This window comes from Gossypium hirsutum, chromosome D04 (assembly GCF_007990345.1).
Source record: "Gossypium hirsutum isolate 1008001.06 chromosome D04, Gossypium_hirsutum_v2.1, whole genome shotgun sequence".
Lineage (NCBI taxonomy): Eukaryota > Viridiplantae > Streptophyta > Magnoliopsida > Malvales > Malvaceae > Gossypium > Gossypium hirsutum.
Genome location: NC_053440.1, coordinates 38100802 through 38172890, shown reverse-complemented (window position 1 = coordinate 38172890; position 72089 = coordinate 38100802). Strand labels below are relative to the sequence as shown.

General features: G+C 34.1%; 1 protein-coding gene across 2 annotated transcripts; it reads right to left on the bottom strand.

Annotated features, from left to right (window-relative positions):
• Window positions 1–54839: 54839 nt before the first annotated feature.
• Window positions 54840–61261, bottom strand: LOC107921940 (polyadenylation and cleavage factor homolog 4). 2 transcript variants are annotated; one of them, XM_016851737.2, is made up of 7 exons: window positions 60365–61261; window positions 58932–59033; window positions 58259–58525; window positions 57851–57922; window positions 57334–57693; window positions 55260–57152; window positions 54840–55147 (listed from the first exon to the last, which is right to left on the bottom strand). In XM_016851737.2, the coding sequence occupies exons 1-7, from the start codon at window positions 60749–60751 to the stop codon at window positions 55133–55135; spliced, it is 3096 nt and encodes a 1031-aa protein (XP_016707226.2). In that variant the 5' UTR covers window positions 60752–61261; the 3' UTR covers window positions 54840–55132. The 2 variants fall into 2 exon arrangements, with proteins under 2 accessions (XP_016707226.2, XP_016707227.2); XM_016851738.2 differs by lacking the exon at window positions 57851–57922 and having other exon boundaries at window positions 60365–61187.
• Window positions 61262–72089: the final 10828 nt, after the last annotated feature.

Sequence of the window (72089 nt, the reverse complement as noted above, 5' to 3'; positions counted from 1 at the left end):
TCCAACATTCAAAAAAAACAAGCCAAACATCAACCATATTAAGATAAATATTTACATGCCAAACTAAATTCATTTGAACATGATATTACCATAACTCAAGTCAAACCAAATGGCCAAAACAACAACCAAAACATATGGCCAACATTAGGCAAAAAATAGCTAAACATGCCAATATAACCAAAATCAAAACAACTAAAAGTACCAAAAGAGCCAATGGATAGTGTGATATAGCTCTGATAAGCTTCCAACCCGAACGAGCTTTCAATTCATTATAAAACACGAAAAATAACACAAAGTAAGCATTTAATGCTTAGTAAGTTTATATAGCATGGAACATAACTTACCATTTAATCACAAATTAGGTAAGTAACTTAGCATATCCCAACCATAACTTGGCAAAAGCCTATGCATATACATCAAACAAGTTAGCCATGTAAACATATACATAAACCAAGTAAACATGATGAGCACATCATATAGTTATGTTTCATATACATGTATCATCCATTTTCATTTCCAAATACCATGTAACAACATTTCCATATAATTCGTATGTATCCCTGTAATAGTCCGTAATGAACCCTTACCATTTCATATCAAAATAATGCTTGTTGAACCATTAGAATACCGTTGGATACCCGAGATAGCTCACACATAGTGTGCTAACTCATATAACTATAAACCGTCAAATCCTGTACATGTATGCTCATACGAGCTGTGAATCGGTATGCTCATTCGAGTTGTAGATCGGTATGCTCTCACGAGCTATAAATCAGTATGCTCACAAGAGTTGTGGGTCGGAACGTAGCTACACGATGTTGCTCACACGAGCTGTGGAGTATCCACAACACATGCAGGACCTCAGCCATCATTAGGACATTTAGGATCAATACCCGAATCATGTAAACCCTAATGACATATCATTTGTATCCTACGAATCCCTAAGGTTCAATCGGGGCCCAATAATCATCATATGTCATTGGATATGCAACCGTGTATACATATAGCAAATTTAAAATTCATGCATATTTCAAATTAAAACATATACTCACAACTGAATCACACGAACTTACCTCGACGAGTTTACGTAGATACGAAGACGATTAATCTGAGACTTTCTCTTTACCTCGATCTAAAGTCGTTCGAGGTCTGTCTTAACCTATACAGATAAATTTAACTCAGTTCAATATATTTCTCATTTAATTTAACCCAAAATCATATTTTTGAAAATTTACCATTTTTTCCTATACTTTTAATTCTTTGCAATTTAGTCCTTAGCTCATAAAAATGGAATTTCATGAAATTCCACCACAACTCACAATGGCTGAATATCAATTAGGTCCCTAACAAGCCCTATATTTCATTTATTTCACAAATTCACCATGTATAATTTTCTATTTTTTAATTTAATCCCTAATTGATAATTTCATAAAAAATCTCTTTACCAAAATTGTTCTTCTAACAACAACCATCCATTTTCTATCATCAAACATCAAAAATCATATATATTCAACAATGGAAAAACCCTAATAGTTTAACAGTTTCTTAAATTAGTCCCCAGGCTAGCTAGATTAAGCTACAACGGTCCCGAAAACATAGAAATAATTAAAAATGTAACACAAATTCATACCAATGCAAGTTAAATTGTTTTGCCGAAACTTCAAGCTCCCATGGCTTTCTTTTTATTATGAAAATCAGTTGAAGAAGAAACAAAAGATGAAAGCTTGTTTTATTTTATTTAATTTATCATTTAATTATTTATTTTATTTTATTTCATTTATCATTTAATTATTTAATTACCTAAAATAAATCAAAATTTCAATAATGCCAAAACATGCTCATCCACTAACATAATTATGGTCTAATTACCATATAAGGACTCATACTTTAGGGTTCTATAGCTATTTAATACTTTTAGCTACTAGAACTTTTGCACTTTACGTGATTTAGTCCTTTCTATCTAATTCAGCATGTAAACGGTAAAATTTTCTTAATAAAATTTTTATATGGCACTACTATCATGCTGTAGATAATAAAATAATAATAAAATAATTTTTTAGACTTCAGATTTGTGGTCCTGAAACCACTGTTCTGATTTCATTGAAGACGGGCTGTTACACCATTGGGGATGTTAGTGAGTTGACTTACTTAGGTTTAACAGCTAGGTTTTTTTAGTATTTGTGCATATTATATTTATTTATCTTTTCATTAATTTATTTAGTTGTCTAATGTCATTTTAAATTGTTGAATATATGTTAAATACCGATTTATTTGTTTATTTCATTCACTTGTCCTATTTTGATATGAATGTCAATGTGTTTGTTTATTCTTTTATCGATGAAATTGATTAATGTGTATGTCAGCTCTACCGTAGTTGGGCGACTATAATTTTCATTCCTGTTGCATCTTGCTTTCGGTCCTACGCCTGGGCCCATCCCGTTTAGGAGGAGTAGCCTTAGGCTTTCATACGGCAATATGTCACCGCATAAGTTTAAGGACTACTCCATGGTTAAGATAGACATAGATGTTTGTGTAGCAAATGCTACCGTGTATGCTTTGGAAGTCTTACCACCTAAGGGCCAACACTTTTTAAAGGGGATCGTATCCCTATGGATGTTGTATTTAAGCCTTGGGTTCCCCATGCATTAGAATCAGCCGTAAACCAGCATGTAATCACCATTTTAAATTTGAAGCCTAGACATAAGAACCGTAACTTAACCCTCGTAATAATACCTTATAGGACCTCATAAGCATTTATTCGTATGTTTTATGTTTGAATTTTTTCATAATGCTTTATGATTCAATTTCACATTTTTTTTTACTTTATTTTTACTGACTTTGTTTTTCTTGTGTCTATGTGTCTCCATGGCATAGTTCATGCATCATTTAAATACCTGGGGTATAGTGTCGCATCTATATTCGACATGAACACACTTTGAGAAGATTCAGTTGTTCGACATAGGGTAGAAAATATATGGATAATAGTGAGAATGTCAGAGGATACTCAAAACAGAGAAGGTGATTACCAGATAGCTAGTTTTAACTCGAGCCTACCTCAAATAGTTCGCATAGACTATATGAAGAATCACGAAGATGAGTTAAAGGGAATATGGCAATCATGGGATGAGACTAACAAAACGTGCTTCCGGGACAAGTATGATGATGTAGCACAACTTCTATTCGTTAAACCGGATGATGTCCTGTTGAAGGCTATGGTACATTTTTGGGATCCCACTTATTGGTGTTTTACATTTAATGAAACGGATATGGTATCGACTATCAAGGAATATTCTACCCTTTTCCACTATGAATTTAGAGATCGGCTCAGGATATATTAGAAGCAGAACGTCGATTTTTGGGGACCCTTAGCCAATCTGATGGGATTACTTGTAGATATGGTGAAAGCAAGATTAAAAGATAAAAATGGTCCCTGCATTTCACGGTTTGACATTATGGATGCTATGAGAAAGGCCAGCGGTGATAGACATTTGTCACTGTTCACGTTTTCCATATTCGGGTTGATTGTGTACCCAAAAGCTCTAGGACATGTGAGTGTGGAGCTAGCTGATTTTCAATTTTAGATTGAAAAAGGGTGAATCATGTTCCAGCAGTCTTAGCTGAAACCATCATTTCACTCAATTTCATCAGAAGGAAAGGAGACGGGCATTTCTTAGGATGCACACAGTTGCTGTTCGTATGGATGAAAAAGCCATTTTAGGTGATTCTATAAGCGCTTTCGCCAGGTGTTTGTTCCTTCGACCAGGTCTATAAAGGAATTTCTGAAAAGTGAGTGGCCTCTAAATCAATCGATTGAGGAGTGGTTTAAAAACCTTAGTACATTGACATACAAAGAAATAGAATTGAGGGCTCCACGGATGATTCGGAGCCTGGTACTCATCAAGTGTGGTGGTCATTTGTGGGTTCCCTTAATTGGCATATAGGAAGCCATCAGTTATTCCTCGTTGATGGTTCTGAGCCAATACGGGTATGATTAATGGGTACCTGCTACATCTGGTTTAAATAGGGTGGAAGCTTCAGTTTAGGACCCAGGATTTTGGAAGAAATTGGAAGAGATATGAATCAAGTAGGGTTAAACCTTAAGCTTGCAATCAGGAACCTTTTTCAACCATTCCCCCTCAGAAACGTATATCCAGTGGCGCCTAAAAAGAAGCAAAATCTCTGTGTCAATGTAATTCAAGGGAAAGAGAAAGGTCCTAAATAACATAGCCGAGCTAATAGAAAAGATACGCGATTTAGAGATGCGTCTGAAGGGGAAAAATGAAGAGGTCAGACGGCAACAAGAGCAGTATCAGGCATATGTCAAGGAAAAGGAGGAAGAAATCATCAGACAACAGCAGCAACACCGGTTAGACATGAAGGGAAGAGAGGAAAAACTAAGAATACAGTTAAAATGACTTCAATGAGAAAGATCTGACTTGTTCGCTCAGATTCAAAGGTTGGAGGTAGATCTGAGTCTATGGAATAATAAACTCCAGAAAGCGTGAGAACAAGAGTGAACTTGGATGAGGGTGTCTAATGAGAAAAATAATGAGATTGAAGTGCTGGTGGAGGAAATTTTTCGTCTGACTAAAGAATTAAAGACAAAAGAAGAGAAAAAAAGAGGTCACGAAATAATAAACGGAAATTGCGGAGCATTTTATCACGGTGGAACAAATGGTAGTAAGCCGAAAAGAGGTGTTTGCAACAATGCACAGGGACGGTCAGGTTTTTGTTAGCAAGCCGAAGACATATGTGAGCAGATTTAAGAGCTCAAAAAAAATCTACCCCTTTTGCGACTAGGAACAAGCCTGTAATGTAACTTCTGGAGTGGCTCAGGCACATTACCAAAACTCTATCAAGCTCATGATGAGGAAGAAAAAGAACGGCAAGTAGAGATTTGCCCTATGGCAATAGGATTGATTATGATTTTCCTTAAGTATGAATGAAAAATAGAAAAAAAAAATTTAAGCCGAATAGTTTTCAAACCTTCTATGAAGGAAAATGTTTATATTCGAGTATACTTATGATAATGTACCCCAATTTTAATCATTCACTCATTCATTCATTCATTCATCCATTCGCTCATCCATTCACTCATTTGTTTATTCACAAACATTATTTTAAAAAAATAAAAGAACATTTTTTTATGACAAATCCAAATACTTTTCTAACTCTGGAAATAAATGACATTTTAAAAGGACCAAGGATAGCTCACTGGTTTAACACCCACCTTGGACAACTGGCAGCTCATACCGTTACCTGCTATCCTTGAGTCCTCCGAGATGTAATCATTTTTAAGAGTTTGTATATCAAATTTTAATATCGTTTAGTTAATTTAGTTTCCTTTAGAAATCCATGTAAAATTGTTTTCTCTTTAATGAAATCATATTTGGATTATGTCCCTAGTCACTTTTATTCATTCAATCATTTTCATTCATATACCAATATACGTACTCATATTTATTTCAGGGATATACCTCATGAATTGATAAATGATCCAAATGACATCTTTGAATCAAATTCTCAAAATTATTTTCACTATAACGATCATGGGACGGAAGAGAAGGAAGTTGTACCAAATGAGTTTTTGAGGCTAGTTGAACAAGAAAAGAAGCTTATAAAACCTCACTTGAAGGGAAGAGATTTGATCAATCTAGATGATGATGATAAGGTAAGAAAGGAAATTAAGATTGGAACCACTCTCATGCCAGAGCAAAGTCAATTATTGAAGGATATACTCATTGAGTTCTCAGATGTGTTTGCATGGTCATACCAAGATATGCCGGGTTTGGACACCAATATCGTGGAACACAGGCTACCTTTGAAATCAAATTGCAAGATCGTATACTAGAAGTTGAGAAGGATGAAACCTAAGATGTTGTTGAAGATTAAAGAAGAGGTCAAGAAATAATTCGATGCAAGATTTCTAGAAGTAGCTAAATATCCAGAGTGGGTGGCAAATATTGTACCAGTGCCTAAAAAGGATGGAAAAGTTAGAATATACGTCGATTATAAAAATTTGAATCGAGCCAACCCCAAGTACAATTTTTTGTTACCTCATATAGACACATTAGTGGATAACACTGCTAAACATTGTGTTTTCTCTTTTATGGATGGATTCTTGGGGTATAATCAATTCAAAATGGCAAGGGAGGACATGGAAAATACCATATTCATCACGACCTGGGGAACTTTTTGTTACAGGGTCATGTCGTTTGCTTTATAAAATGTTCGGGCCACGTATCAACGAGTAATGGTGACACTGTTTCGTGACATGATGCATAAAGAGATTGAATATTATGCTGACGATATGATAACAAAGTCTTCTAAGGAGGAAAGTCATGTGGAAAACCTCTGTAAACTATTTGAAAGTTTGAGGAAATACAAATTGGGATTAAATCCAGCAAAATGTACTTTCGGGGCAAAGTCGGGGAAGCTGTTTGGTTTCGTAGTGAGTGAACGAGGAATTGAAATAGATCTAGATAAGGTTCGAGCAATTTAAGATTTGACACCCCTTAAAACTCAAAGGAGGTAAGAGGTTTTTTGGGACGGTTAAATTACGTGTCTTGTTTCATCTTACAATTGACGAATAAATATGATCCCATCTTCAAGCTCTTACGTAAGGATAATGATGGTGAATGGACTAAAGATTGTCAAAAAGAGTTCGAGAAAGTAAAAGAGTATTTGGCTAAGCCACTAATTTTGATTTCCCCAGTGCTAGGAGGACATTTGATTTTGTATTTGGTTGTGCTGGATAATTCTATAGGTTGTGTTCTGGGGCAACGAGATGGTTAAAACAAGAAAGAGTATGCAATCTATTATCTGAGCAAGAAGTTCACAGAATATGAAACCAAGTATTCCCATCTAGAAAAGATGTGTTGCACTTTAGCATGGACCGTGTGTTGACTAAGGCAATACATGTTGTATCACACCACCTTCCTCATTGTAAAGTTGGACCCTTTGAAGTACATTTTCAAGAAGCCATCATTGTTAGGAAGGGTTGCTCATTGGCAAGTGGTATTTTCTGAGTATGACATCATCTAAGTGTCCCAAAAGGCTATAAAAGGAAGCATAGTCACGGAATTTCTGGCAGATCATGCGAAAAAAGAATACGAGCCCATGAGTTTTAATTTTCCAAATGAAGAGATTGAAGAAGAAATTTGGAGGGTGTATTTCGATGGAGCATCCAACATGATTGGACATGGAATTGGGGTAGTATTAATCTCCCAAAGTGGCCAATATTTTCCCGCTATAGCTAAACTGATGTTCACTTGTACAAACAGTGTAGTTGAATACGAGGAATGCATTTTGGCACTTCAAATTGCCATTGAGAAAAATACCAGGGTTTTAAAATTTTTTGGTGACTCAACGTTAGTTGTTTACCAATTAAGAGGAAAATGGGAAACGAGGGATTCCAAACTACTTCATTATCAAACATATGTGCATGGACTGATCAAAGAGTTTGATGATGTCCAATTTTGTCATTTGCCAAGAGAAGAAAACTAGTTTGCATATGCATTAGCTACTCTATCCTCCATGTTCAAAGTAGGATCCAAAACAGAAGTGCAACCTATACAGCAATGGTCAAGGACTCGTAGGCCCACTACACGGGAGTAGAATTAGGAATGGATGGGAAACCATGGTATGTTGACATTAAGCGGTATTTGCAATACCATTAATACTCGAATTGCGCCTCAAAAAATGATAAATGAATAATTAGGAGGCTGGCTATGGGTTTCTTCTCGGGTGGTGAATTTTTGCACAAAAGAGGACGTGACCAAACCTTGTTGAGAAGTGTCGACACAGAAGAGGTGAATCATATAATGAAGAAAATCCATGATGGAATATGTAGAGCACATAGTAATAGACATATGATGGCAAGGTAAATCATGAGGGCTAGAAATTTCTAGTTAACGTTGGAACGAGATTATTTAAATTATGCTCAAAAATGTAATAAATGCCAGATTTATGTAGACAATATTAACGCTCCTCCTACTAATCTTCATGTCTTTGCACCTCCTTAGTTGTTCTCAATGTGGGGCATGGATGTCATTGGCCTTATCACGCCGAAAACATCAAATGGATATCGCTTAACCTTTGTAGTGATTGATTATTTCACCAAGTGGGTTGAAGCCGCTTCATATGCCAATGTAACTCGATCAATGATTTATAAATTTCTAAAAAAAGGTCATTTTTCGGTACGGTTTACCAGAAAAAATCATCTCAGGTAATGCCAAGAACTTAAACAATGCCTTGATAGAAGAGGTTTACACACAATTTAAGATCAAGCATCACAATTCTGCGCCATATCATCCAAAAATGAATGGGGTAGTCGAGGCTACAAACAAGAATATCAAGAATATCATTTCCACAACAACATAAGCATATAGGGATTGGCATGAGAAACTCTCTTTTTCTCTCCATGCATACCGTACATCAGTGAGGACTTTGACTGGAGCTACTCCATTTTCATTAGTGTATAACATGGAGGTCATTTTACCTATCGAGGTGCAAATCACATCTCTACGAGTGTTCAAGGAGGTGGGACTAGATGAGGTTGAATGGGTGTAAGAGAGATACGAGTAGTTGAATTTACTTGAGGAAAAGAGATTAGAAGCTTTATGTCATGACCAGTTGTATCAGCAAAGAATGATGAAGGCCTATAACAAGAAGGTGCAACCAAGGCAGTTTAGAGAAGGGGATATGGTACTGAAGAAGATTCTACCATATGTTCATGATCATCGAGGAAAATGGATGCCAAAATGGGAGGAATCGTATGTGGTGAAGAAAGCTTTCTCTAGTGGAGCATTGATTCTCGCTGAAATGGATAGAGGCAAGATGTCGAACCCTGTAAATTCTGATGCATTGAAAAAATACTTTGCTTAAAATCTAAGCTTGATTGCTCTTAAAGAGTTATTCATATTAAGTAATATTGGCTTTTTCTATTTTTCTTTTCTTTGTGCATCAGGTTTGAGGTTACGTTTTACCTTGGAATCTTACATTCTCCTTAAGGTTAATTACTTAATAAGTTAACCATGTTCAAAGTGATGAATGACATTTTTGAAATGTCCTTCACTTGAAGAAAATTTCATCCTCTGTTAACCACTTTGGGCCATCTTGTTTGTTTAAAATTGACCCTTGCTGAAGGATCACCCTCCACGTTGGAAGACAATTTTTGAGGTTTTGGGTATGGATCGATGATTTTACAACATTGTGAGGCAAACTTCAAAATTATGCGCAATTCAAATTGAAAAGCTGGGCGCATTCCCAAGAATGACCTTTTTGATGAGAATAACCATATTTTGAAATGATAAATGACATTCATTTATTCTCCCCGTCACTTGGAGAAAATGAAATCCCTTACTACCCAATTTTGAGCCTAATGTATCATCTTTCTAAACTCTAATTAAAGTCATCCATCGAACATCATGGATTGACAAGAAAGATCATGTAAAATGAAAGCAAAATTCTGAATTGCTAATCTCTTTCCCAAAAAAAAGGAAAAAAGAAGAAATAGGGAAAGTGAATAAGAAACAAGAAAAGAAAGGAAGTAGGAAAGAGTAAGAACGAAGAAAAGTGATTGGGAGATGGAATGAGTAATAAAAAATTCAAAATAACTCCTCATGGTTGTTATACTCTTTCACATAATATATATTTTAGCCTGGAAAACATTTCTCTGATTGACCCTTAACCCTTAGACCATGTTACAACCCTTAAAATATCATTTTGATCAAATATGTTTGTTCAAATCAAGAAGTTAATCATTGGGAAATTGTAACGTCTTCAAGCGCATAAAAGAGGGAGATGAACTCTAGGGTGAAAACTCAGAAATGACTAGTCTAGAGAGATTTCTAAAAAAATAAAAAGAAAAAAAGAGATATGAGATGCCCTAGAGGATAATGAAGATTTCCAGAAGAAATTGATCTTTCGGTATGAGCCCTGAAGTCATGTATTTGAGCCTATTTTAACCCTTTCTTTGGCACCCAAACTCGAGCCGACACTATAACCTTGGAACAAGTCCATCTCTAATTGCTCATGGCCAGTTTAAATTAGGGAATTGATCTACTTGGAGAGTGTAAGAGTCTAAAGAAAGAAGATTTTACTTAAACCAAGAAAAAAAAGAAAAATAATAATAAAACAAAAAAGAAACCAAAAAGTAAAGAGAGAGTAAGAGAAAGGAACTATATTGAAGAATATCTACTTTAAGGCTCAATTTTGCAAAAGAGCATGGTACAGGGTTCACATTCGAAACAGTCCAAAGTTAGAAAAAGGAAATTCGGTTTCACGAGAATTAATGAGTTGACTCTTGATGAAAGAAATTTATGTTTGAAGGCTGGATTTATTGAAATTCGTTATACCAAGTTTGTTAAGTGAATTATCATTTAAGAATTTAATGTACGAGTCATAAAATCATTTTGAAATTTGTTAAGGTGATATCTCATGGAATTTGATTTTTATGATAGGGATTTGATATTTTTCAACCTAAAAGCATGATTCTCAAATCATTCATTGCATTTAGAGGCTCGGGTGTGGAGGTCCATTTACTTTTTATTGCATTTAGAGGCCCAGGTGTGGAGGTCCATTCACTTTTCATTGCATTTAGAGGCCCAGGTTTGGAGGTCCATTCACTTTTCATTGTATTTAGAACCCCAGGTGTGGAGGTCCATTCACTTTTCATTAGATTTAGAGGCCCAGGTGTGGAGGTTCATTCACTTTTCATCGCATTTAGAGACTCAAGTGTGCAGGTCTATTTACTTTTCGTTGCATTTAGAGGCCCAAGTGTGGAGGTCTATTTACTTTTCATTGCATTTAAAGGCCTAGGTGTAGAGGTCCATTTACTTTTCATTGTATTGTATATGAAGGCACAGGTATCAGGTCTATTTACATTTCTTCTGCATTCTCATTTCGAAGATTTGGTTGTGAGATCTATCTTGCTTCACTCTTCATGTTTTGATGGTTTGATACCTACTTTACTAGTTTTGGATAACGTAAAATGTTTTGATCTGTTTCGACTTTGGTAATTGCAAAAATCTATTATTCCTTTTACTGCGATGTTGAGTGGGATTCGATAGTGATTAGGTGCCTACGTCTTTGTACGTTCCTTGCTACGTAAGCCACGAACAAAGAGGGGCAACTGTAGACACCCATTTTGTCCGAGTCCAATTGGAGGCCCATTTAATTTTTTGTTCTCTCTTGGGCCATTTGAAGCCCACTCAATTTTGGTCAATTTGAGACCTTTATTTTTCTTTTTTCTTTTTTCCTTTTTTGGGTCTGTCAAAGGCCCAAATTATTATTATCATCACTACTACTATTATTATTAAATATTCTTATTATCATTTTTTACAAATAAAAAAGATTAAAAAACAATATATATACATGAAATGAAAAAAAGAGGTCTTTCATATTTTTGTTCTTAAAAAAAAAAGAACCAACAACAACAAACATTTTTCTTTTTTTTTTCTTTTCTTCTATCTTTTTTTTGTTTTATTGTTTTTTCCATAAACATGTCATGAGGGATCGGGTTTTGGGCTCCGATGAAGGGGACGTCACCGGACCGTTGTCCTCCGCCCCTAAGGTCCCTAAAAATCTCGTTTTTTCCTTCCCCTTTTTTATTTTTTTAAAAGAGAGTTTAGATTTTAAAAATAAAAATATATTTTTTTTAGTCATTTTAAAGGAAAGTTTAAAATTTTAAAACAAAGTTTTGATTTTTTTTTTCAACTATTTCAAAATAAAAGCTTTGATCTTTAAGAAAAATATTTTTTTAAAACGAGAAAGTTTAGATTTTTAAAATAAAAATCTGTTTTTTAGTCATTTTAAAGGAAAAGTTTAAGTTTTTTAAAACAATGTTTTGATTTTTTTTCAACTATTTTGAAATAAAATTTTGATTTTTAAGAAAAGTAGTAATTTTTTTAAAGGAAAATTTGATTTTGCAAGAAAAAAAAATTCCGGTCACCGTATGTGGTGGATCCACCACCAAAGGCTGGAGAGCCATTAGGCTCTCCGATAGTGGAGCTATGGCCAACATAGAAAGAATGAGGTTAAAATGAAAGAATGAATAGTTTTTTTTTCATTTATAGGTGTCAAAAATGGCTAATTTATTCTCACCCCTGACTTTTTAAATTTACAAAAAATATGTAATACCCCGAAAATTACTACAGTAAGAAAGTAAGATAATATCCTTGATATAGTAAAATAAGGAAATAAAGTGATAAAAAGGGTAATATTGAGTTATGTCATCATTGAGAAGTATATTATGACATATTAATTCAAGAAAGGATTAAATTGCAAAAGTGAGAAAAGTTTTGTTGCCCAAGAGTAAATACTCAAAATTTGAGGGGTTAAAGTGTAAATACAAAAAAGTTGAAGGACTTATAGTGTAAATATTTAAGGGTGGAATAATCTAGAAACTAAGGAAAATGGATGGATTAGGACCAAATTGAAAAGGTAAAGAATTTTGAGGGACTAAATTGTAATTTTACCAAATTAAGTGATGACTCAAGGATGAAATTTTAAAAAATTACTAAGGGCAAAATGGTCAAATAGAGAGAGAGAATTCTAGAAGGTAATGATGATGTTTGTGATATTTTTAATTAATTAATTAGATAAATGTTATTTAATAAATATTTTATTAAGATTTTAGTATTATTTTATTATTAAATGATTAATATAAAAGGGAGGAAAGATGATGAAAAATCATCTTTCCATGCAACCAACGTTAGAAGAGAAGAGAAGAAAGAAAATTTGCTTTCTTTACAATTTGGTCCTTTCACCAAAATTCACTATTTTCACCTAGAAATCAAAAGAATTTCCATAGCTTCCAAGAGAGAAAAATAATAAGGAGATAATGGGGAGCTAGAATGTCAAGTTAGATTCAAGAAATAGAAGCTGGAGGAGAGAGAAAATCAAGTTAAAGATTGAAATCAATAGCACAAGGTAAGAACATCAAGATTTCAATATATTTTTAAGTTTGTTATTGCTGAAAAAGCATTGAAATGATGTTATATTAGAGTTTTATTAAATAAAGTCTTATGTTCTTGATATATTAGTGAAGGGAAATAAGTTAAAATGATGGGAAATATTATAGAGAAAGGGAATAAGGGAGTTATAAATTTAGTAATCAACATCTTGCACTAAAACAGTTTTGGACAGCAGCAGTAGGTTAATTTTGAAAAATCACCATAAATTGTGAAAATCGAATTAGAGGATGAAAAAAATATAGAATTAAATCTTATTAAGTCTAGTTTCTCATAGAAGAAACGTTGTAAGTAATGTAATTGTAAATCATGAGATATAATAAATTTTGTGAGACAATGTCAGAATGAATTTGGGTTCCCTTGTTCTGAATTTGGAAAATCATAAAAAATTTAATAAAAATAATGAGAGGCTTAAATTTATATGTTTAAAATATTTAATGAGTCTATTTTCAATAGAAACAAATGGAAACATCATCCAAATTCTGTACAAAGAGATAATTAACTTTTAGTGAAGAGGGGTCGGAACTGTCAAACAGTGAAACAGGGGAAACTTTAAAAAATAAACTGTACTTATTTGCTAAACAAAAATTCTGAAAATGTTATGGTAAGAATATATGTGAGTCTAGTTTCATAGGAATTTAGCAGATCTTAATTTTTAGTTTTGTATCTCAAGATATAAATAATTTAGTGACTATGACTCAAGTGGACAGCTTTGAATTAATATATAAAAAAAATGGTGGAATTATAGATAATGTTACATATGAGCATATTATACATTAAGGATGTGGAATGGAGAGGAGGAGGAGGAAAATAAATGATTATTCAATTAGCATGAGTTCTCATTAAAAATAACCAATTTGCATGTTTTAGGTTCAAGGACTAAATTGAATAAAAGTAATATTTTAAGGGTAAATTGGTAAAAATGTCAAAAAGTGACCAAATTGCATGAAATAAATTGTTTTATTATTTAAATTAATAAATTGAATGAAATATTAATTTATATTAAGATTGGGTGGAAATTCGAGGAAAATAGAAAATTACCAAAATGTCCCTGAATTTTGGTATTTCTTCAATTTAGCCTGGTAAGTTCGTGTAACTTGAATTATATTCTTAGATGATTGAAATATATATATTGGATTGAGAAATTTATTTGAATTGTGAAAATGAGAAATTGTGAATTGAATGAAATGGAAATGAAGCTTTGAATTACATGAGTAAATATCGGGTCTCGTAGGCCCTATTTGTTATGAATATAATATTTCAAGGATATGTTGTAAAGAATTATAAAAGCACGTTAATAATTTAAAAGTTTTAATTCGGATGAAATTTTGTAACTCGGTTTAATACGTATGCAAATGTATGTCTTCTAGTAATGCCTCGTACCCTATTCCGGCGTCGAATACGGGTAAGGGGTGTTACAATGTGACATCGCCAGATTCGGTCATAACGTTTAGACCGAGTTTGTGGTGTTACAAAATACCCCCTTTTTTGCAGCACCACCCTCACTCTCTGGCCTATTTACACCCATAACATTTTTGTTTATTCAAATATTCGATTTAATCTGAAATTTTAAAATTAAAAACAAATTAATTGCTACATCAGTTCTCTATCTTCCACATTTTTATCTTTTAGTCCCAAAATCAAGCTATTTCATTTGTTTCCATCTTTAATAAATTATTTACACTTATATCTTCCCTTTCATTTGCATTTATAGCTTATATATTTAATGTCAATTATACACTTTATTTTAATGTTTTATATTTATTCACACTTGTATAATTTTTATTTATTCTTATTTTGTCTTTATTTATTTTCATGCCCATTTATATTTATGTTTTTTTTACACATTCCCCTTACATACATTTTAATATTATTTATTTATGTTACTTTGATTCTTTTATTGTATTATAAATAAGGTTTATTATTGTTATTATTATCATCATCATGTCAATATCTTATTTATTTCATTTATTTAAGTTTTCTTTTCTATTATTTTCATTTTTGAAAGAGTTTTTAATTTTCCTTAACTTTAGCCAATTTAATTAATTTTCCTATTTTATTACTATTCGTTTTAAAAGATGGAATTTTAGGTTATTTTTCCATCCTATAATTGTTGACATGAAGTTAGTTAAATAGGTGTTACATTGTAATGAAACCATAAGGTTTTTACATTTTAATGAAATTCTTACATTTGGATTTAGGTTAGTCTTTAGGATCTTATCTACCATTTACCTTAGAAAAATATAAATAATATGTAGGATTTTTTTTAGGGTTTTAAACTAATTTTAAATCTCGTATAGGATTCCTCTTTAGAATCTTAAATTAATATGTAAATATTCTTTAGGGTTTTATCCAAGATTAAAACTAAAGGTGAATTGTAAATCATGAGTAGGTCTTTCTAAGTATTTTATTTTAGAAACTTTTTAAGAAAGCTAATAAATGTTATTTAAGACATATTATTTTAGGATTTTGATGAATTTAAACATTAGATCAAGAATTTTAAAGTAAGATAAATCATAAACCCGGCATAGGATACTTTCGTAAGATCTTGATAGGTTCAACGTTATTAATTAAATCTTTTAAAAAATAATAATAAAATATCAAATAAGTTGTAGATGGATTTTAATATTTCTCTTAATTTATTGGTAATTTCTTTGTTTTTTTTAGAATTCTAAAATAGAATTAATTTTAGGAATTGAAGGTATTTTACTAGAATTATTTAGGCATCCTTTAGGATTCTCATTAAAAGTAAAAATCTCTAATTTAAGTTTCAAATTAGATAAATTTGGTGAACAAATATTAATCAAGCTACAAGTAAACCGGAGGAATTTCTTTAAAGTTTTTATTTAAGATTTCCATAAGATTTTAGCCTATATTAAGACATTAATATGCTTAAATAAAAAAACCTAACTCCTCAGACCCCGTAGGACTATCCACGGATAGGCGTTGTAGCGGTGTTATAACCTTCCCCACACATAATCGTACTCTCAAACTCGAAATTTGGTGATGAGATCGAGTCTAGACTTTGAACATTTTTTGTAGTATTAATTCTAGACTTTTAGACGATAGGTGGCTAACCAACCTAGCCTTAATTGGTTAGTGGCGACTCTACGTTAATTTAGGTCCTCTGTGTCTAGCTTTGCTTACTAGGCCCTCGTACTCTTATGTAGGAAACGTTATGACAAATTTCTATCAGTATTTAGAAACGTCGTAAGGAGCATTCGATATCTTTTTTGAAGGATGGTAAGTACACTTCATTTCAATGATTATATTTCGTAACTTTGCTGTACGAATATCCAACGTTAATCTTTCAGTTCACTTAATCATTTTTTTTTTTGGATCTTGCCAAATATTTGATAATCTTGCCAAAATCTTGATATCAACCGTTAATTCGTGTGTATTTTCCAAATCAAACTCGTGGTGAAAGGTGTGTGTCTTTTCCAAGTGAATCAGTGGTGATCGTGTGCAATTTTAGGGCCACACATGCGTGTGGACCACACGGCCATGTGCACCAGTAAATCTTAAGGAATTACATGAATCACACGGCCTCATCCTGTTACATGGCCTGCCACACATTCATGTCTTTACTGTAGGGTATTTATCATTTTTCACACAGCATTTGGTTGTTACACGACCTGGCCACATGACCGTGTACCCTTTTTCACACGATCATGTGGCCTCTACTTTGAAATTTTACCCAGAATTTAGTGATATGTTTAATTTAATCTCCGTACAAATCTCAATATGTTTCCCAAGCTTAGTAAATTCAATTGAATACCTGATATTATGACTACCCTAAAATCTATGATCCTATAGACTGAATGAAGACTGTATTGCTTGTTCGATTTGGGAGATTACTGATGCCTACTGTCACTGTATTTCTGATAAAATGTTATTATTACTGCTTTTGTCTTACTGATTGCATGTTAAGCATGTCTACTACTACTGTTGAACTGAATCCATGTTAAACATGTCTACTATTTTTGCACTGTTCTGTTACAGGCATGTCATATTACATAGCATGGGGTGGGATGATATGAACGGAGGAAGTACTAGCAGTTTAATAATCTACAAACACTGGTGGTTCATCCACAACTTATTGGCAGTGTATCTGCAAACTTTTTATCTAAAAATAATGGTGGTTTACCCACAAATTTTAATTGTCAGTTTATTTGCAAATTACTGGTGGTTTATCCACAATGTGTTGTGTAAGGATAGATGAGTTCTAGGGAACTTTTAATGTGGTGTGTAACGGAGTTGGTTAGGATCTTTTCTGATAAAATAAATTTGCATTGTCATTCATAAGCATGTACAAGCTAACTGAGAATTCTGAAATGCTATACTGATGTGTTAATCTGAAAAGTTTTTATTTTGTATGCCTTGTCTACTATTTTGCACTGATTTTCTTGTGTTTAGACTCACACTAAGCTCTTTAAACTCACTCCCTCTGATTTCAATCTTCACAGATAACCTGCAATGTTAGGACATGGACTCGGCATTCGAAGGTCTCAGCTCAGATTATTTTCATTAAAATTATTTTAGACTTAAAATTTATAATTTCTATTATTTGAGAACTGCAATATTTTATATGAACTGTGGCATGGGATTTTTAATTTGAGGTTTACTTGGCATGCATGACGTTTAAATTGATCTTAGGCTATTGATAAATGGATTTTGATTTAATTATGCATGAAATATTGGTTTTCCACTAAAACTATGTTGAATATCACTTTTCCCCTGCAATATTATGTAAATGAAATTTTTGTAAAGTAAATAAATTGGAAATCAACTAAGTTTTCAAAAATAGTCACCATTACAAGGAAAATGTTAAAAATAATCGATTTTTGAAACTCGTAAATTTTAGTGAAAAAGAGATAAGAAGCTAAGTTTTCTTGTAAGATAAACAAATATTTAAAAAAAAAACCATTTTAAAATTCCAATAGTTTCTCTAGGTCATTTCAATAGCTAGTGTAACCTTCAGAATTTAGCCGTAACGTATATCTCAATTACAACATATAAATGTATTTATATGAAAATACTAATTTTGAAAATGATTAATTATGTGAAATAACTTAATTAAATGATTATATTTTATTTTTAAATATGGTTATATATATTTTTATTTTTATATTTAAATAATATATTAATGAGAACAATAATTAGTTAGATTTGTACCATACCTTTAATAAAATTTACAAAAATAATTCAAAGTAATTTCAAGATTATTTTTATTTAATAAAATATGATTAATAATTTTTATTTAAATTTTTAGTTTTTCTTAAGATAATATATTGAAATTTATTATTTTTATTTCAATTACGAATTTTTCTAAATTTTGATATAAGAGATTGTTATAAAAAAATACTAATATTGTAAATAGAATACTTATATTTTATGGTTATTCTTATAGATGAAAAACTATTATTAAAGGTAAAAATGAAATAATATTATAAGACTTGTTATAAAGAGGAATAATTTCATATAAAACCTCACAAATGGCTTCATTATGGACTTTGGACGACTTCAGTCTTTTTTCTTTTCCACAAATTGGTCTACTAAAAGTAATTTAAAAGTTTATTAAAAAAACATTGGAAAATAATATTATTATTTCTTTAATATTATTTTTTATTGACTTTAAGGACCATAAAATTTAAAGAAAATCAGCATTATCTTTCACGTATATCTAGTATATTTATCTTTTTTAAAAGAGTGTATTTGGACGAGAATTTTTTTTTATATATCAACTTTTTGTAATATTGATGGGTGTTGAAATCACCAAATATAAATTCCTATGACAAAATAACAGTAAATTAAAATGTAGAGTAGTAGGGTCGAATCCACAAGGACCGGTTGTCTAATTTCGCCTTTACTCGTGACCAGAATCGCTGTCGCAGTAACAGACGTGCCCATGACCAGTGCGTTCGAATGCTAAAAAATAAAAATGGGGGTTTTAAATTGATTAAGATAATAAAATAAGGAAATACGAAAAATAAAATAAAATAAAAACATATTCGAAAATGCAAAAATAAATTTAAGAAAATAAAATAAATAAATAAATAAAATATTTTTTAAGCTTAGCCTTAGCCTCGGTGTACTCCAATCTTGAATCGATCCTTGAAACAAAATTTCCCTTCCTATCGATAAGCTAATTATAGCAATCGAGGATCCTTCAAACCGCAAACTCTTCCTTTCGTAGTCGATCCCGGTATCACCTGCAAATCAACCCTTGTCGAATTCCCAACCACGTGGCACGTACCTGTAATTTTAGACTTTGACAGCCTTGCGATCTGAAAAGCCCAACTCGAATTAACAACATCAACCGTGTGGGTCGTTTAAATTCGATCACTATCTCCCTTGACGAAATCCAACTAGCTTTTTCCAATTGAATACGTCAATTTGTTCGCAGGATTTTGAATACAGCACCGCCGATTCAACTTCCCAACTGTATGCCAAATGATTCCAACCTAATGCGCTCTTTTTGAGTTGAAATTGGATCAACTTTGAGGGACCATTTGTACTATCCCATATATTGGAGAGATAGTGAGTACCAAATTGAGAGAGTTTTTTTTAGTGGGTTCATATCTCACGATTTTTTTGTTGGAGCAACTTCTAGGCTAAAGCTAAAAAGGGTTTAGTTAATTATGAAAAGAATCATAATAAATGATTTAAATGGAATTATGGAAAGTGGAAAGGGAAAGGGCCTTGGAAGGTAATTAAACCAAAAAGGTTGAAAGTAAAACAATGAATGAAACAGTATGGGAATTGAGGCTGGAAAGGAAAAAAAAAAGAAAAGAATTTATTAAAACCAAAGTCAAAAGTGTGTGGTTGTAGTCCTTAGGTATTTAAACGTATTTTTAGTGTTAAAATTTAGCTAGATTTTTCTTAAATATTATCATTAAATAATTCTAAATATTATCACTAAATATTATCACTAAATAATTCTAAATATTATTACTAAATAATTTAAAATTTAAAAATTAAATTTAAACTAGAATTTAAACTAATCACAGAGTTGTACCAATATCAAAAATCTTCAATCTTTATCCAGTCACTTAAAAAAAATCTTCAACCCTTCAATCTTTATCCAATCATCTTTGAATCTTCAAACTTTCAATCAAGCCCTCCTCTTGCTTTTTGTTTTTTTTTTTGTTCCAATTTAGCCCTTTTTTGTAAGAGTTTGAATTCAGCACACAAATTTCATTCCTGATAAAAAAATTCAAATTTAATAGCATTTTATTTGATAATTAGCCAAAAATAAATATATTAAAATACGAATTTGTATTGCTATCAAATATTTTATGTATTATTAATTTTACAAATAATTTATATTAATTATTTTTAAAATAGTTGAAATTCATATTTCATATTCATGATATTAAATTATTTAAATATCATTTAAATTAATTTATATTTTAACTTTTCGTAACATTTTTTGTCAATAATTTAAAACACTTGAAATTAACAAACTATGCTTTTTCACAATACTTCTAAAAAATATATTTTTTAAAATTACAATAATAGAGTACTAACCCTTCAAAAATATTTAGTACGTATAATTACTTTACATCCATTATATAACTATATGGTTGCATGATGTATATATAATCATTACAATAATTGTTAAAATCGATTATTTTTTATTTTTTTTAAAATTAAAAATAATTTCGTATACTCTTTTATAAATATTTATATATTTCTATTTTATAATTTATTCAATATTATTAAAAATAATTTATTATTATTATTTTAAATATAATTTACATTTTAAATATTCTATATTCTCACAACAACAAAAAAAAAGAATTTAAAATAGTTATCTTTATTAAAATATGTCACAAGTTTTTGTATTCTTCGTAAATTTGAAATTTATTTAATGTACTTTTATTTATAGAAATTTAGTTTTTTTATTTTTCAAATTTCAAAATTGAAGTACAACAGTTAAAATTATTTTATTAAATTCAAATTACTTACCACATTTTTTTTATTTACACGGTTATAAATCAATATTTTTTTTATTTCAAAATATTACATTAATAAATTTAACACTCACAATACTTTGGTATACCAATATATTCAACATGGCTCACAAAGGAGCACACACAGAGACTTATCACAGAGAGCTCGTATAGGGAGCATACTTATCACAGAAAGCTCGCATAAGGAGCTTGCTTGAAAACACTTATAAAAAGCTCACACAAAAGCTCATAAAAACACAATTTATAAAACAATTCCTAAGACATACTTAAAAACATTGGCTAGCTTAGGAGCTTGCATAAGACGTATTTTTAAAACAAGGTTTTGTCGAAACCTTACTTTTAAAACTTGGTTTAAAAACAAAGTTCTTGAAAACCATCACAGTTCACACGCACACAAGATACGAACTTTAAACATTTAGACTGAAAATCATGATAGTGAACATACTTATGACGATCCAAATCAGTCACCAAAAAACTAATAAACTAAAAAAGCTTGGCTTTGCCTTTATCCTTACTGGAGGATTGTCTGACGGGTTCACAATATAAACAAACAAACAGATTACTTAAACAAACCGTACTTATAGAATTTACACATGTAAGCGAACCTAGCTTTCTGGACAATCACCTAACAGGACAGAGACTTACCTTGATTGTTATGAAGTTGGTTTAGAAACAAAAACTTGATGGAAAAATATTCAATGAGAGAATTCTCATGAATTAAGGGTCATATTTATAGACCTAACTGCCTGAAAATCTTAGGATACCCTACTAGACTTAGGAAATACGTTACTTGCATGTAAAGTATTCCTAGATACACCATATCTTTATTTCCTAATTCGATTTTGACTCAATCTTTAACTTGTGAACCCCAGTTCGCCAAACAGACTGGTGGCCCCTAAGTTCACAACTTACCTGGCGAACCCCAACTCGTCAAACACGTTGGCGAACACACATTTAATGAATCTGGCGAACCCCCTTACGGCGTCTTTTGGCGTATACTGTTATGCTAACATATTGGCAAACTCCTTGCTGAGACACTTTCTGGTGATTTCCCCCTTTGGTGAACTCCTCAATTCACTGAAACATTGGCGAACACTTACTTTCAAGGCCCCTTAAGACATTTCGTCCCCAAAATGTTTAACTTCAAACAGTTTAAGGTACTATTGTTTCATTGATTCTTCAATTTCCCAAGAAGCTTCCCTAGTCTTGTGGTTTCGCCACAACACATTGACTAAAGGAATTCTCTTGTTTCTTAGGACTTTCACTTCGCAAACCAAAATCATAATTGGTTCTTTTTCATAAGTCAAATCAGGTCACAATTCTACTTCATCTGTTGCTACTACATGGGATGGGCCTAAACGACACTTCATTAGCATAAACACATAGAACGCATCATGAATTTTATCAAGTTCACAAGGCAACTTGAGTCGATATGCTACAGGACCGATTCTTTCTATCACTTCATAGGGACTAATGAACCTTAGGCTTAGCTTTCTTTTACACCCAAACCTTAGGACTTTCTTTTATGGCAATACTTTAAGAAACACATGCTCGCCCACTTTGTAACACCCTATACCCAGTGATCGACTGTTAACATCACAGCAATAATGTGCAAGTGTACACTATCAATACAAGTATAGTGGCCAGATGCGAGTCTGTCGGATATCAATCCCACAGGGATGGTAGTCTTTTATCTATTAATTTTAGTGTCTTTTATGTCTTCCTCCACAATACAGGTGTCTTTTCCAAAAATTATTTTGTCCTTGTACGTACAAGTTGGTTATACCAGACTAGACAGCTCATGCAGTTTTTGTTCTTATTCGGACAGCTGTCAAGTGCGGCGACAATTTTGGATGCGATCTGGAATTAACTAATGCAGCAACATTGCATGCAACTGTTAGGTGCGGCGACAATTCTGGACGCAATATGGGATTAACTCATGCAACGACATTAAGGCAATAAGATAGAAAAATTAAGGATAAAATAGGCTAGGATTTACTGAGCTATAAAATGTAATTTACTAAATTGAAAATGCTAAAATGTATGCTAAGGATAACCAAATGGGAACAATTTAATCAATAAGTAAGGGAAAAACCTATGTTCTTTCTAGTGCTATCACACCCCTAAAGTTGAGTTTTTACTTGTCCTTAAGTAAAACAGAAACTAGTAAGGCTACAAAAATTTTACTAAGGCAAATGATCATTCTAACAACTTGAACCCTCTAAATTCCCAATGGATGAATCACATTCAGATGAAAGAATATTGCATCGACAATTCATAAGCATGAATGAATAAGGTTGCAACTTCATCAATGCTAGCATCATGCTTTAAGCCCTAAGTTCTATCTACCATTATAGCATTTATTGTACAATACTAAGTACATATTGTTTTTTGGAATAAGGGATATCGTTGCATTACTGTACCCTTGTTCTTGAGAAGTAATGATGGGGTGCAACAAACCCCCAGGGAGTACGTAATTGTGCCAACACACATTCATGCAACGATAGCCTTTGGCCATATTGATTTTTCTAACGCTTGTATTAGAGTGTTCCCTTTTTAACATTCCATACTACACCCACTTTGGAGTGTCTCTACTTTATAACTATATATACATATATAAGTAGTTGTAAAAAGCAGATTCATTCAAGATTTAAGGAATGATTGCAGTCATCCATTACTAATGCAACCTAATGCATTCATCAAAGAATTGAAGCTACAACCTTCTGTCAAATTTATCCAACTCATTCATTGATAATTTTCATGATTCAAGAATTAAGCATCGAATGTAACAAAAATTTTTGAACAATTTTCATTAACTATAATTAAACCTTGCATGCTTCATTTTCGAAAAAAGAATTGAAATATGGGTGCATTTCCAAGCCCCATGTGCATTCCCCCAAACTTAAAGTTTACATTGTCCCCAATGCACTAACATGAAAATGTAATGACAATAAAAATGCAATGACAATATATATTTATCAAAATAAAACCTACAGCTACATGCAATGCATGAATACTATAACTAAAGCTTAAAATAAACTAACTCAATTATCCGCAACCGTCGATGTAGCTGCATGATGTTTCTTTCTCCTCATTTTCTTCTCCTCTTTCTTTCATTTTTTATCCTTGGAGCACTTCCTTTTCATTTCTTTGGGTTTTGCACGGTCTTCGAGTTGCTCCTCAATACCCGGCTCTGCCCCGGTATCATCGGCTACTGTTTGTGTAAGAGAGGCCACTTGGAGTGGTCTAGTGTAGACTACTATTGCCAATGAATTACATTGCTCCTCATTGGTTACCTCAGTAACTTTCGCTGGTCTCACTCCAGTTTGCTCCAAATTATCAATATTTGTACCCACAGACTCGGGTGCAGTGACAGTCTTCTCAACAGAATATTCTTCTTCTTCTTCTTTCTCATTTTCAACAACTTTTTCTTCTTCAGCAACAACTTCCTCTTCTGTAACAACTTTCTTTTCTGTAGCAGCAACTTCCTTCTTAACAACAATGTCCTCATGATTAGCAAAAATACCATCCTCAAACAAGCTCTCAATCTTTTGCAGGCATTCTTCAATGTGCCTAAATTCCTCGTCTTTCTCAGTATCAAAGACTTGCACAATGAGTGAGGATGCCACCGGTCTATCTCGGCCTTCTAAGTCGTAATTCAAGGAAGAGGGGTCATAATTGTGAATGCTTGGTGGAAACATAGGGAATTTCGATAGTGGGGATGGGCTTAATTGGCCTAATGTGGCTACAATAGAACTATTCTAGGCTCTGGTATAAGCATAAAACAAATTATGGGATCTCTCTATATCTTCTACTGTAGCGACAAGCTTGATCTGCCTGTTGTTGATGGAATTTACCATTTTTTGGACATCCTTCAATTTATGCCATAATGTTGTCTCTGCATTCAAGTTTGTTCCTTTTAGGTCGGTTTTGGCTTTGCCTTTTCTTGTCTTATTGGTCTCCACCTCCTTTAGTATCGGCGTGTCCTTACCTCGAGTCATTCTTTCTATAGAGGCTTCATTGATTAGGCCCTTATTTTCCAAGATTTTCTCACCATCACGGGGCACGATTCCTCATTGCTGGCCCAATAACATCACCGGTGATGGGAAAACTAAGATCCCAGGCTGCATTGTAGTGCAGTCAACTATTTCTTGGTGAAGTGTTACGCCCGCATCAATTTTTCTGCCCTTGACGATAGAATGTATCAGACACATTCTGTCGAGGGTGATTGTGGTGCTGTGAGTGGAGGGCTTGAGTCTACAGTTGACAAAGTGAAACCAAGTTTTTCCTTGCAACTTCAGGAAGTGACGGTGCATCGTATAGCTCTTTTGATAGGAACTTGTCCACACTGCTCCCTTGACACATAAGTCTCTCACCACCAGGTTTCATTTTTCATCTGTGATGTCATTAATAAACTCGGAGTGTTCGTCGACATCTACCTTAGTGTTGTACAGCTCGTTGATGTTTTTAGCGTCCCATGGTATTAAACCTTCTCGAACGAAAATGAACTCTAATTCATTATCGTAGAGATTAGCATAGAACACACGTACCAGTGAATGCGAGTAGCTTCCAGGATAGGTGCAAAAGGTTTCCTATTTTAACTTCGAGATGGTCTTGGAGACTTGTTTACCCAAGTCTTCTATGACGAAAGGGAAATGCCCTACTTAGGATGGAAATTCTGCTTCAATATGTTGTCATGAAATCATTCATTTGTCCCTTTATTCAAAAAGATTACTGGCTCCTTTGTCTGATCTGGCTTGGGGGATTCCAAATCATTGACTGTGGTAGCAGAGGACGCATGTTCTCTAGCAGATTTTGTGGCTTTCTTGATCGAGCCTCTTGTTTTGGCTATCTTTTGTTCAGGGAGAATGGTTTAAAAATGAAAAGATATTATTTTGAGAAGAGAAAAGAAATAAAAATGGCTGCTTGAATGCATTACAGTCAGTACAGTGGGAGAGAATTTATAGTGGGTAAAAGAGGAAAATGGAGAGGCATGTAGTTTTATGGAGAGATATAGGGCTGGCGGGAAGAGTTGTGTCGAATAGAAATTGTGCTAACTTAGAAGGATCAAATGGCTAAGTGAGTTTTAATCCAATGGTGGAATTTGATTTCTCTGAATTCTTATGAGCTATAAATGGTAGTTCAGACATATGGAATGCGCTGACAGTAAGAATTCAATACGTCGATAATGGTACCTAATTATTCTGCAAAAAGGAAGGAAAAAAATTTAACAAAACATAAATAAAATAAAATAAAATCAAGGAGTAGTAATTAAAAAATTAAAACTTTTCAACCAATTTAATGGTCTCTACCTGCTTTTGATCACTATTGCCAAAATAGTATTTTAGCCTCTGTCCATTTACTTTGAATTTGTGTCCATCACGTAAATCTCGAATTGTGACTGCACCATGAGAAAATACATCGACAACTTCAAAAGGTCCAGACCAACGTGAACGCAATTTACCTAGGTGCAATTTGAGTCGTGAATTGAATAATAAAACCTGTTGACCCGCGATAAATTGTCGCTGTAAAATAATCTTGTCATGCCATCGTTAGGTCTTTTCCTTTTAAATGGCAACATTTTCATAAGCATTTCTCCTAATCTCCTCTAGTTCAGTGATATCCAACAGCCTTTTCTTTCCAACCACTTCATAGTCCATGTTCACATGCTTAATTGCCCAAATTGCTTTGTGCTCCAGTTCGACTGGCAAGTAACATGCTTTCCCAAAAACCAATTGACACGGTGACATCCCTAATGGAGTTTTGTATACTGTCTGCAATGCCCATAAAGCGTCATCCAATCGGCAAGACCAATCATCCAATCGGCAAGACCAATCTTTCCTCAAAGGGTTTACAACATTCTCAAGAATGTTCTTAATTTGTCAATTCAAAACTTCGGCTTGTTTATTGGTTTACGGATAATAAGTAGTAGTCATTCTATGATTAACTCAATATCTCTTCAGTGCGGTCACCACTTGGTTGCAATAAAAGTATGTACCCTGATCACTAATCAATGCCTTTGGTGTACCAAAGCGGGTGAGTATATGCTTGTGAAAAATTTTAGCACTACCTTTGCATCATCCTTTGGGACTACAACAGCTTCCACCCACTTTGAGACGTAGTCAACAGCTACTAATATATAAAGATTTCCAAATGAACTCAAAAACAGTCCCATAAAATCATTACCCCAAACATCAAATAATTCAACCTCCATAATTAGCTGCTGCAACATTTCATTGCGTCAGGATATAAAACTGATGCACTGACACCTATCGCTTTGATTCACAAAATTGTGGGCATCTTTGAATAATGTCGGTCAATAGAATCCTGATTTGAGAACTTTAGAAGCAATTCTCATACCATCGAAATGACCTCCATAAGGAGCATCATGATAATGCTTTAGGATTGAAAGCATCTCCTTTTCCAAAACACAATGTCAAATGATGTTGTCATTACATACCTTAAATAAGTACGGCTCATTCCAATGATACTTCACAACGTCACAAAAAAAAATTTTATGGCCTGTGACACCCAATAGGAGTTTTCCACACACTAGATAATTAACAAAATCTGTATACCAAGGGGTTACATCTATAGCAAATAACTACTCATCTGGGAATGCATCAACAAATTAAAGTATGTTTCCGCCTTTGCTGCCAACTTCCAATTGAGACAGATGGTCTGCAACTTGATTCTCTGAACCCTTACGGTCTTTTCTCTCGATGTCAAATTCTTACAACGGTAATATCCAGCGTATCAGTCTTGGTTTGGCATTCTTTTTCGCAAAGAGATATCTCAATGCCGAGTGATCAGTGAATACTGTAACCTTTGCACCAACAAGATAGGAACAAAACTCATCGAAAGCGAAGACTACAGCTAACAATTCTTCCTCTATGGTGGTATAATTGAGTTGAGCCTCTGTAAGAGTTTTGCTAGCATAATAGATTGCATGAAATATTTTTCCCTTTATTTGTCCTTGTACTGCACCCACAGCAAAGTCACTTGCATCACACATAACTTCAAAATATTGAGACCAATTATGTGCAATGACAATCGGTGCATTCACTAGCTTCTTTTTTAACTGAATAAAGGCATCCAGACATGTATTGTCAAAGAAGAAATTTTTATTCTATTCTAGCAATGAGCATAAGGGCTTTGCAATTTTCAAAAAATCTTTAATAAACCTGCGATAAAACCTCACATGTCCTAAAAATCTGCGAATACCCCTCACGTTTTTTGGTGGAGGAAATTTCTCATTGATTTCCACCTTAGCTTTGTCTACTTGAATGCATTGACTAGAGAGGCGGTGTCCTAACACAATACCTTCAGTTACCATGAAATGACATTTTTCCCAATTCAAAACAAGATGTGTATCCTCACATCACTTCAGTACTTTATCCAAATTTTCAGCGCAATGATCAAAATCATTCCCATAGACTGAGAAATCATCCATAAAAACCTCTAAAGAGTCTTCAATCATATCTGAGAATATTGCCATCATGCACCTTTGAAATGTGGTTGGTGCATTGTAAAAACCAAAAGGCATACGACGAAAAGCGAAAATACCAAAAGAGAAGGTGAAGGTTGTTTTCTCCTGATCCTCTAGTGCAATAGCAATTGGATTGTACTCAGAATAGTGATCTAAAAAGCAATAATAGGCCTTTCTAGAAAGACAATCCAGTATTTGGTCGATGAAAGGAAGCGGGAAGTGATCCTTCTTTATGGCCGCATTCAATTTGTGATAATCCATACAAACTCGCCATCTCGTGGAAATGCATATAAGAATTAATTCATCCTTATCGTTGCAAACCACGGTGATGCCACTCTTTTTAGGTACGCATTGCACTAGACTTACCCAATTACTATCAAAAATCAGGTAAATAATTCCAGCGTCAAGCCATTTTATGATTTCCTTCTTGAAAACTTCTTTCATCTTCTCGTTTAATGTTCTTTGTTTTTCAATTGATTGCTTGCCTTCATCTTCCAACTTGATCTTGTGCATGCAAAAAGGACTAATACCTTGAATATCGGCAATGCTCCAAGCAAAAGCTCATTTATGTTGCTTGAGAATATGGACTAATTTCTCTTCTTGAGGTACATCCAGTAATGTGAAAACAATAACTGGGAGAGTATTGTGATCACCTAGAAAGACATATTTAATATGAGCAGGTAGTGGATTCAATTCCAAATTAAGAGCTTTTTCAATAGATGGTTTGAAATTTAGGTTTGTTCAGTTGGCTAGGTTTAAGGATTCAATCCGCCATCCATGCTTGAGTTCAAGATTATTAGCTTCCACCATTCTATCACAATCGTCTAACGATTCGACATCAGATGTCATTGCAAACTCTTCAGAAAGTATTGTGCTTTGGTCATTGAACTCTTCCTCAATTAGATCATCTAGCACATAAATAATATGGCATTCTTTTTTGTCCTTGCATTGAATAGATTCAAAAACACTAAAGGTGACTTGCTCATCATTAAGTCGCATGGTAAGCTCACCTTTATAAACATCAATAAGAGTTCGGCTGATTGCTAAAAATGGTTGTCCAAGATTATGGGAACCTCCTTGTCTACCTCACAGTCAAGTATGTAAAATCAGCCAGAAAAAAAATTTATCCATGCGAACTAAGACGTCTTTTATTTTCCCTTCAGGTTGAGCCAAGGATCGATCGGCTAGTTGTAATGTCCCTGCAGTAGATTTCATGCGACCAATTCCAAACTTTATAAAAGTAGATAGTGGCATTTGGTTAATGCTAGCTCCCAAGTCGCATAAGGCCTTACCCAAATAGTGATTGGAAATTGAACATAGGATGGTAAAGCTCCCAGGATCTTTCAATTTAAGGGGCAATATGTTTGTCAAAACAGAGCAACAGCCTTCTGTGAGTCCAATAGTTTCAATATCAGTGAGCTTCTTCTTCTTGGACAAGAGGTCTTTCATAAATTTCCCATAACTCAAAATTTGTACCAAAGTATCTACTAAAGGAATGTTAATCTTCCTAAATCTTTGTGGGAAGGGTAGAGGTAGAGATACATCTGATTGTACCGACACCTTTGATTGCATCGACGGTTTCGAAGGTCGGACGGTATATGAGTGACAATTTGTGGCACTTCTTTGCCTGATGCATCGACAAATTCTTCAAATTCAACCTTCTCATCAGTCCTGACTCCATCCATATCTTGAGGTGCTACAGTAGAGCCGATAATCAATTTGCTAGTTTGTTTACCACTCCTAAGTGTGATAGCCTTACAATGTTCGTTCCCCCTCAGACTAGGATGTTTCATGTCACTAGGTAATGAACCTAGTGGTCGAGTATTCAGATTTGAAGCAAGTTGTCTTAACTGCGCTTCCAATGCTCGAATAGAAGATAATTTCTCTTGTACGATAGCTTCCGTGTGAGTAACATGCTCCCGCATTAACGCCTCAAGACTTGCTAATGGGTACGAAGTAAAAGCATTAATGTACGGTTGTAACAGCCCGATTTTGGGCCTAGTCGGAACAGTGGTTTCGGAACCACAAATTTTACGAAGAAAAAATCTATTTTTATTATATTTTTATGGTTTACGATTTATGGAATGATTTTTTGAAAATTTCGTTCAAAAATTTCAACGTTTGGGCACTCAATTTAGTAAAAAGGACTAAATTGTAAAAAGTACAAAAGTTGAGTTCTACATGTTAAAAGTGTCCAATTGTTATGAAATTTTAAATTAGAGGTCCTTAAATGGAAATTAGACCATTGGTTAACTTGTTGGACAAAAATGGACATGAGATAAGTGAAATAGGATATTTTTAAGTTGGGGGCATTTTGGTCATTTAGTAATTAAAAGAATTAAAAAGGCCAAAATAGCCAAAAATTTGTTCATCTTCAAGCCTTGGCTGAATTTCACAAGGGGGGGAGTGATATTTAGGGTTTTCAAGCTTCCAAGCTCCATAGTAAGTGATTCCAAGCCCCGTTTTTAATGTTCTTTACGGTTTTGAAGTCCCGGTAACTTGATTTAGCTTATTCTAGCAACAATTTAACCTAGGTTTTATATTTGGAAAAAATACCCATAGGTGAAATGTGTTTATTTTAATGTTTTATGGTAGAATATGAAGCTTGAAATTATGTTTAACAACTTTTGCTAAGCGATTTTAAGTGAAGATGAGTAAAACGACATAATCGATAAAAATACCTAATGTTCATAAGTAAGTGTTAGAGTGGGAATTCGATGTTTCCATAGAAGGGAAAAATTTTCAGCATGTCATAATACATAAGAATAAGGGATGAAGTTTACTTTACGAGCTTTGGGGAAAAAGTGTAAATATGTAACAGTTTAGGGGTAAATTGTAATTTTGCCAAAGTTTGAGTCAAGGACTGTTTTGATAAATGTGAGTATTAAATAAGTCAAATGTGTTATTTTAGATCAATAAAGAAGTGGAATCGACCTAGATCGGAGAAAAGAAAAGATTAAAGACTAAATTGCTAAATTTTTATATTGTTGCACCAAAGTAAGTTATGTGTAAATAATAGCAATATATTTTTATAAATTGTGAACAATATTTTATATGTGAATTAATATTGAATGTGGAAGGAAAATTGTTCATGAATTATTCAAGTGATAAAGTGTTTAAAATAAAGTGTTAAGTGTAAATTCCCGGTTAAACTTAGGAATAGAAGTGGATACAAGTGACAGGTCACTAGAGACCAGTGTTACAGTGAGTCCCGGGTGCTGGGTGATCTAGCATGTGTTGCAGACACCTGATAGCTTGTGTGAGCAGGCCCGTGGACATTTCCAATGTTATTAATCAGTGGTAGCTTCGGCTACATTTTAGTGGTAGCTACAGCTACATATCAGTGGTAGCTTCGGCTACATTTCAGTGGTAGCTATGGCTACGCATCAGTGGTAGCTTCGGCTACATATCAGTGTGGCACTTATGTGCTAATTCTCTACGTATCCACGTATATTCCTAGTGTTCAATGGGAAATTGACTAAGTGAAAATACATGATATCATGTAACGATTAAGTGTAATTGAATGATGAATATAAGTGTGGAATTGAATTGAATATTGATCGAAAGTGAAAAAGTGAAATTATGAAATAGTAGAATTAGCAATAAAATAGTTTTTGACAGAAATAGTTATGTGAATTTGAAAAATCACCGAAAATGGTGGAAGTTGAATTAGAGAGTGAATAAGATATTAAATGAAAGGTTAATGAGTCTATTTTTACATAAAAGAAATAGAGAAAGCAAAAGACTTACATATTTTTAGATATTTTAAGTTTAGTGAGACAGGGTCAGAATGAGTTTCGAATCCCCTGTTCTAACTTTGGAAAATTGTTAAAAATTGTACAAAAATAATTACGGGCTAAAATTTATATGTTTAGAACCCTAAATTAATCTATTTTCAAGTGAAATAAACGTAAGTACTATTTTAATTTTTTACAGTGAGATAATTAATTTTTAGTGAAGAGAGGTTAGAACTATCAAGCAGTGAAATAGGGGAAATTTTAATGAATAAACTGTACTTATTGAATAAGCCAAAAATTCTGAAAATTTTATGGTAAAAAGATATGTGAATCTAGGTTCAAGGAAAATTTACAGATCTTAATTTGGAGCTCTGTATCTCCAAATAAAAATAATTTAGTGACTCTAACTCAGATAGATAGCTTTGAATATACATGTGAGTGAATAGTAAAATTATAGAAAATGTTATTTATAAGAGTGTTATGTACATAAAAGATGTGGAACGGAGAGGAGGAGGAGGAAAAATAAAATATATGAATGATTTGTATATAAATTGGTCATATGCCGATTATATTTGATAAATGTTGAATTAGAAATGACATAATGTTTCATTTCAATTAGTTATTATGAATTGAATTGTAAATTCATATGGATGAAACCAAACAATTATTTGTTAGTATTATGCATGACATAATGTATTGTTCTATATATATATTCATGGTTGAATTATGATTGTTGAGAAAGATAGATAAATTGGACAGAAAGTTCAAATTGAGTAGAACGCAGGGTTGAGTACTTTCGTTCAGTGATAAAGACGAACTGACGGAAAATACCATGGATAGACCATGGCAATAAGTGATATGTAATTTCGTGTAAGACTATAGTTGGGATATGGCATCGATATATGTTATGTGATTACATGTAAGACCATATTTGGACTATGGCATCGAGAAAATAAAGTACTCAATTCCATAAGACGTTCACTAATTTGACAAAGTTGGTAAGTGTTACATGGACTCACACTCAAGTGATAGATTTATTGTGATTGTTGAAGTTGAATTCAATTAAGTGATTTCACCAATTTGGATATTGTATATGGCAAGATGTGTTAGTTAATTACATATTTATGAAATGATATTTGAAGTTCAGTAAGTGTTATATGAAATTAATATGAAAAGATTTATGATTGTTATTAGTATTGTTTCTGACATAATGTGGATTCATCTATGTTGAAATGATTTAACAGATTTATTGAGCATATGAATGAGTATGAGACTCATACGAGTTAGTATAGATATGTAAATGTGTCTTATAAGCTTTGAAATGATAAGACTTGTGAATTGTGAATTAATCTGTGTGAAAGTATACGGGATAGATTAGCGAATCTTTACAAGATATTGAATATTTAATATATTACAATGGTTTAATAGGAAAAATATGACGATACGAAAATATGAAATGATACGGATCAGTTCAGGTACTTGCGAGAAGCAAGTAATAATTGATAAATTCATATGACGAGAAAGTGAAGGATTATAAGTTCATATATGGCTATGCAATGAACAAATGGTGATAGCTATAAGGCTTGGATCGAATGAGTATATATATTAGGCCTTGTAAGCCCTAATTAGCGATTCGAAGATAATAATTTGAAAGTTTTAATCTGTACGAAATTTTATAACTCAGTTTAATACGTTTATAAATGTATGTGTTTTGGTAATGCCTCGTACTCTATTCCGGCATCGAATACGGGTAAGGGGTGTAACAATGTGACATTGCCAGATTCGGCCATAACGTTTAGGCTGGGTTTGGGGTGTTACAACGGTTGCTGTCGATGTCTTTGAACATGTTAATTTGGTATTGAAGAGTCTTGTGGCGGCATCGAATTTTGGTGTGGATGTGACTAGCTTGTTGTGGATGCATCTGAGTGTCCTGATTGTAGTTCTGCTGCTATTGATTGGAATTCCCTTGTCTAGGACTATAATTGTCCTAAGTAGATGTATTCTCATATCTGAATCTCGCAGCATTTTGTCTAGCATTCTGAGTTCCCCAAAACTATTGGTTGTGTGTAGAGTTGTTGTAAGAATTACCATAAGAATTGTTGTGGATGTTACTAATATAACAAGCATTCTCTACATGTTGTGGACAATCTTCATAGCTATGGTTGTCACCACAAATCTCACAAGAAAAAATAGGAACATCAACTTGCTGAGCGACTTGTATAGGTGCAACGCCACTCGTCCCTTGCTTATTTTTAATCATGTTTGTGAAAGAAGAAACTTGAGCACTTAGTGTCATTATTACATCCAATTCAATAACTCCTAGAGCATTTTTGCTTATGTAGCTTGGAGATAGGGTATTGATAATCATTCTGATCAATTCTCTCAAGAATTCTCATAGCATCATTATAAGTACAATCCAGCAGAGGTCTATTGGTTGATGCGTTGACAAGATTCCTTGTATGTGAATTTAGCCCATTATAAAAAATCTCAATTTACATTTCTGGTTGAATGTCGTGCATGGGACAATGTCGAAACAAAGTTTTATAACGTTCCCATGTGGTGTGAGGATTTTCATCATCCAGGTGATGATAAGCAGTAATATATCATTTCGAAGATGAGCATTCATTGTCAGTGGGTTAAATAGCAAAACAAACTGTGTTGCTAGTGCATCCCAAGAAGTAATTGATCCGGCAAGTAGTCCAAAAAACCAAGTACGGGCTCTTCCTTGTAAGGAATAAGGAAATAATCTTCAAGGAATCATGAGGAGCGCCTTGTTGACTAAAGGAAGCACAGATCAATAAACAGGATTTAAGATGTTCTCTTGCATCTTCATGTGGCAGTCCAACATATTGTCCATTAGAATTCAACATTTGAAACATTACTAGCGTGAGTTCAAAATTCCCAGCTTGTATTGTTGGCCAAACGAATCCTGGTTGTAAATCATCCAATACAGGTACTACGAAATATCATATAGTCCAATTTTGTATACAAGCATCTTGCGGCAACAATGGGTTATTAACATTTTGCTATTGCATCGAGGGTATGGCTGTATTGTTCCCTGGTAGAGCCATATTTCTTTGTTCTCGAAGTCTACTCTAAACAGTCCTTTCAATTTCTGGATCAAAATAAACAAGAAAATCCAAATTTCTTCAGGTCATAAAACACCTAAATTGAAGTTAAAGAAATAGCAACAAAGAAAAAAAATAGTTAGTGAATACTAAATATTATATAAGGAAAATAAAGTGCAAAAACACACAAAAACAAAAATAAATATCAAACAAACGTCATCCCCAGTAACGACGCCAAAAACTTGATCGGTTGCTAACGTGACAGTAATAATGTGCAAGCATACACTGTCGATGAAATTATAGTGGACAGATGTGAGTCTGTCGAATATCGATCCCACAGGGATGGTACTCTTTGTCTATTAATGTTGGTGCAATAACTGGATATAAATGAGATAAATTGTGAAGATAGTTGTCGATGTAATAACTTTAAAAATAATAAAATAAAATATGATAATGATACACTAGGATCCCCAACATGAATCTTCAGCAGAATACTAAGTGCTCACAAGTTATAAAAAGATAGGTGATTGTAGCAGCAATAAAGTTCAATGTATATCTTTCCCAGCGTTTCTCCTCTATTTAATCCGAGACTTAAACATGCATACTAACCTCATCTTCTGATGATGACAATATGGAACTATTAAGAACAAGTGGACTTAATTCCTCTAATCCTCACTCAACTTCCGTTGAAATGCTTGTTGCTCAAACGGTCACTGCACTTTCCAGTGTTAGTGACTGCAATAACAATTCCGTGTTAAAAAATATTCAAACCCCAAGATTAAACAATAAAAGCAATATTAAATAAGATTACATTTCACCAAGAATTCATCTGTACTTTCATACAATCAAAAATCAAAGAGTAATCACCAGCAATTAGAAAGAAATAAGAAAGGATCGAATGGAGAATACTATACCTAGACAACTCAACTGAATCTATCTATTTCCTCTTGTCGCGCACTTAGGTCTCCTTGTTAGGAGCTAGTCTGCATCTGGTTTTCACGTTGGCTCACTCATGGAAGGCTCAAGCTTCCATGGCCGCAAGTTTAAGGTGGGATGATGAAGATGATGATGGAGAAAAGACCTCAAGATGGCCATTTTTCTTCTCATGTCCACCTTTTATGTCCTCCTCCACAGTACAGGTGTGCTTTCCCAAAATTATTCTATCCTTGTACGTACAGGTTGGTTATACCAGACTGGATAGCTCACGCAATTTTGGTTCTTATCTGGACAGCTGTCAAGTGCAGTGAAAATTCTGGACGCAATCTTGAATTAACTAATACAATGATATTGCGGGTAGTTGTCAAGTGCGGTGACAATTCTGGACGCAATCTAGGATTAACTCATGCAACGACATTAATGCAATAAGATAGAAAAATTAAGGATAAAATAGGCTAGGATTTACTGAGTTATAAAATGCAATTTACTAAACTGAAAATGCTAAAATGTATGCTAAGGATAACTAAATGGGAACAATTTAACCAATAAGTAAGGGGGAAAACCTATGTTCTTTCTAGTGCTATCACCCAGCTCGGTAGTCGATCCCGAATATTAGAATATCACACCACCTTCACACATGGTATCCCTACATCGATCACACCACAACGCTAATAGTCTAAAAAGGTTAGAGAGAATGGGTGAGCTTAAACAAGCTCAGTGAATGTTGAAATAACCACAAGGTATACACAACATCAAAGGTTAAACAATAGCATACTACAACATATTCACAATCATATTCTAACAATGCCACAATAACATATTCAAATAACTCATTTTACAATAATTCGTCAAGACTAAACAATGTATAAATGCTTTTATAACTCACATGTCTAGCTTATATATTCACATGCATTCTCAAGTTAAATGAAAATGACCCAAACCACAATTACATATGCAATTTACTATAAGAACGTACTAACAATTTCATGAAACTTAAATCAACTCATTTAACATATTATTTACATGTTTATCATCCATCTCACATCTATTATCACAATAAATAAGATCACATTTTAATGATAATTTGGCATTTGAGGTTATGAAACATAAAAGTGGGCTCTACCACCACACATCAGATACACGGATCTCCAACACACCAAATGACTCATTGAGTCGAACATATTCCAAAAGTGTAGCACATAGCTAACACTCTTCAACACACCAACATATCCCGGTAAATGGATCTTAGCTCACATTTCCTTATCTCTCCAAACTATCCCGGGGCCTCAATGCCTAAATCACAAAACACAAGTGGGAGTACTCATAATCCTATGGCATGCCAACTATATCCAATGTTTTTAAGAGATCACAAGGCCAAAATATTCACAATTACACATTTTTAATTACTGATTTAATGCACATCATCTCTATTCATATTCATCAATTTACATCACAAACTTGTACACAATGCATACTTATCGAATTCACATTTAATTGCACTTTAAGTGCCACAATAATGCTCATTGAGCCATTACATATCCTACCACATATGTGTGCATTAAAATGAGTACATCATATATCACATACAAGTATTCTCACATCTTACTTGTTATAATAATATCACATTCCACAATTCAACACATATATCCTTACCGAAATTCAGTTCGCTTTCACTACATATTTGCATTATTAACATATCATTATCACTGTCATTTGGCATGTATATCATGCCCACAACACAACACAATTCACAATATTCATCACACATGTCTCATATCACATTATCGCATCAATAATAATCAATCTACAATTATTCACATAATCACATAATTTATCAAAATAAAACAAGAGAAATAGAAAGCTTACACTCAGAACTTAAGATAGGGTTTTAGTCTATTCCTAAGCTCCCAATTAAAACTATGAAACGTGTCTACAAGTAGCGGTTTCAAACACTCACCGATCACGCTTTCGCCTAATTGCCAAAAGTTTAAACTAGTTTTTCCTTGCTTTTTACCTTGCTCGTAGAAGGCTCCAACAGTTCTGATGCTTCACACATAACAACCACACAATATACACAATCAATTAGAAGCCACATACTCACCTAAACCAACCAAAAACGCAAGCCTAAGCTATATTCCTCATGAACTAAAATTTCGACTTGCAAACTTGAAACTCAATTATCTCGGTCTATAATTAATCTTTCGCCTAAAATTGATTGCATTCATCTAATTATTCCCCTACGACTGATTCTCAACCTCTAAATTACGTAAAACTACTCAATTTATGGTATCAAAATTTTTCGACATCTCATGGCAATTTTCATGAAAATTCAATAAAACTTTACAAAACTTTAAACTCAGTTAGAAACCTTCTATTCACATCAAAACTAATTGAAAAACAATTTGAAACCACATTTTTATCCAAAATCTTGAAATCCACCATTAACGACCCAATTTTTTGGTTGTATTCAAAATATGTGATTTAATGGGTAAAAATTCAGTTTAAAAGACCAGATAACATTACAAACTAATAAGGAATCGAACCATTACCTTCGATAGAAGAAAAAAGAGCTTTTAGTTGAAAACTTGAAAAACCCACAAGCTTGAGAGATGGAAAAATTAATGGTGTTTTGGGTTTTTTTTCCGAAGTTCTATGGAGATTTATGGCTTGGATGATGATAGAAATCAATTGATTAAAGTTTAGGAATCAAAGTTGTGTGGGAAGAGCTTTTGAAAAACGGCCACAAAAAACAAAGGGGGAAGAAACTAATGTGAATAACCTATAGGTGGGGGAAATATTAGTTTGATTTTTGAAATTTGGTTTAATTGCCTTATAAACACTAAAAATTTAGACCCTTTTACAAATCAATCATTATTTTAAAATTTAAAGTCTTTTCAACAATATTTTCAAATTTTGATTTAATTTTCTAAAAGCCATAGGCGAAAACATTTTCGGTTTACCATGCTACAAAATTCCCGCACACATTAGAGCTAAAACCTCTATTTTACCCTCAAAACTTCTAGGCCCAATTTTGGGGTATGACACACTTGCTACTCAACATCTCACTGTTTCAAGTTAGCATAGGACTTCTGTCTATTTAAAGCAGCCTTGCCTTTTACATATCAACTTCACCATGTCTTCAGTTTCACGAGCCAAATCAGGTCCAACGATTCGTTTCTCATCCAGCTCAGCCAAACACAGAGGTGTTTGCCACCTCATTCTATATAGTGCTTCAAAATGTGCCATCTGAATACTTGCTCGGTAACTATTATTATAGACGAATTCTGCCAAAGGTAAATAATGTTCCCAACTTCCTGCAAATTCCAAAATACAGTTTCACAGGATGTTTTCCAACACTTGCATCACTCTCTCAAATTGGCAATCTGTTTGAGGGTGATAAGTAGTACTGAAATTGAACGTCCCACCCAAAGTTCATTGTAAACTCTTTTAAAATCTCGAATTAAATTTAGGATCTCGGTCAAAAGTTATGGAAATTGGCACGCTATGCAATCATACTATCTCCGTAACGTAGATCACTATGAGCCTTTACAAAGAGTAGCTCATGCAAATAGCTAAAAAGTGTGCACTCTTGGTAAGGCAGTCTACAATCACCCAAATAGCATCTTTTTTTGTCGCAATCAATGGATATCCCATAACAAAATCCATTGTGATCCTTTCTCATTTCCATTCTGGAAACTTCAGTGACTGAAGTAGTCCTGAAGGATATTAGTGCTCTACTTTTACTTTTTGACAAGTTAGCACTTCGCCACAAACTCTGTAACAACTCATTTCAATCCAGACCACCAATAAAGGCCTCAGAGGTCACGATACATCTTGTTATCACCTGGGTGCATTGCATAATGGCTATTGTGGGCTTCGCTAAGGATCATCTATTGAAGCTCTTCATCATTGGGTACACAAAGTCTTCCATGAAAATAGAGTACTCCTTCATCATTCAGCATGAAATCTCCTTGCACTCCTTGTTCAATTTGGAAAACCCTCTTCACTAACTCTTCATCTGAAGCTTACTTCGCCTAAAATTGCTGTGACAAAGTTGGCCTCACTTGTAGTTCCGCGAGCAATCCCCCATCACTTGTCATACTCAGCTACGCGAACAGAGCTCGAAACTCATTCATAGATTTCCTACTTAGAACATTAGCTACCACATTTTCCTTGCCAGGGTGATACTCTATCACACAGTCATAATCCTTTAGTAACTCTATCCACCTTCTCTGTCGCAGATTATAGACCTTTCTCTATACAAGTAGTGTCACCAAACCTTGAGTGCGATCACTAATGCTGCTAGCTCCAAGTCACGAGTTGGATAGTAACGCTCATGAACCTTCAGTTGATTGGAAGCATAAGCTACCACATTTTCCTCCTACATCAAGACGTATCCAAGCCCTGTATGAGAGGCACCACTATAAACAACGAACTCCTTCCCTGGTTCTGGTTGAATCAATATCGGTGCTTTGGTGAGCATCTCCTTACGCTTGTCGAAGCTTTACAACATTTCCTCAGTCCAACTGAACTCATCTTTCTTCTGAAGTAACTTTTCTAAGGGTGCCACAATAGTGGCAAACCCATTAACAAACCTGCGATAGTAACCCATGAGTCCTTAAAAGCTTCGCACTTCAGATACCCTCCTAAGCAATCTCCACTCTACAATGGCTTTGATCTTCTTTGGGTCCACGCAAAACCCTTCAACTGAAACGATGTGCCCCAAAAACACCATTTCTTTTAGCCAAAACTCACACTTGTTGTACCTCACGAAAAACTGTTGTTCTTGTAGAATCTGCAACACAGTTCGTAGATGGGTGTCATGCTCTTCCTCAGTTCGCGAATACACCAGGATGTCATCAATAAACAGTACCATACAGCGATCTAGGTATTCATGGAATACTCTATTCATTAGGTCCATAAAATCAGTAGGTGCATTTCTCAACCCAAAGGGCATTACCAAAAACTTGTAGTGCCCATATCTTGTTCTGAATGTTGTCTTCAACACATCGGATGTTGGGTCGCCAAGACGCCCCGTGGTGCAGTGAAAAAATTATTTCCCTGATCTAAACCAAGAATCCATGCACGAGGAATGAATTGAGAAGGAAAAGTTTGAAAATATATCTTTCAAAATCAAAAAAATACGAAGAAACAACTGCTGGTTTAATCCCCTTCGTACGCTGCCGATCCAAAGCCGCAATAGAATCGTCCCAATCTCTACGTAGCCCACCGAGTTGCAAACGAAAGAACAAAAACTCTTTCTAAACGTTTTAGAGAATTTTTCTTTTTCAAAAAAAATGTGGTTGCTAGACCTAGGTTTCTTTTCCTTTTCGTGGTTAATGTTGGTAACACTCTCTCACCTTAGGATTTTTATGATTCCTTTTTATTTTAATATCTATATTAAAACCGGAATCACCCCTTTTGGGTGCTAGAAAATATATGGAAAATATCATAATGTAATATTCTTTCCAAAAAGATATTAATTTCCATATATTTTATGTTTAATCGAAATTATTATAACACTTTATTTTAATAATTTCAGTAAACAATACATAATTAATATTTTATATGAATCAAATTCATACATTTATTTTAATTAAGTTCCCTATTCTTGTACAACAAATTTGTACATAAACTATGTTTATTATTTAACTATCAAATTAAATTAATTCAATAATTAATATAATTCTCATAATAGTTAAATTTAATACCAATTATGTTTAGATTTATTTCGTTTCAACCATAGGGTGTGACCCTGTAGGCTCTTGTAACATTGGTAGTAATACTAGAACACTTCTAACATTACAAGCAATGAGTGGCATCTAGCAATGCATCATCGCAACCCAAGTTACAAGAAGTCGTAGTTCGATATAACTTTTTTGTGATAAATTTTCATGTATTTTATCCTTTTGTCCTTTATATCTCGATTGGACACAAGTCATGGAATAGTCACACTTGCAAAGTCCAATCTCATGATTCTTGATACCCGAAGTAGACTACAATAAACAAATAAGTGTAATATCTCATATTAACTTATTTGAGCATGGCCATGCACTTCTAGTCTCACTTCATCAAGAGGCCTAAGATATTGCTCCCATCATGAAGGAGGGACAAATCCTAACTTGATCAACCATATCCCACTACATAGATTGTGGCATACCCAACATCAATCTTTATAGTACAACCTACTACGCTAAACGTTTGGCTATATCAAAATATACGACTCACTATGTTGGAACAATGATGATCTCAAGTCTAAGGATCGTATACATAGTTATCACTCTGAGTACTGTTGTGACTATTATATAATAATCCAAGAAACATACTCATAGCGGGTCAGCCCAATATGTCGTTCTCTAACATATACTCATGTATTGATTTTGACATCTCTATGTCAATGACAACACTTTGTCATCAATCAACTACATATTAGTCTTAATGCATTATTGTTGCCCAAGCCCATAATAATACTTGACTAAGGACCTTTTAAGAATAATCATATTATTCATAGGACATTATTATAAATCAGTTTATTTTACACACACAAAAAGTGAAACTGAAATAACAATAGCAATGCATTTTATTAATAAACAAGGTAGAATGAAAACCTGATTACAATCATATCATGATTAGTCTTTGGGTACATTCTAACATCGGATTCCTTCACCTTGAGTTGGTAATAACCAAATCACAAATTGACCTTTGAAAACACAATGGCACCTCGCAGCTGATCAAACAAGTCATCATTTCTTGGCAAAAGGTATTTACTTTTAACAATTAACTTATTTAACTATCTGTAGTCAATGCACATCCTCATGCTACCACCCTTCTTCTTCAAAAATAGAACTGCCGAAGCCCAAGGTGATATGTTTGGTTGAATGAATCCTTTATCAAGCAGCTCCTGAATTTGTATCTTCAGTTTCTTAAGTATTGTACCATGGGATACGGCATAATCGACACTGGCAAACTATCAGGGTACAACTCAATGGTGAACTCCACTTTGTGGTCTAGAGGTAACCTACGTAACTCGTCAGGAAACACATCAATAAAGTCTTTTACATTTCCCATCTCGCAAAAACCTTTTGTCACATCCTGCGAACCCATCACAAAAGTGAGATAGGCTTCGTAGCCTTTACCTAGTATATTTTCTACCTTCAATGTTGAAACCACATTACACATAACCTAAGCTTGCCCACCAACCATAACCACTTCCTTGTCTTTACTGCTTCATAAAATGACTTTCTTTAGTTCAAAGTCGATCTTGGTTTTGTGCTCAATCAGTCAATCCATTCCAAAAATCACATTGAACTCATAAAATGGCAATTCCATCAAGTTTACATAGAAAACTTGACCTTGAATCATCAGTGGACATCGACGGTACACTCTATTAACCAATCAACTATCCCTAAGTGAACTAGTGACAAACACACATTTATCTATGGTCTCTAATGGAATTCCCAATTCACTAGCTAGTTCGCTCAGAACATACAAGTGTGTAGAACCAGAGTCAATTAAGGAAAACAAAGGAGTAGTTTGTAAAGTAAAGGTACCTGTAATTACATTTGTTGCACCTTGCTTATGGGGTTCCCTTACTGTATAGACTCATGCGAGGCCTTCTAATTCTTCCTCTTAGGTTGCGACAGTGTAAGCTAAAGTTTGTTGCCCAACTGGCCTTGTTTCACCACCTCTACCTCTTTCTCGACCACGGGTAACATCTTGCTCTTGAGTGGGGGTCACAATCTGAACTTACGAACCATCCCGACATTCTGGACAATCTTTTATCAAGTAGTCCTTAGAATCTCACTTGAAACAACTTCTAATCATATTTTGACACTTACCAAGGTATCTTTTTTCACAGTGTTCACAGAATGGCTAGCTCATAGACTTGTGTGGACCTTCCTTTTCACCTTAGGTGTTGTTTTTTTGACGTGAATGGTCTGACCTAAAGCTTGGCTTCATGTTTCTACCAGAGTTTTGCAGGTCGTGGCAACTTTTGGACACTCGCCCAGACACTTGTTTTTCAGCTCCAAATTCGGTTCGTAGAGCCTTAATATCTTCAATCGCTTTGGCCTTGTCCACCAGGTCATCAAAGTTCACATTATCATGAGTCACCAGGTAAATCTAGATATCACGATGCAGTCCGAAACGAAATCACTGACAATGATCTTTCTCCTGTGAAACCATTTCTGATGCATACTGGCCTAGTTGCACAAATTTTTCCTCCTACTCAGCCACCGACAGTTCAACTTGTACAAGGTTGATAAACTCACACTTGCGAGCCTCCATTTATTGCTCGCCCATAAACTTCTTTTTGAAAGTCCCTAAGAAGAATTCCCATGTCAATCTATCCACAGTTATTCCTTGTTTCATAGTATTCCACCAACGATGTTCTTCGCCGGTGAGTAAGGACACATTACAACCCAACTTTTCTTGATTAGAACATGACATCTGCTCAAGGATTTTCTCGACACCCTCAAGCTAATATACAACTTTGGTAGGGTCAACTCTACCACCCAGAGCTCACAGACACTCTAATGGCAAACCATGGTTCGTAGGTACAACATTGGGACCAGTAACTCGTTGAAAAGTACCAATCACATCTTGAACCAAAGCCTCCATGTATTCTTCCAAGATATTAGCCCTATGGGGTCACTCTTGCGTAGTCGAAGTCCAGTTACCTTATGAGGGGTTAGCAGCTTCGTTCACATAGTTCACATTCACTCTACGGGGAGGCATTCTCGCTTACTCTAAACATACACGAGATACTAACTTAGGAAAGACTTCAAACACACGTAATTGGGTACCACAACTTAACAGACAAACTTGCGAACATAGTTCGCATATAGCTAACACACTTGTGAGCACAGTTCGTCAAATACAACTTACTTACTGGATTAGCAAATAGCAAATGGTTGATCCGAGGCATAATCCTGCAAAAGATATAGTTGAACCAAAGGAAATGTTGATCCTAGTCCTACCCCAAACAAGCAATTTCACACATATCACTTCAAAATCTTACCTTATCAATTTTGGTGGACTCACTTAGCTAATTTTGGCAAAAACACCTCGCCACCTTAGCGAGCTTACCTGTCAAATGGTTAGTCTGACGAACACAACTCTAATACCAACCAATGTAACACCCCAAACATGGCTAAGTAGGTTCAACCCGAATCTGGTAAACTACATTAGCCACCGAAATGACTCTCAGTTAACTTCCAACCTAACCTCCAACACACCACTTAATAATGACAAATAATGTGTTAAAATTAAAACACAACAGCAAAAATAATTCACACACAGTGAGCTTATAAAACCACAAAGGTAGGTTCATATGTCAATTATGAGCAAGTTAAGGTTCTAATATGTGTTAAAAGTAACATCTTTAATCTCATTCTTAATGCGATTTTGGGTGATTATTCGCTATTAATGGTGAATTTTATGCTCCTAATCCTTTAAATTCGTGTTTTTTTTACTTAAGAGAGCATTTGGGAGAAAAAGGAGCAAAAAACAAGTGAAAATTAAAAAATTGAAACAAGTTACAGAAGCCATACGAGCTGACCCCTTCCATACGGCCTGAACACACTACCATGTGACCCACAAGGGTTGTCACACAGCCATGTGCTAGGTCATGTCGATTGCGTAAATTTACACTCTGAACAGCGACAAACACAATTTTTAGATTTTTCGGGCATTCTAAGACGTATATATGACAAAAATAAGAAGACAGAGGAGAGTCGTCATAGAATACTCAAGAAAACAACTCGAAAAACATCATTGAAGCCGACTCTAAAGTAGATTTTCGTCAAGATTTAAGATTCCCAATTGATTTCTTAGGAGATTATCATGAGTTTCTTTGTTTCTTTCGGTTATACTGTCACTTGGTTGTTTTTATTTTCAAGCATGAACTACTTTTCTAAATACCTAGAGGAGATGAACCCTATGATGAATTCTATCTTTTTATTATTTTTTATGCAATAAATACTTAAATTTTGTTCTAAATTATGTGTGCTTAAATCTTGGTTTGATATTTCTAGATTACTTATCCATGTTTGATCTACTTAAATCAAACGAGGAATAAATCCTATTTAAGAGTAGATCTTGCGTAATTGAGTGGAGTTGCATGCAATCCTAGACATAGAATGACATAAATCTACCAAATTAGAGTCAAATCTAATAGGGGAACCTATTACACGAGTTAATGTGATAATAGGGGTTCTAATTAGAAAGAAATTTCAATTAATCAACCTAGAGTAAGGTGCTCTTACTCTCGAAAGAGATATTAGCATAATTTAGGGATTTCTATGGATCAAGATACTAAGTAAAGAAATTTCATAATTTAGATTGACATTGACAGATGAAATCTAGGTGAATTCTTTCCTGGGTATTGTTTTGCTTCTTGATTGTTATTCGATTATTTTCGTGATTTGTTCTTTGTCGTGTTCTTAGTTAATTAGATTAGCTAATTTTAGTTTTAAATCAATCACTCCAATTAGTCGGTTAAATAATAGAAAGACAGTAATTACTAGTACTTTTAATCTTCGTGGTAATGATATCTTTGCTCACCTTAGCTATATTATTAATTGATAAGTGCACTTTCCTAAGTCAAATTTTTAGTCGGTTCACGACGCATCAGGTTCGCAAATAACAACTTAGACTATGTTCACCCATACAAGCTCACAACACAGGTTAAATCATTCATTATCACTTAAGTTAACATTATGACAGTTCGCCTAATTTTACTAAGTTCACACCAAAACACACATCAAAGTTTTGCATACTACAAGTTTCGTGGATAAAGGATAGTACATGCCAAGGGGTTTCATACTCTAACAGTGTTTGTCTGCGTGCATAGGATCACTAAATCAGGGGTACGCATGTAATTTTGCAATCACAAACATACAAGGATCACAAAAAACAATACTTAGTAATAAATCAGACTTGCATATTTTAATAGCAACTCAACGTAACACTCATGCATGAAAACATCGATTTTACTCATAACATAAGATAATCAAATATTCTAAGTCATGGTTAACAAAACAAAATAGCTAAAACTTTAAAAGAACTATTAGGATAACAGAATATAATAAGTCTAAAGCCCTAATAAAATAAACTCCGTCACTTATTTTCCCAAGTTCGCTAATATCCAGTCAAGAGTGAGCGTCACCAAGTCATTTACCTCACCATTACTATCAGAGACCTACTTATCTGCGGAGAGTTCAATGTGAACTTGGTGAATAATCAAGAATCAACATGGTATGCTTCAAAACTAAGCCTTAAAAATAGAAGAAAGCTTAGTCTTAAAATCATTTCGCGTGTTGGGTTCGCAGGTGAGGTTGCGAGACCCAGTTCATAAATCCTGTCAAAAACAAAAGTTTGTAAAACAATTTCTCAGGTGTTATTGAAAATCATGCTTACAAACTTAGCTTATGCTTTCTTGAAAACAAAACTCATTCAGCATAAAATCATGCTTACATGCTTATCTTATCAAAACGGCTAAAAAACATAAAATATGTTCTCGCACTTAACACACTTATGAGAATGGCTGAAGAACATAAAATATGTTCACACACCTAACACACTTATCAGAATGGTTGAGGAGCATAAGATATGTTCAAGCCCACCCTTGTATTAGTCTTGTTGGATATGTCGATCTTCTTATAACGCCTCAAAATTACTCAAAGAGTCCTTATAACATGTCTCATAAGTGCAGCCTGAAGTAATACACTCTCTTGTATACCATGTCCCAGTGAATGGAGCATAGCTCGACATTCCCTTATCTCTCCACATGTCCCAAGGCTTCAATACCCAAAATCATAGAAATAGAAGGGTGAGTACTCACAATCCTTCGGTATACCAATATATTCAACATAACTCACAAAAGAGCACGCACAGAGACTTATCATAGAGAGCTCACATAGAGAGCTTATTTATCACAAAGAGCTCGCATAGGGAGCTTATTTATCACAGAGAACTCTCATAAAAAGCTTTCTTGAAAACATTTATAAAGAGCTCGCACAAAAGCTCGTAAAAACACAATTTATAAAATCGTTCTTAAAACATGCTTAAAAATATCAGCTCGCTTAGGAGCTCGAATAAAATGTATTTTTAAAACACACTTAAAAACACATTTTAAAAACAGAGTCTTAGAACTTAAAAACAGTGTTTTTTGTCAAAAACTTACTTTTGGAACTTCATTTCAAAACGAAGTTCTTGAAAACCATTACATTTCACACACAAGATTCAAACGTTAAACATTTAGATTGAAAATCATAATAGTGAACATACTTATGACGATCCAGATCACTCACCGAAAAACTAAGAAACTAAACAAGCTTGGCTTTGCCTTTATCTTTGCTGATGGATGGTTCAGCTAGTTCTTAATTTAAACAAACACACAAATTACTTAAACAGACCGTACTTACAGAATTCACACATGTAACCGAACTTAGCTTTCTGGAAAATCACCTAACATGATAGAGACTTACCTTGATCACTACCAACTTCGTTCAAAAACAAAACCATGATGGCAGAATATTTAATGAGGGAATTCTCATGAATTAAGGTTCGTATTTATAGACCTAAGTGCCTAGAAATCTTAAAATACCCTACTAGACTTAGGAAAGACATTACTTACAAGTAATGTATTCCTAGATACACTAATCTTTATTTCTTAATTCGAGTCTGACTCAATCTTTGATTGGTGAACCTCAGTTTACCAAACAGACTGGTGATCCCCTGAGTTCACAACTTACCTAGCCAACCCCAGCTCGCCAAACACGCTGGCAAGTATATATGTAGAATCTAGTTAACCCCCTTACTGCGTCTTTTGGCGTATATTGTTATGCTAACAAACTGGCGAACTCCCCTTTTGACGAACTCTCTAGTTCATCAAAACATTGGCGAACCCTTACTTGCAAAGCCGAAACTTCAAAGCCCTATCTCAAGATGTTACATATTGAGGCACCACGTCCATTGCCACTCGTCCTTTCGATTCATTATCATAGTATTACTTTAGCCAGCTACTTGCAACCACACACTACTTAGATTGAAGTCCCCATCCACTGAAAAATTCCAACACATAGATTCTCTTTGACCTCCCTCTTCAAAGATAGGGATACTTAAAAAATTTCACCAAATGAGGCTGTGGGAGCTTGATAGATAGCGGGGGTCTACCACCAGCTTCCTAAACCTTTCTTAATGGTCTAAAGGTGAGATCCTCCTCTTCTCTATTCAGCATCCCCACTACTATGGATCAGATTGGACGATTGGACCTAAACCAAACCAATTATCATGCCACACATTTATATTAGTCCCATCCCCAACAATCTATCTAAGACCTTTCTGTAATAAAGGCCAACATTACTTAAAGTTTTCCAAGTTAGAGAGGCATCAATAGGTGATTTAACCAAATCACAACCTTCTACATATTTACAAAATGGAATTCTAGCCCACAGCTTATTTGGCTCGTGGATTAGTCTCCAACCAAGCTTGATTAAGAAACCTTAATTCTTATCTTTAGCAAAAGATAGGACTAGACCCTCCTCGATTTTAGGTTTCGTCACTTTGCTCCATTTAAAAAGGTGTGTTCTCTTCTTGGTATCAGAGCCACCCCACAAGAAATTCCTACTTGTTTTATTGATGTCCTCACAAACATTGATTAGAAAGGCTCGACACTACATATAGTAATTAAGGACAGTGATAAGAGTCGAGTGAATCAAAGTAAGTTTACCCACTCATGATAAACAATTACTCTTCCATGTACTAAGCTTTGCCTGAACACGATCCACTGTAAAGTTGTAATCACTTTTTTAAACTCTATCTGAGTAGATTAGGGAACAGAGGTATCGACCCAGATCATCAGTGCTTCCAAAATTCAAGCACCCAAGAACTCTAAATCACTAAATATGGCCAGTGTTCTTAGATAACAGAATCCTAGATTTGGCAAGGGTAACTTTTTACCCTGATCCAGTGTTCTTAGATAACAGAATCCTAGATTTGGCAAGGCTAACTTTTTACCCTGATTCCCAAATGAACTCTTCAAGAACATATGGGAGAGAGTAGGTCCTCATCTCGAGGTACAGATGCCCCTCCACGATTTTATTTCGATGACTTTGCAGATAAAGAGATTGAGGTATTCCATGAAAATGATGAAAACGTATGGGGATAAAGGGTCACCTTGTCTAATACCCCTTAAAGGTGTAAAGCTATTAAGCTTACCATCATCAGCAAAACAGTCATAAAAATTGAGATACAATTTAGAATAAGATTGATCCAACTCGAGGAGAAATTAAAAACATAACACCTTTTGGAAAAAGTCTCATTTGATTTTATCATAAGCTTTCTTCATATCGAGTTTAACAACCATTGACCCAACTTTCCCTTTTAATCTCTTGAAATAGTGAATCACTTCCTACACAACGATGGCATTATCAGTGGTTTGACAGCCCCAAATGAAGCTACCTTGTATAGGAGAGACTAACCTATCAAGAAGGGATTTGAGGCGTAACACTAAAATTTTTGTAATAATTTTGAAAGAGGTGTTACAAAGACTGGTCAACCAAAACTGTTGGACTTGGGTCAGGGCATTCTATTTCGGGATTAGAGAAATAAGTGTATCATTGATCTCTTTAGGAATCTTCCCACTATTAAACGCAGTGCGGACCGCCTCAATAACTTTACCTTTGACAGTTTCCCAACATTTATAGAGGATGAAGCCCATCAGGCCAGGAGCTTTGTAGTGGTTCAACGAGAAAATAGACCTATAGATTTCCACTTCTAAAACGGTCTATCGAGAGCAAATCTATCATTATCCTCTAGGGGAGCCAAAGAAAGAGAGGAATTTATGATATTAAGCGGTACTTCTTCTTTCGAAGAGCAATAGAGATAACAAAAGAAAGAATTGATGATGCATTCAGTCTTTTTTTTGTTAGTGCACCAATCTCCATTAGCGTTTTCTAATCCATCAATCTTATTGTAACTTCATCTTTTCAAGGTAGTGAGATGGAAAAACCTCATGTTTCTCTCACTTTCAATAACCCAATTGACACTAGATTTCATAACCCACAAGTCATCTTCTTGCTTGAGAATGTCTTGATATTTCTTGGTGAGATTTTTTTGAAGGTTAACCAAGAAATCATTCAGGCTAATTTCCAAGGCTCTTTCAATCCCTCTAAGTCTAGCCATGAGTTTCTTTTTTTTGTAGAACACACTGCCAAAAGTGGAACGATTCTACTGATTAAGATACTCCATCAAGCATTTAATATAATTCACCAAAAGGTTCCCTAATCTTTTCCCAAATGGACTTTAGGATGTACGGGAAATCCGAGTGATCGAGCCACATTTTTTAAAAATGCACAGGTTTAGTGTTTGGACGCAAAGGTTTGCAAGATAAGTTTAAAACAACAGGTCTATGATTAGACTTTGTACGGGTGAGATGATTCTCTACAGCATCATACAAAAGGTGCCATTTGGGATTTGCAAAATCCATGTCAATGCGCTCTTGAATAAGCTGACTAGCAAAGCGAAGATTAGACCACGTGAACTGGGCTCTTTTGAAGCCCAAGTCAATCATATTACAACAGACAGTTATGAAATTCTCTAATCCGATACAGAGAGACCAGTCTCCCACCTTTTTTATGATGGCTAGATAAGACTGTTGAAGTCGCCAGCCATAAGCCAAGGTAACTGATGATGTTGCGAAACATGTTTCAAATTATCCCAAACCTTACGTCTAAGTATAAACTTTAGGCTAGCATAAATAGCATATAACAGCCAGTAGGAATTCGAGGGGTGTACCTTAACCAATGCGTGAATCTCTTGTTCTGTGGTGTGCAACTCCTTAATGGTCACTAGGTTCGAACGCCATAAAAGCCAAATACCCCCTTGAAACCCAACGTGTTCATATCAGTCCAAGCATCCAACGGGAACTTATTCATAATGAGCGGAACATTTCCAGCACGAACTTGTGTCTTGGTAATTATCATAATAGCGGGGCTATGGACAACTGCTAAATCTTTCACTATCACTGAAAATTTCAAGTTGCGAGCCCCTCTACAATTACAAATCAGCACAGACATTGGGGGTGGTTGGGAATCTTCCCATAATCTGTTCCATCTTGATGGGTGGCAGCAGCTCGACTTTGTGCATCATTGAATTCGAGTCCAGGAGGTAGAGGGAGCTTACTAGTATTTGGAGATTATATATTGCCGTCTCCCCTCCACCATGAAAGATTTCTTGAAGGGTTTGTTCATATTCAATTGGATGCATAAACGGCCAAACTTTCCCCTTTCACTAGTTAATGTGAAATTATCAACCTTCCACAAACCCCCAAGCTATTACCCTATTACCAATTTTTAAAAAGATTTTTGGGTCATAGTACTCAACAGGGAGTTCTAGTAGCCGTATCCACACCTCTATTACCAATTGAAGTTTATCAACCCGTCTTAATTCTCTTATTGCTACGCACAAGTTCATTCTCTTCCTCCCTGCTAAGTTGCGTTCTCTTTGTTATTTTCTTTAAATCAAGTCAATATCTATTTTACCTTTATTAACTCCTTAATACTACTACTGCTGCTATTATTAGTACGTGTCTAAGCAAATTTGTAAGGTACTAAAGAAGATAGAATAAAGAGAAAATAAAATAGAATCTATTATAGTAATCTATGTTTATTATAATTTGTCTGATCGAATTTAATGTCATGAATTGAATAATATCCACTTAGGAAAGTATAATAAAATTAAAAATGAAATACAAATAATTAAATTTATTAAAAAAAAGTTAATGATGATAAAAAAACAAAGATATCCCTTCAAAATATTGTTTCTTTAAAACTTAATTTTAAAAATGTGATTTCCTTGACCTCATCAAATACAAGCACGGACAAATTAGTCTAACCACGACACCTGTGGGTGGCAAGATTAGGAGAATTTCCTATAATGATTTAACTGTACACTAACCTCTCCAGATTAAGAGTCCTTTATAAAGATTCTGCCGAAAATCTTCTTGTGTAATAATTGATTGATATGGATTTGATGTTACTCGAACCTTGTCGTGTATTGGTGGCAAGTTCATGATGAAATTTTCAATATACATGTTTTTCCTTCTCCCCCATCCTTTCCAAAAAAATTTGACTCAAATATAAAACGCAACCGTGTAATTAGAAGAATGTCCACAATATAAACTTCAATTTGGTCATCTAAATCTGTACCTAATATGGATATTATGTCTCATACAATAAAACATAAAAAGTGAAGCAAAAGGCAATTGCACAATGATTAGGATAAATCATACAACAATACATCTTGGTGATTGGTTGGAATCCAAGAATTTGTCCTTGTACCTTTGTTGAAGTAGAAATGTTTCTCGCACATTATAGGAATCATTTGGTTGAGTGGAAGTTGATACTCCCTCAAATATTCTGTACATTCAAATCATGTATTGAAGAGGTTTCTTTTTTTCTTTTCTTTTCTTTTTTTTTCCTTTTTTTTTTTTTTGTATCTAGATAAACTACACTTTCTTGTACGAAAAATACTGAGTAAAATTATTGCCAGTTATTGCACAACACATATTGACAATATCATTCATCATTGCTGCGGGTGAGACGAGGGAAGCTTGTTTCTCTTCCTCAAAAATTTGCAAAGACATGTTAGATGATCAGAGGTACATCAACGTGAGGTAATCAAAGCAGCGGTGAGGAATTGAGGAAGCTAATGAACCCCACTACATGCATATCTGGTCTACTGTATTTGGCACTTAGTGGCAGATTTATAATAAGAAATTACACTGGCAAGTTAAAAACATTGGTACGTAATATTATTCTTGAAAATCATACGACGAAGGATTATAATTATTTTAATCCAGTTTTTACTATTTTTTGTTGCGTAGAATATGAGCTTAAAACACTCAATTCCATGAGAGGTCGGAGATAATACATGCAAAAACAAAGCAGCCGGTAGATAGCTTGACAACAGCCCTAAGGAGAGCTTAGCCATATTATGAAGGTCGATGCTATGATCATATAACAACAAACCTTGCTAAATCAGTCAACTTAGTGTTGAAGTCCACGCATTATCTTCGAGCTACTATGTTAGTTCAAGCGACTTACTAAAGTTGGTCGAAGTTAGAATAATAATCCAATATATCAGATAATAATCCAAAAGTTACCATGTTAGTTCAGCGACTTAAATATGCCTTACCTTATCAGATAATAAACTCAAACATCTCTTGAACTTGGGATAATAAACAAACAAATAAACAGAAGATAAATTTCCTTTGTTCTTACATTCTATCGTGCTCTATTTGAGAATATGAATTTCAAATTTTGGATTTCACTTTGGTAATAATAAAATTCAAATATAATGGACAAAGTAGTTGAGATTCAATATGATATATTTTAGAAAAATACAAAAACATTTAATTTGTCAAATCTAAAAACATTTTATATTTTTCAAATTCATTACTAAATAATAAGCATCTAACAAATCTATGGATTAAAACTCGACTTGCATTATTTTAGAAATCCAAATCCAGATTCTAAAATCCTAGTTCCTAGAGTTCACTATATTTGATGATAAACATGCTCTATGCTGATAGCCAATTTTAAAGCTGAATATGAAAAAAGCCTTCTAGTTTATGAAATAAAAATCCGCTCCAGAAAAAAGGGAAAAAAACTATTAATATAACGCAACATGTCAAACACGGAAAGGCAAAAATTATGAGGTATTTATATGCACTTATATTTCTATCAGACTTTAACCTTTGAAAGGAAGGAAAACAAAAATGGGAACGATAAAAGCAACAACACTAGTAGACACTCTCAGCACCACAAAAATTAGCATACTAGGGCCGTTTGTTAACATTTAAGCTAAGGACAAAGTAAACCTGGATTCTTTGGTCAGGGCTCTACTGATGGCACTGCAACTGATAGCTCCATTCATTCACCTTACAGCATTATTCCTCCATTTCCTAACAAGAAGTCAAGAGTGATGATCAGATGACAAACATTGGGAAAACAACCTGAATAAAGCAGAACTAACTCAGAAGAATGGTATATCGTATTCAAATCAAAGTACTTTACCACTTTAATACCACCAGACAGTCCCAAGTCCCGAACTGAACTTTCTGACATGCAATTTGCATGCACAATGGGGCCATTGGCTGCACTCCCATCAGTAGTTCCCACCCCACCCTCCTTTGATGGGATAGCCAAGTATGCTGCTCCCTTAAACATCCATTCACCACTGTCCAGCCTAAAATAATCTTCAAATAGCTCGCCGCATAACAAGCATGCACACTGATTTTCATCTGCAGGCACCATACGCTCAGCCTTTTCTGTTGTCTTTTCCAACTTGTTCAGAGAATCAGTGGAATCCAATACCAATTGCCCAGGCTTTCCAGCAAGCCAATCATCTGACCTCACATACCATCCCCTCAATGCCCTACCAGAGCCTCTTAATTCAGTCTTTTTCATTTCATGCCACTCTAAGTGTCTATCAAGCTGTCCCTGAAGCTTAAGTCGAAGACCACATAAGCTGCAACAATGTGGAAGGTCATCCAACAATCCACCGATCACAGATGAATGAAATTCTCTGATTACATCTGGCCTGAGTTCTAATCCTATCAAGCTTTCTACTTCTGTTGAGGTGGACTGATGTGGGGCAACTAAACATTTTGGAGCAGGTTCAGCATATGATACCTCATCCATTGTGGAGGATCGAGGAGCATCAGATGAACTCTGAATGTCCGAACTCTTGTTCAGTGATTCACTTGGACTCTCGACTCCTGGGCTCTTCTGTATTTGGTTGGGCATCGGAAGAGATGGGAGAGATGCAGCATCCTTCTTTGATGCAGATATCAAACCTTTTGCAACTAATGAGCTCAGGAGGTTAGATATTGGATTTGTATCCTTGCTTTCAGCATCAGAAGTTTGCGATGGGGCATTACTAATAAGAGATGAAGGTGGTGGTCCAGGAGGCAGTGGCTGTTCTACTTTTTCCTGGGAACTATTCGGAGCACCTGCTATTGCATCATGAGTTGCATCTGATGAAATTGCAGCGTCAATCAAGCCTGAGGTTGTGAAAACAGGAGGACAATTTGGGAGAGGAGGCTGTGAAATTTGCCCAACATCTTGAGAAATCTTAGTTGGAAGGTTGCCAGTAAATGAAGTGCTGGAGAGGATTCCAGTCTTCATTACAGCAGCTAATAGACTACTAGTACTTGATAGTTTTGAAGTTTCAATAGCAAGTGGATTAGAACGCTCCAATGCACTTCCAAGTGCTGAGGCTGCTTCTACTTTGGAGATCTGAGACAGAAGAGACTTCTGAGTCTGACCAGAAGGTTCAGCCTGCACAGAGCCTGGTAGGGGTGGCTGTGAAAGGTGATAATGACAGCTAGGATGCAAAGAAATCGGGGCAGAAGTCTGAGGAGAGTCTCTATGAGACCCAACATTCAACTTTCCTGAAAAAATAGATGGTTTGGGATCAGCCCGAGGCAGGGAAAGAGCTTGCTGATAATCTGGATCAGCCAATTTCTGTAGCTGTTGATGGGAGTGGCATGCAGGAAATGAAGGTGAAGGTGAATGCTGGCGCATAGGAGACTGTTCAGGAGGTGATGCAGTTCCTACAGACTGAAAACACTGCTTTCCAGAAGTACCTGTGGGTCCTGATGCCACATTCGCCAAAAACCCAAAGCCTGGGGTTCCCAAATGGGATGAACCTGTTTGTGGTCTCATTCCTATCCTGGCCAGGGAAGAACTTGCACCAGTAGGCAACCCACCAAGACTAGCAGAATAGCTCTCAGAACGGCTTGAACTAATAGCAGGCAAACCATCTGTCCATGAAGTAGAAATCTGACGGCCAAAAGAAGGTTTGTCCTTCTGCTCAGTGGATAATGCATCAGCAGAAGTCTCTCTATCAAACCTTGACACCGCATCATGAATGCTTTGAGGTCTGTGGAGCTGACTTTCAAAATCCTGGCATTGAAAATGTAAACCTGGTTATAAATACTTTAGGAAAAAAATCCTAGAGGAAACAAATGAAAGAAAACTATAAAAGACAAAAGGGTACATAATCAAACAACCATAATGTTTCTCTTCCATGCAACAAAGGTTTCGAGTAATGCATTATATTACATTACTGTTCATGCAAGCTTACCATTTTTTCTGAAACATCAGGAGTCCAACAATCTTTCCTCAAGTTATTAGAGAAGTTGGCTGCATCATGTTCAGACAACCTAGAGTGCATCTCCCACATAAACTCCTCCTCCTCAGAGTTTTTCCAGCTGCTAGACAACCCACCGCTGTTTCTACCAGAAATATTGTGTGTTCGGTGTAAACGAGGATCAGCATTCACAGATTTGGATGCGGAGTAATTTTGCGATCCATGCTTAACGTTGAAACCATTCCTCTGGCTGGGAATAGTCTCAGTAACACTGCTTGTAGCTCTAAACCAAGGCGCATCAAGCCCCTGATCAGTAACATTCCCCCTGGTTCTTCTAACTTCTATGCCAGGAATCTGTAAAAGATCAGAACCATAGTCATAATCACCAACAGCAATGATCTTCTTCTCACAAACAGGCTCATTAAACATGTCTATACGAGAACACTGAATGTGCTGATAATTTTAAGATAATGGCAGAAAGTGATAATAGAATATATAGACTATAACATACTTTAAAACACTTCTCAGACTCCTCCTTTGAGTTGGCCAAAGTCCCAGCCATATCATTGACTATACCTTTTGCCTTCATCACATAAAACAAAATCAAAAGAAAACCCCTTATAGTACATGCATTAAAAGCTGAAATGGACATGATGACTATGAGAAGGAAGAAAAAACAGGGGAAGGGTCGTGCATTGATACAGATGATCCCCTGAAGGACTAGAAAGGAAAGATATAGAGGCCTCTTAAAATTTTGGATATGAATTTTTAAAGATGCAAGGTGAAGAAAAAGAATAGGTTGAGAAAAAAATTAAAAATGCTTGCTTTTTATAAACAAGGTCGAACCTCAATAATTGCTTCAGAAATAAACTGAATAAAATCAAATTAATATCATGCCAAAAAGAAAAAAGAGGATTACCAAATTCACCCTGATTGATTGTTGAAGACGCTGCTTTTCTAGATACTTTGGGTTTACATGAATACTTTGTGGTGGACGCTGTGATAGTGTATCCGTTCTGGATGTTGTGTTTCCTGAAGATGAACCATTTACCAAAGGAGTGAAGCCAAGTTCCTTTTCAATCACCTGGAGAGTCTGAACAGGGAAAACCCCTTTCCAAGTTCCAAAAAGATGTCGCATACTCTGATGCAAGGGAGGATCAACTTGTTTATATGCTTTGCAGAACACCTAAACCAGCAGTAAAAATGTAAAACACCATTATGCTTGCAGCATGAGTATTGAACACATTCTAGAAAAACACATAAGTAACAGAAGAAGTTTTCAGCATTTGGAAGAGTTTGAGATTCTGAGCTCAAAGTAAAAAGAATATCTTTGCTAAAGGATATAATCTTTTCCATGGCATAGTCTTCAAACACATTCTAGATAAACACAGAAGTTACATAAAAAGAAGTTTTCAGCATTTGGAAAAGTTTAAGACTCTGAGCACAAAGTAAAAATGGATCTTTGTTAAAGGACATAATCTTTGTCATAACATAGTCTTCTGAAGTTTCTCAGACAACAAACATAAGCACATTACAAGACATTTTCTCAGATGCCCTGAGAGGAGCCAAAGGAAAAAGAATGAAATCCTAACCTCCGGTAATCTGGCAGCAAAACATTTAATGTAGTCTCTCCCAATATTCTTTACAATACTATCTAAAAGATAGAGTGATGGCAGCTTTTGGTCACTGGGAACCTGCAAAGCCATTTTTTATTAGCTCTCAAACCACAAAAGCAACCTTCATTGGACTAATTCTTCGCCAAAATACTAATCACATCAATACTATCAGCAATGCTGTAATGAAAAGAAAGACAGTTGAGGGAGGGATGAGGATTGCAAACAGAAAAATAGGATGAACCAAACCTTTCATTCTCCTCATAATGAAAGAAAAAAGTAAAAGTAAGAACTTCCACTAATGAAGATTTTCAGCATTTTCGAATCCATTCCAGCTATCAGAGTTGACCGCCTTTTACCTCATCAACTTAGGTGTTCAGTTTCACTTCCCTAAAATCCGACCCCACTTTATCTATTTATGATTTCAGTTTATCCCCTGTTTTTCATGACTTGCTACCGGCTTCCAGCCTTAATAAATGGCTCCATCACAGAAAAGGCATTCTTTCAGATCCAAGCAATCTGAGGCACCATTATATACTTTGTAGACTTGGAAAGCAGAATTTTACCATTTGCAAATGGAAAATCAAAGAGTGCCGGAACAACAGGGTGCTCAACTTAAGCATTCACGATGGTGTTAGCATTTCTAGTTCTATTTACTCGTATAGCAAACCAAATGTGATTTGAGTAGAATAACAAAAGATTGCTAGCAAAAGATGATGACATGTAAGTAGGAAAGCACTATACTCGCTTGAGAAGGAAAAATGAAATGGAGATGAACAAATGTGTAACCATATAAGGAAATTGATGTGAGAAAACCCCAGCTAAAGGGAATAATAGCTTAAAGAGATTCCAAACCCAATACAATTCATTAGTTATACTTCTCACAACATATGGGCTCTTCATATTCCATTTCAACATATGCCTGTAAAGTTTACAATCTCTATAATTCATTGGCCAGCTGTTTACAAATTCCAGGGCAACTAGAAACATATCAGATCCATGAAAATATAGAACAGACATCCATCCAATAAAGGAAGATATTTGCAGGCAACATGGCCTTAGACCGAAATTGCATAGACTACGAAGTCACATCACAACATACCATTCCTGCATTTGTTAATAAAAGAAAAAAACACTTGACCAACATGTACTCTCATCACCTGTTAAGATAATATAAAAGTTGAACTCAAAAGAACTCTGCGAAACATTTTAACAAACCTAGATCGAGACACGCATTGATGACAGCAAAACTAAAAGAAATACCCATTAATCCCAATTTACACTTACAATCCAAATTATCTTTTCAATTTTTTCCCACAGTATAGAACTTGCAATTCATTTTCCTGTACAATTCATTTTCAAAAAGAAAGGAAAAGCTTTAACGCATAAGGCACAACTAAATCTGAGTTCACCTCAAGAATATTAGCGCAGACAGTAGCAGCAATGGCCTTGGCGGCATGAACATTCTCGCCAGCGATTATCGTCAAGTTAGTAATAATTGGTTTCGAGTTAAAAGTGAGCTCAGCTAACGCCATCTTATATTGGCTAACTAACTCTTGCTGCTGCTGGTGTTGCTGCTGATGTGACACTGGTTGTGGTTCGTAAGCTCCACCGTCGCCACTGGTCAAATCATTGATGTCGGAATCATTGGACCGGGATCTCAAACCAGAGGCGGCAACTGGGTTCGCTCGTTGAGAAAAAGGCCGGATATTAGGGTTCGGAGTGAGGTCTTCAGTTAACCGTGGTTTTTTCAAACCAGGTTCTCTGGATCTATCAAATGATCTACGCGGATTCTCCATATAAGAAAATCGAAAACCCTAAATTCCTAAATCAATAATCACTCTTATTTTCATTTACAGTCAAATTAGCAAATCAAATTACCAAAAAAGGGGAATAATTACAATATTGCAATAGCCTAAATCGAAACTTTAAAAAGAATCCAAAACCCTATACAATAAGGGAACAATATAAAACCCTATGGATTATCATATACAACAAAAAAGAAAAAGAAGAAGATTTCTAATTCTAATTCCACTTACAGTTCCAGTTCCAGTTCCAGTTCCAATTATAATTCTAATTTCTAAAGATAAAGGAGCAAATGATTCCGATCAAAAAGAAAAATGCAGAGAAATTATTCTTAGAAAGTGGAAATTAAAAAAGGAGGAAGGTTAAAAGGTTTAACTGTAAATATGGAGATTGATTGTTAATATAAAGGTTAGTCCAGAAGGTGAGTTTGGAGGGTTTTAAATTTGAAACGGGAAATTTATTAAATTAAAAAAAAAGTAAGGGATTGGGTTTGATTAAAAAAACCAACAATTATTTGTAAATAGATCTCAAGTAGTATATTGTTAGATTTTTTTAATGTTTTAACTTTTTTTGGACTTATGTGCACTCTAATTAGCTTGGGAGGCTGACAGGGTAAATATTATTATTGAAACAGATTATGCTTTGACTATTAAAAGAATCTATGGGGATCATAAAGGACATTCAAATAAAGTTTGATCTTATGTATTCAAGAACTGTGCAGGCGCAAATAGAGAGTGCTTATAAAGCAAGCACCTAGAGAGGTGAATTCTGCTGCTGACACCTTGGCTAATCTGATGAAAGATACCCATTTTGGTGAGCATTTCTTTCATGTGGCTCCTCCTTCAGTTGATGATCAGATTCAACTTGATAGGTGTGCCTTAAATTTGAGTCTTACTATTTTGTTTTTTCTATTTTGGGCCCCAAATTTTGTTCTTTAGGCCCATTTTTGTTGGTTTATTGTTTATTCATTATAAATGAGCAAGGCATCTTTGAATTATGTTTTAATCATTTTGAATTTAAAATTTTAATTATGCATGATAAATGGTCTATTTTGAATTTATTTTATTTAGGTTACTCCGATAACCAATGTAGCATCTTATATTTGGATCTGCCATTTAGGTTAGGTATAGAATATTACACTTGCATCTCTAAATCTTGGAATGACAAAGATTGCATAGCATCTCCTTCTTCTATGGATAGATCAGGTGGATCCCCAAAGTATTCATGAATATCTTTATCTTGTTGGGTAACTTAAAAAGCCCTGTATCAATATGACCTAGTCAATCTTTATCTTCATACATTCATCTTTTTCATGTGCAATAGGTCTCACTTGTAAGGGAGAGCTATGATTTTGTGAGTAGCAAAGTAAGGATATAAATCTCTTTTCGTTACTATTCATAAATATTACAACATGCTTTCTGGAAGAAACATTGTTACCATACAAACTATTGTTGGTTTCCTCAATTATCACTTTGTTAGATTTTGTGCCCCAAGTGTAGTATTTTCGTCTAAGCACACTTGTAATTTTTTCGAATATATTGGTTAATAAAACAAATTCATGGATTATATTAATATACTTTGTATAATTGTCCTCATGCGGTTTTTGCATGCAAAGTAAAATAGAGCAAATGTTGCTTATTGGTTGTCTAATGTTTAAACTAATACTAATTGGTATTACATGGTCAGATCGTAATACAGAAAAACAACTTATTTAATAGACGAACCTAAACATGTCTTTAGTCTAAACGAAAATGAGCAAACAGATTGAAAGACTAGTATATTGTCTATCAAGTCCAATTGGGAAGATGTTTTTTCATGGGCATTGGAGCGGACGACTCCCAAAAGATAGAGACATAGCTATAATGACAATGCATCGAACATATGCAACTGAAGCTCAAATGATTTATAATTAAGTTTCAGCTTTTTGCCCATTAATTAGAAACTCATTTAGTCAGAAAGTCATTCCCCTATAGTATTGTGATTGAGCTCTCCCCAACGACATACCATTATGAAAACAACTCAATTAGTGCTCGTCCAATGACCTTGTCATAAGTGTGTTACCCTCATAGGATATCCTTAATCTCTTTGGGATAATATTTGTTCTCCCAATATGATCCTATTTATCTCATGGTAACCATTACATCTTCCTTCATGAAAAGTCAATCACTATCAAATAGTGATCAAATCATTCATCACAAAAACAAACGACTTGTGGCCACGTTTACTTTTCATCAACCATGTAATGCCAATGAAAGGATATCATTTACCCATGTCTCGGGCTATGAATTCCACTATTTTGAATTATGCTACATACTACAGAAGTCGCATACATAGTCCACCATCCACTCAGGATTTAGGTATGCCACAATATGAACGTCACAAGTAAATAAATTCATAAATAGATTTAAGATCTATTCTTCTTGGGTCCATTCTAATGTACTGTCAGTCCAGTTAGTCACATCTATGTCTCTATCATCTAGGAGTCATCAGCTTCGATGCCCAAGACAAAGCATCTCCCCAATTGGACTTGATAGACGACATATTAGTTTTTCAATCGGTTTGTTCATTTTTTTATTAGACTAAGGACATGTTTAGGTTCATCTACTAATATAAGTTGTCTTTTTGTATTACGATCCAACCATGTAATACCGCTTAGTATTAGTTTAAACATTAGACAACCAATGAGCAACATTTGTTTCCATTTTGCTTTGCGTGCAAAAACCATATGAGAATAATCATACAAAGTATATTAATGTAATCCATGAATTTGTTTTATTATTCACTATGTTTGAAAAAATTACAACTATACAAACGAATATACTACATTTAGTGTAACACCCATCGCTCGGTCTGGTCGTTGGATTTTAGCTATAGGATGCTACCACAATCACCGAAGCAAATCACATACAATTCATAGCAATCAATTCATTTCATTACCAATTTGTGACAAAATTTCATCATAGTAGGGTATAGAATCAAAACCGAGCCTCAATCGAGCTTACGAAAGCTATTAAATCAACCTAAGATCGAACAAGGATCACATTAAAAATTTTGAAAAGTATAAGGCCAACATCGTGAAGAGACTCTCTCCACGTCATAGCGTTGCCAAACAGTATGACACGTCACAACATTGGACTACTTGACGTCAGTACGTCACAACTTGTTGGCTGACGTTGAGATAAGGGAAGATCAACGTCGAGATGAGGAACCTACTTTGTGCAAAAATAAACCTTTTAACATCAATTTCATTTAACTAAGTATACCACAAACCATTTGATGTTCAATGTACTACATCACCTGCGTAGATTCAATTCCAAATACTTTCCAAACACAACATTTAACACATTATCATCCAAATATTCAATATGCCTCAAAAAAGACCATTTTCACATCAAAATTTCTAATACCATTACAAGCTACCAACTATTTATTTCTCAAATCAAATTTCATTCAAACATACATTTTCATTTACCATTCACACGTATCACTTCATAAACTAAATACATGTACATATATAAACCAATTGTCATTTACAACACAAGTCTATTAACACTTAAGGTTTCAAACCATCTTAACATTTTAAGGTAATCTAACAACTCATAGAACATGTCAAATTACCACTGAATTTATAATTCAAGTGAGACTTATGCTAATTAGCAACCTACCATCATATACTCATTTTCATAGAACCATTTTCAAAACTCAAATAAACCATTCCATTTCAAACTAAGCCATTCACAGACTTCAACAAAAGCTGAACATGTTATCAAACATTCACACTTACATGCTTAAACATTAACAAATTCATATTCCATGATCAACCATAGTTCCAATCATTGTCATCTCAAGTAAACTGTAACACCCCTAACTCGTATCTGTCGCTGGATCAGGGTTACGGGGCATTACCGAACAATCAAAAATAATTAAACTAAATATCAATCAACAGTATAAGCATATCATAAAACAATCAAATACTTACATCTCGTCCCTAAATTGAGCCCTTGAGGCTTTAAAAATATCTTAGAAGAAAATTGGGACCAAATTGAAACAACTTGAAAAGTCTAGGAAAAAGTCTAAAAAAATTTGGTGACAGGGGTCACACGCCCGTGTGGTTAGGCCATGTGCCTCACACAGCTGAAGTACACGCCCATGTCTCAGGCCGTGTAACCTTCAAACTAGGGACACATGGTTGTTCCCAACCCATGTCCTCACCCGTGTAACTCTTTGAGTAGAATCACACGATCGTGTCACACTCCTGTGTGCTAGGCCGTGTAACTCACTAACTTGCAACCTAAGGATATCATCAGATGACACACGGCCATGTCACCAGGTCGTGTGCCTCACACGGCTAAGACACACGCTCGTGTGGACCCAAAATTCACCTAAAATCAAGCCATTCCAATACCATTCATGCATAACCTTACAACATTTTTAAGCACGCTTAATGGGACCTAAACATCACTCAAACATACATCAAAATACTATTTCAAGAATCCTAATTCAACTAACCAGTATGCCCTTCAAAGGCATCACAATTAACATCTAAACATAACACATCAAAACAAGCCAAAAACATTTTAATACATGCATAATTAATTCAAAACTCTTACCAAAACCCATTTCAATTAACCATTTTCATAACATCATAAAATACTAACATGGGACCTTATATACAAGCAATTGGAAGTGCCCAAAATGACAATACTTGGTGAAACATTAAAGAACACCAATCCAACTATAACTTTCAGAGCATAAACATACCTAAATGCTAATATAAAATATCCTACACCCTTCAACCCCAAATTCATCTATATATATATACATGCCACTACCCTAAGAGTTTCAAAAACTACCAACTTGACTGGATAGTGTGAGCCGGTTGAATGATCATTCCAAAGTGTTAGCGGCAGTTATCTACAAAATAATCCACAAAAATCGACAAGCTTACAAAGCTTAGTAAGAACATAGTATAACACTTAATCTAAATACAATTAAGTACAACTAATATAATATTTGATCTAGGTTTACTAGAGTATAACCAGGGCACGAAAGTGCAACCAGGTGTACCGAAGTACAAGCAATGGCACGTATGTGCATTCAGGGGTACCAAATACAAACATGAGCACGTATGTGCATTCAAGGGTACCAAAGTACAAACAGGGGCACGTATGTGCAATCAAGGATGCCAAAGTACAAATAGGAGCACGTATGTGCAATCAGGGGTGCTGAAGTACAAATAAGAGCATGTATGTGCAATCAGGGGTGCCGAAGTACAAATAAGAGCACATATGTGTAATCAAGGGTACTGAAGTACAAACAGGGGCACGTATGTGCAATCAGGGGTACCGAAGTACAAACAGGGGCACGTATGTCATTTAGGGGTACCAAAGTACAAAATGGGGCACATATGTGCAATTAATGGTACCAAAGTACAAACAGGGGCACATATGTACAATCATTCATAATTATCTATGAATATTTAATTAAATAAATATATTATAAGAATGCAAATTAGAAACTTATTTACATATTGAAACACTATGAACTTACCTACTATTCGATTCCGACCAACACGCAAGGACTAATCCGCTATTTTCTCTTTTTCTCGGTTATTGTCTTTTTTTATCTAAGTTTCTTCTATATGATAATTAAATACAATAAATTAATCTTACATATTTCACGTTTCATTCAATGTACATAACCCTTAACTTTCATTAATTGCACATTTTCCCTAAACTTTTACAATTTTTACAACTTAGTCCTCTAACTTGAAAATCATCAAATTGACTATTTTTTAGAATCAAATTATAGTCGAATACTATAGGCCCTTTAACAGTCCCTATTTTACATCAAATTCACTATCAAACCTTGATATTTTGACATTTTAACAATTTAATCCTTAAATCAAAATCTAACAAAAATCACTTTACAATTCAACCAAATACCACAATCAAAGCTTCAAACACATGGTTATCATAAAAAAAAATTCAAGATTCATCAATGGTAACTTCCAAAATTTTTAACAGATTCAAAACCGAAGGTACAGGCTAGCTGGACCTAGTTGCAATGATCTCAAAAACATAAAAATCATTAAAAATGGGCTTGAATACACTTACATGCAATAAAATGAGCTTGACCGAATACCCTAGCTTCTTTCCATAGTGATTTTCGGTGGAGATACGATGAAATGAAGAAGATGAACATGATTTCTTAGGTTGTTTTAGTTTTATTTATTAATTTACCTTTTTGCCCTTTAAAAATTATCAAATTTCAATAATACAAAATCTATGTACATCCACTATCAACATATATGGTACAATTACCATTCAAGTCCATTAAATTTCACTTATAAGGCCATTTGACTCTCTTAACTAGTAGAACTCAACTTTTTCACCTTTTACGATTTAGTTCTTTTCACTTAATTAAGCATTTAAACATTAAAATTTCTTAACGAAATTTTAATACAACCTTATTGAAATCTCGTAGACACTAAATAAATAATAAAATAATAATTTACTCATCAGAATTGTGGTCCCAAAACTATTGTTCCGATATCACTGAAAATGAGTTGTTACATAAACACATATATTAACCCTATGTTCATGCCACATAACCAAAATTAAAATGAGCCAAAAAATAACCAAAATGTTGATTGGATAGCATGAGCTTTGTGATGACCCAACCGACGCGTTCCACAAAATGACCACTACAGAAACAGAAAATGAAATAAGTAAGCATATCGAATGCTTAGTAAGCTCATAATAAATTAACTTAACTTACCTTAATCAATCAACAATTTAAATGATTAAAACATACTAAGACTAACATGGAAATACTTTGGAATCTTGTTACTTTCATATGTATGTTAACAAATACATTCAGAGGTTAGTTCATATGAATTTATAACATAATCAAATACATGTATAACAATTTATCTCATAACACGTAATAACCAATTCATAACTCATTGGCAAACACATAAATGTATCTTTATTTTCATTCACATACTACCATTTCATCCTTTTCATTTTCTATTTTACTTTCTATTTTTGCCTAGAGGACTAAAGTAAATTAAACTCGGATACCCAAGACTAATTTACTTCCACAAACTGTAAAGTTGGCTTATTATACAAGCTTTATTCGATGCTGCTCACTCAAGCTATCAAGAATTCGCAACATATGTTGGATCTCAGCCATCGATAAAGAATTATTCAATTTGCTCACACATGCTGTGATATTTGAATTTGCTCACACAAGCTATGATATTTGAATTTGCTCACACAAGCTGTAGATCAGGTTTACTTTTGCAAACTTTATTCGATGTTGCTCACTCAAGCTGTCGAGAATTCATAACACATGCTAAATCTCAGCCATCCATAAAGAAATCCTTGCTCTTTTTGAACCTTAATGGCATGCCATTCGTATCCCAATCGTTTACTAAGTTCAACTAGCATGGTTACCAATTCTATATCATTACAAACTTTAAACTATATACTTAATTTTCACATTTCGAATAACAATCCATATGCATTTTTAACCCTATAACATCATCATACACATATTACTCAATCATATATCAATTTCACATTTAATCATTATCATGTATCTATTCATATTAGTCATTCATTTCATATTTATGATTTAGTCCTTTTGATGCCAAAAGATATTATTTACCTAACAATTCGAACTAAAAAGTAATAAAATATAATAGAAACATAACATGAATTAATAAAGTAAGTCCCATATGAACTTACCTGACGAAAACAACAACAAATGAAATGTCGAGGACTAATACGTACTTTTCCCTTTTTTTTCCGATTATCTTTCTATTAATTCAATTCCTGGTCTATGTGATAATTCATTTCAAATTATCAATTCCAAATACTTTATACATAAAAATATATGCATATGACATTTTAATTTCATTTTACAAAATTTCCCTAAATTTTACATTTTATTCAATTTAGTCCCTAAAATCGAAATTTCCATAACTTTCAAATTTGAGCTTCGATTTTGAAAAGAATCTCAATTTTATCCTTCTATAGCCCTATAATATCTATAATTACATAAATTTCATAATAATTTTGAAATATTTACACTTTAGCCCCTATGTTCAAAACTAACAATTTTCACTTTACAAATTAGTCCTTTTTCATTTCTAAGTTTAAAATCTACAATTTAGTACAAAAACCTTCAAGATTCAATAATGAAAACTTTTGGAAACTTTAAAAGTTTTACAAATTAATCCTAGGCTAGCTAAATCAAGCTAAAACGATCTTAAAAACATAAAATTCACGAAAAAAATATAAAATACTCACCATGCAAGGGTCAATGCTCAAAGTTAAAAGAACTCAATTTTTTCCTTTCTTTCTTGATTTTTTCGTGAAGAAGATGAAGAAAGAAATGAGTGGGATTTCTCTTTCCTTCCACTTTCATATTTGTTTGTTTTTATTAATTTTATATTTTATACATATAATAATATAATTAGATTTTTAACAATCTTTTAACCCACCGTCCACTATGTTTTAAAAATGGTAAAATTGCCATTTAAAAATTTATTTAAATTGTCCTTTTAGTCCTTTAACAACTTAAAATCTATAGCGATTAATTTTACCACTTTTATAAATTAATCATTGTACCTTAATTAGTCACTAATTCAATAAAATTATTATCTAAAATTCAATTCACCTATATAATAACTCTGTAAATATTTAATAAAAATATTTACGAGTTTGATTTACCAAAATTAGATCCCGATACCTCATTTTTAAACATCACCGACTTTAATATTAATACACTTGTACCTTAACTAATTGTCCAATTAACAAATTTGTCAAACCAAAATTCAATATAATACTATAATTAATTCATAAATATTATTAATAATATTTACAGACTCAATCATCGGAGAACGGGGTTCCAAAACCACCGTTTCCAGCACCACTAAATTTGGGTTGTTACATTTAGGGCACCAAATCCAACACAATCCCCATCATAGCCTTGATCTTGTTCGTGCTTCTTTATAAATGATCTAATTCTTTAGAGGAAAGCTTCTCCATTTTTATTTACTTTTTTTCTCCCAAATCTTAATATTTTATTAAATAACAAATTTGAAGTGTAACAACCTTATTTCTAATGGTGTCAAAAAATGTAGTTTTTGGACCTCATTTTCGTAAATCGAGTTCATAAGTATTAAATGGATATATTTACAGAGTTATTATATTGTTGAATGGAAATTTAGTTAAGCAATTTAGCAAAAAATGTAGTTAATTAAGGCCCATTGACTAAATTGTAAAAGTTAAATCACTATAGATTTTTAATTAAAATAAGGTTTGGGGACTTAGATAGCAATTAAACATAGGATTAAAATGAAAAATAAACCAATTCTAAATGGATGATAGTGGGATGTGATGTTAACCGTAATTAGTTTAAATTAATTAAAGATTAAAGCTTAAAGCTTAATTAAGCACGATTAAGCTAATTGATTAAGCTTAATTAAAATTAATCATAATATATATATAGGAAATGTTAGTGGAAAAGATGGAAATCAGCATCTTCTTCAAACTTTCACACTGTCCACCATTGAAAAAAAGCTTTAAAAACCTAAGTTGACATTTAATCTTAATTTCAAGTAAGCCCCTAGCCATTTTTCTTTGCTTTTTATAGATTTTTACCATAAGAACTTGATTAAGCTAACCCATGGATCAATTTGATGAATTGGTGAATATTTGGTAAGTTTTCATTGTTGAGAATTGAATGATTTAGGTGTGAAATTGATAGAAATTAAGCTTAGTTTATGAAAAGGACTAACTAGTAAAGCTTAATTGTTAGTTTCGCATATTAGGGATCAAATTGAATAAAATGTAGAACTGTTATAAAATTTTAGTAGTAATAGAAATTATAAGGTCCCTAATAAATAAATGTAAAATTGGATTTTAATTTGAAGCTTTAGAATGAAAGTTATGTAGTCTCAATTTTAATGACTAAATTGAATAAATTGTAAAATATGCATGAATTGATATTTGGTTGAAAATTGGTTGGAAATTGATTATGTGATATGTTTTGTAAATATACATAGCTAAGGTTGACGTGAAACCTTCGAGAGGGAAAGGAAAAGGGAAAGTGATCGATGAGTGACTGAAAACTCTAGTTTGTACATTTATGATTTAAGGACTTATTAATTGATTGTATTTTCATGTTATCTACATATGGGAGTTTTAAGGTGAGTATATAGTGATAATATGAGCTTTTGGATTGAGCTTGAATGTGAATTGACGAGATATATGACTAAAATGAATAAAATGTAAAATAACATGAATTGCTTGAAATATGATATGTGTTATGGAATTGGGTAAAAATGTATTGCATGACATTAGGTATATGTGATATGTTAATAATTGGATTAGGATAGTGAATATGATTGAGAAATGATAATTGTACTAAATTGTAAATGGGATTAAACATTGGTACCCTGTTACCTAGTCGGATTGAGTCGAATATAGTTGGCATGCTATAGGATTGAATTGTGTACAAGTTATGCACTCATACGCTACGATGCACCTCGTGTGCCATGATGCACTTCGTGCGCTAGTATGCACTTCGTGTGCCACGAGCCCTGGGGCCGAAATAAATGTGAATGAGTCAATAGACTCCATAAATGAGTTGAATGGTATAAAATCAAAGTAAACGAGATTATTGCCATGGAACATGAATAGTATAGTGTTAATAGCATGTGGTAAAGTTAACTAATTGTGTGTTTGATTCTTGATATGTATTGAACGATTGGTAAATGTTAAACAAGTTGGAATTAGTCATTTATATGCATTGTTGGATAGGTTGGTTGATAATGTTTTAGTATGCTTACACACATAGATTGATGATAGAAAATGGTTGGCACTTTGGAACATTATTTGGTTAGATATTGAGTATATATATGCATAATTTGTCTTGAAACATATTGTTAATGCTTATGTTAAATGTATCTTGAATCATAAACGTACCACTGAGCCCAATTGCTCAACATACAATTCGTTTGTTTCGTGTGTAGGTACAAATATTCTCAAAGCCCTGGGAAAGTGCGGTCGCATCCAGAAGGTTGCATCGACTCAACCTAAGTTTGTATAGTCCTTTCCATTTTATCAATGGGATGTACCTAAAGATGTTTTACTCAATGTTAGAAATGGTCAAAAATGGTTTGTATATAAGATGTGAATATGTGAGTTTGTTTATAATCATGTACATAATTTATATTGATGCTAGGGTAACTATGTTTTAGGTAAGTTTGAATGTTGAAATAGTTGAATTGGAGCCTTGAGGCCAATGGTTGTTATG

What these genes read in the sequence shown, in the direction of transcription:
- LOC107921940 (XM_016851737.2), bottom strand. Translation starts at nt 60,751, where the DNA reads ATGGAGAATCCGCGTAGATCATTTGATAGATCCAGAGAACCTGGTTTG. An exon ending in TTGCTGCCAGATTACCGGAG is followed by an intron (nt 58,526 to 58,931) that starts GTTAGGATTTCA and finishes CTGCTGGTTTAG; the next exon opens with GTGTTCTGCAAAGCATATAA. An exon ending in AATCAATCAGGGTGAATTTG is followed by an intron (nt 57,923 to 58,258) that starts GTAATCCTCTTT and finishes TATGTGATGAAG; the next exon opens with GCAAAAGGTATAGTCAATGA.